This window comes from Telopea speciosissima, chromosome 6, assembly GCF_018873765.1.
Source record: "Telopea speciosissima isolate NSW1024214 ecotype Mountain lineage chromosome 6, Tspe_v1, whole genome shotgun sequence".
NCBI classification, from domain to species: domain Eukaryota; kingdom Viridiplantae; phylum Streptophyta; class Magnoliopsida; order Proteales; family Proteaceae; genus Telopea; species Telopea speciosissima.
In genome coordinates, this window is record NC_057921.1 from 36,147,216 (window position 1) to 36,219,304 (window position 72,089).

Here is a 72,089-nt window from a genome sequence, read left to right on the forward strand (position 1 = left end):
TAATAAGTTTAATTTAAATATGTCTGGTTTGCTGGTCACAGAAATTTATGAACCAGATCTTATTAAATTAGTAAGGTGAGCTTATTATGTTTTGATAAGTGGTGAGAATGTCCTAACAAATGCAGGTTGGATGGCCACAAAAGATGATACGAAAGCAGAGCTTTTTGGGTTATGGAAAGGCTGGGAGATGTCACAGCAAAATGAGTTTCAGATTAGGGACATCTGGCTCTGCAGTAGCAAACTCTTTAAGGCTCTAACGTTTCAATCCCCATCCCCCCTACCTTGGAATACTTTATCACTTCTTCTCTCTTTTTTGGATGCAACTGAAAAATATCCCTAATTTAACTTATCACTTGTATAGGAAACTGATGAGGCATAAAACACCCCACCTATCAGAGGCTGCCACGTGGCCGACCCGACCTCAGTCCGAGAACCGAGTTGGGCCGAGCAGGAAATGGGGCCGACCCCATATCCGATAAGTCACCTGACAAAGCCTGGTTTGAGCGAGCTGGCAGGTAACAGAGGCCGAGATTATACGGGTCAGCCAGGGACGCCTAGCCGACCTCATGGCCGAGACCAACCTCCTCTCGAGCCGACCTCCATTGCCGACCCCACGGGCCGACCTCGTTGGCCGAGCCCTCCTCCATTGAGGCTCCCATAGCACCCCACCGGGGATCTCCGGGCCACGTCAGCGCATCCCGAGAATCACGGGATAAGGACCGAGCCACGATCCCAGCACAACACAGAATCACACTCTACATGGACTCTTACCTTAATAAGAGTCCGACCCCGAAAATAACTCTCCACTCCGCTCTACGCGAGAGAACCTTCCGAAAGAAGGACTCCTACCATACTAGGACTCTCCCAACCGTCTCATCTCCTCCTTACTCTATAAATATCCAGGTATGGAGCTCTATTCCACATCTTGCTTTTTACTACGCAGTTACGCTGTCGCGTTGAAGACCTGACTTGAGCATCGGAGAGTCCTAGGCCGGAGCCACACCGGCCCTCTTGTGCTCATTGCTTGGTTCTTGCAGGTTCCTCCGCGGGCGAACCAAGTGCCGGAGGTTTTCACACGCAACAGAAACTAACAACGATCCTAATCAGATGTATAACTTTTTGTGAAGAAATGACAGTTTTTAACTTTTCATCAAAAACGAAAAAAAAAAAAAACTGAACTGTAAAGGCTTATTTGTAAGCCTCCCTATCATACAGGGGTGCACGAAAAAGGTGAAATTAAGGGGGTGTATTGTTATTATTTCAAACACCATGGTGGTGTATGTAATTTGCTCAAAGTTTTATTACAAGGTGGGCCATGTATTTGAGCATGGCTTGGACGATCGGTGGTTGACCCATCAACACGTACGGTTTTTCATTATCCAGCAGCAGAGGCCAATTTGGATCGTTTATGGCCTGTCTACCCGTAGCAGCCGTAGCAGCCTCCTAATGAGACGTGGTGCAATGACCTCCTTACCTTTGCCCGAGCACCTTGCCCGAGCAGGGGTAAGGCGGTCATTGCGCCGCACCTTATTAGGAGGCTGCTATGGGCAGCAAGCCGTAAACGATCCTGATCCCAACAGAGGCAGCACCATATGGTTGGTCCAAACCAAAAAAAAACCTTTTCATTATTTCATCGGCTAAAAATACAATGCATGTTAGAGGGAGCAAAAAGTGTAAGGATCAGGATCGGTGCAAGGTGCTCAGGCAAGGGTAAGACAATCATTACACCGCGCCTTATTAAGGCGCTGCTATGACTGCTATGGGCAGGCAAGCCGGAGACGATCTGAATTCAAAGTGTAAACACTAGCTTTCCAAGAGAGACCGTTTGAATCTATCACATACTTTTGTCTAAAATAAAACATCGTATTGGAGAATACATGCCATTGGTAACGTTACAAGTTTCCCCAATAAGGTGGTCAAGTTAACCCCTACGCTGCGGCTCTCTAAGTTCACTCCAGTTTTGCCTCTTTAAACCAACGTTCTTTTTCAGCCAACCCCTCCATCTCGCCACCTACTTTCTCTCTCTCTCTCTATGGCGGATTAAGTGAGATTGGGCACCGTGCGAACTTTTAGTTGCCACTGTCGCTCTCTATTCCCTATCTCCTTTTCCTCTTCTTTCTCTCGGTTTCATTCTCTCGTTTCTGCTCTAGATTTTTACTTTTTCCCTTTCCTTGCTTGATGAGCCTCCGGACATACTGGGATTCGCTCTTCTTGCTTGCATGGCTTTCGCTGTTTGCTTGATTCCATCTGTTGGGGTCTTGCTTTTTCCTGCTTTTGCTCTCTCTACTAGGTTTTTTCCCTCCTCTGGGTTTGATCGTCTATGTGGGGTCTTGCCACTGGTTACATTACGTTACTATTTTGTCTTTGCTTCTCGTTTCTGCTCTATGTTGCCCAACGGCTGGTTCCTCCATCCGACCCCCATACCGAAGCCGCCGCAGGTTGGATTTTGGGATGAATTGGCATGCAAACCCTAGTCGCACTCGTCCTACTGAGGAGATTTCTCTGGATTTTCATTGGACCCTCAATCCCGAGGCTCTAGCTGCAGGTGTTAATTAATGGGAAGAATTTATCCAGCTTTTACACCATGCACCACCCAGTATTGTTTGGCTTCTCGGTTGGGTTGCCCAAGCCTTCACCTGATTCGCTATGTAGTCAATTTCTTAGACTGTGGGCTCCTCTTGGTGTCACTTAGATTACTTGGATCGCGGATGGAATGTTCGTGATGCTTGTCTCCTGTATGGCAGCGAGGGATCTGCTGCTGTCCATGTGCCCATGGTGGTGAGAACGCACTTTGATCCACTTGGTACCCCATGCCCTGGATGAGGCCCTCTATGCTAGCGAACAGGAAAATATTTCAGTTTGGATTCAAGTTAGCCCTGTGCCAGTGGAAGCTTTTTCGTGTGATACTATCAAGCAAGCTGTTTCCTGTGTACGAAAAGTGGTGAGCATGGTTCTCAAGTTTGACCTCGGGTTACCCAACAACGTTGCCCATGTCAAGGTCAGTATCAAGTGGAAACGGCCGGTCTGCATTCACTCCAAAATCCCCAATAACAGGGGTGATCTTCTTCCGGTCACTTTAAGTTATGAAGCTTTTCAAATCTGCGGTCTTTGTGGACGGTTAAGCCACACTGCTAATGTCTGTCCCTACTCTGCTGGTGTGAAATGTAATACGGCTGACTCTCCAGGGGGTCATTTTGATAACGCTATCACGAATCCACTGCTGATGAACCTCACTGGTTTAGAGGACTTATCTCCACCCAAGGAAGCTGGTTATTCCTGTGAACCTCCTGCACCGATAATCACTTAGGTGCATGAAGACGGATCCTCGACTGCTGATAATCAGGGACTGGTGATTGCTGAGATGGAACGGGAGGTTTCTGAGTCGGAGTCTACTGGGATGGGTCTGAATGTTGGGTGTTTTGACCCTACGGTTGTGCTGCCATCCGATGATTTTGCTGGTCGTAGCAGTATTTCTCCACCCGACGATTCCATCTCGTCTCTGCTTGAGGACCCCAACCCGGTCATACTGTCCGTGGATCTTTCTCTGATAGCTATCCCTGCTGGTAATACTTTGGACTATGGGTCCTCTCTCTTGCCTGATACCCCATCTTTATTGGACTTGGATCCCTCTTGTGGAGTTTTGTCCAACCCGATTGCTTCGGTTGAGGCTGTGGGCCAGTTTACCATCTTTGAAGGGAACCCTGTGGATGGGACCACCCCCAAAAAACGTAAATTTTCCCCTGCCCCTGACACTCCTTCTCTGGCTCGTGAACTTTTTCAGTTTCATCTGGCACTTGATACTGCTTTGTCTCGGTCCTGCGACCCTGCTTCGTTCTTCACTTTGGTGCTTGACTGGTTTCTTGAGCGGCGCAATGACTTCCACAAAGGTCCATCAGTTCCCATCTCTCGGCCTAGCTTCTCCTGTGGCCCTGATCCTGGTTCCACGGTGACTCCGGCCTCGCTTAATCTGGTCAGTCTTCCTGCTTTATCCTGTTTTTTATTTAATCTCTATCGTGTTTTCTTTATTGTGCTGCTTTCTTCATCTGGGGTCTTAATCACCGTGCACAGCGTCATCCATTAATGGCCATTAGAATTTTTCGGTTCTGTATGTTCTCTATTCTCTTCCTATTTGTTCCATTATGCTTCTGTTTGCTTGGAATATCCGTGGTTTGAATATTAAATTCTCTGGTAAATGCCTTGATTTTCATTAAAAAAAATCTAAATCTGATATTGTATTTCTTTGTGAAACTAAGTGTGTGAATTAACCATAAGAGTTTGCAGCATAAATACCCTTTTACGAATTATGTCTCTGTGAAATTCCAAAACAGTATTGGTTCACATGGGAAGAAGGGAGGTTTGTGGGTTTTAGCCCAATCACATGTTAAGATATTATCTTGTTTTGCTATGGAGGACACTATTGCACTACTCATCTCTGATTGCCCCCCCCCCCCCCCAAAAAAAAATCCTCTGGCCCGTCTTAACTGTTGGAATAGGCTGCTGCATTTTCTCAAGACTTTAGAGCATCCTTTCTGTATTATTGGGGACTTTAATGAAATACTTCATGCTTCTGACAAATTGGGAGGGTCTTAGTTTCTTCTCTCTAACTCTGGCTCTTCAAGATGCCATTAATGAGCTATCTCTTGATGAAGTCACTCTGTCCAGTTCAAAATTCACCTGGGCCAATAGACAAAAACCACCAAGACTAATCAAAGAATGTTTAGATAGAGCCTTTGCCAATTGCCCTTGGTTTGATCTATTTCCTTTAACCTCTCTCTCTCTAAACTGTCCCCTCTTGGGTCGGATCATAAGCCAATTCTTCTCTCAACATCTGGTCATCGTCCGTCTTACAAAAAACTCTTTCACTTTCATCAAGCTTGGGTACATCACCCAGATTTTTCCACCTTTTGTTGCTCTACCTGGAACTCACTTCCCAATGCCAATATTTATTGCAAACTCTCTTCCTTCTCCAACTCTTTGAAAAAATGGAACAAGGAGGTTTTCGGCCATGTGTCCCATTTGAAAAATCAGCTGCTTTCTTCTTACTTTTCTAATTCTAATGGGATTGCTCATGATTCTGACCTTCTTAATGCTATAAGCAGAAAGGTGAGTTGGATTTTCGATGCAAAGGAAATTTTCTGGCCGCAGAAATTCAGGCATCTTTATATTAGGGATGGAGATCGTAACACCAAAGATTATCATTCCATCACCAGGACCAACTTAAGGAAAGGGAGGATTGACTTTATTTGTAATGAGAATGGGATTAGAATCAATGACCCTAAAGCTATTGCAAATTTTCTTAAAGACTTATTCAAGACAACTAATCCTTTAGATGCCAACTTTGTGGAATGCCTTTTACCCTCTATTTTTTTTGATGGGCAGTTGGATTCTCTTATATCTCTTCCTACTTTGGAGGAGGTCAAAAATCTTGTGTTTTCCATCAGGACGTTTAAAGCACCTGGATTTGATGGATTCAATGCTGGCTTTTTTCAAAAGTTTTGGTATGTTGTTCGCGATGATTTACTTCATTTAGCTTTCGATTTTTTCAAAACTGGTTTTCTTCCTCCTGGCCTGAACCATACTCTTATCTGTTTGATTCCAAAATTGGAAAATGTTGTTTCTGTTGGGGATTCTAGACCCATTAGCCTCTGTAATGTTACCTATAAGGTTATTGCAAAACTTATGGACACTAGACTAAAGGGTACTCTCCAATCTTTTATTTCCCCCTTTCAGGCAGCCTGTATCCCTGGACAACAAATCAATGACAACATTATCATAGCCCAGGAAATTTTTTACTATCTTAATCATTCTTGTGGTAAGCAGGGTTTTGTGGCCATCAAAATTGATATGTCTAAGGCATATGATAGGATTGAATGGGGTCTTATTACCTCCATTTTTAATTTTTTAGGTTTTGGGGGAAAATGGGTTAAATTAATTTTTACTTTAATTTCTTCGACCTCTTTCTCCATTAAGGTGGATGGCAACCCTTTTGAGAACTTCACGGCCTCTAGAGGCATTCGACAAGGCTGCCCACTAAGCCCCTATCTGTTCTTAGTGACCATGGAAGTCCTTTCCCGACTTTTGACTACTTACCGTGACTTGGACATGTCTCGCGGTATTAAGATCTCCAGGACCGCTCTTGAAATATCACATCTCTTATTCGGTGACGATATCTTCATCTTTTGTCGGACAAACCCGGACGACTTATTGACCATTAAGGCTGTACTAGATCTCTTTTCCGACCTCTCTGGACAACAAATAAATTTGTCCAAAAGTAGTATTCATTTTAGCAAAAATGTACCCCGTGACACTAGACAATCCCTTTGTTCCCTCATTGGTATTAAGGAAATGGCTAAGGACTCCATTTATCTAGGCACTAATTTGTTTCATGGTAGGTCAAAAGATAAGGAGTTGAAGGGGGTAATTCTTAGAATGCAAAGAAAGCTGGCATCTTGGAAACTGAATCACTTATCTTATGTCGGCCGTAGTGTTCTTATTAAATCTGTGCTTGCCTCAATCCCGGATTATTTTATGAATTGCTTTAAATTCCCGCTTAAAACATGTCGTAAAATTGATTCTCTTTGTCTTAACTTCTGGTTGGACAGTTGCAGCAGGAACAAGAAGAAAACTTCTCGTCTCTTGGGATAAAATGTGTGCACCCAAGTCCTATGGGGGATTGGGCTTCCGTAAGGCTGAAATCCATAACAATGCTCTTCTTCTGAAACTCAGCTGGAGACTAATTACTGAACCTTGCTCTTTGTGGCCTAGGTTCCTCAAAGCCAAATATTTCCCCAAACTTTCTTTTTTCGACCCCTCTACTAAAGCTAGGAAAGGCTCGTGGACTTGGAATAGTATCTCACAGGTAATCCCTGAACTGGAAAAGCTGGTGATAAAAAAATTTGGTAATGGCAACACCACCTTTTTTTGGTTTGATAAATGGATTCAAACCCTACCAGGTAATCTCTCTACCTCAAACACCTCTCTGATAAAACCTTCTGACAAAACACAGGTTGTTAGTTCTTTCTTACAAGGAAATATTTGGAACTCTAATCTGCTTAATAAATGCGTTCCTCTAACACTGTCTTCTCATATTCAATATTTGACTATCACTGATTCTGAGGATAAGTGGTGGTACTTAAAATCCAAAAATGGTATCCTCACTACTAAAATTGCTGCTCAGAATCTTACCTCAATTTCTACTAATTTTTCTGCTATTGAACTAGATTGGTGGAAGTTCTTTTGGAAAATTCAAATTCACCCAAAATTTAAACTTTTCTTCTGGTGTTTGCTAAATCCAGGAATTCCTACCAAGGCTACTTTGTTGAAATGGATCCAGATTGAGTCCTCATATGCTCTTTATGGAAATGGTGTTGAATCCTCATGGCACCTTTTCATATCTTGTGATTGGGTTAAACACATCTGGGCGGCAGGACCTTTGGGGTTAAGAACTGATTCCTTGGCGTTTGATAGTATTAATGCTTTATGTTTGTTTTTTTACTCTCTTTTCAGGTCGGATAAATAATTGGTCTTTTGGGTCTTTAGTGTGTTTTTTATAACATGTTATTTCATCTGGACAGCTCGAAACAGGATTGTTTACGCCTCACAAATGGCTGATCCATTATGGGTGATTCATTGCACTCAAAAATGGGTCACAAATCAGAATTTACTCCCCTCCCCCCCCCCCCTCATTTTCATCCCTGGTTGTAATGGATGCCACCGAAACTATCTCACTTAGTAATTACTATTTTAAATTACCCATGCTCAACTTTCCTGTTTTGATCTATGCAGGATACTATATTACCGGACTAAATCTCATAGGATGGTCCTATTTCTTTTTTATAGATGGCAGAATTAGGTTTTTTGATATAGGAACTCTTCATCTTTTGGATGAGCTGACAACGCTCCTTTTTTCGATCCGTAAAGGTATCGACCATGCTGCCTACATTGGGTTGAAGATTAAAGAAGTTTGGAATGACAACATTGGGTTGAAGATTAAAGAAGTTTGGAGTGACAACCAATTCATTGCTGATACTCTTCCATCTCCTACCAAATGCCTATGGCCATGGAACTTATTTAAAGACTTTATATATATATCTGACCACACACAGGATGTGACTTTTATCAAGAGTGGTAACCAGTTTTGTATAACTCTAGCTAGGAATATGGCTAAGAATGCTTGTCATATAGACTCTGTATGTTTTTAATTTTATATATCTTCTATTTTCATAAATAAATAAAAAGTGTAAACACTTATCAAATCAAGGTATGTGTGTTTTTTCTCTCCCCTCTTTCTTGGGTTGTCTCCTATCTGACTGTCCAATGTGATTTTAACTAGTTAAATGAGAGAGGGGGAGGGGGAAAGGGAGTGCCTTATGGCACAAGGTGAAGACAAAAGAATCGAACTCATTACAACATGGGAGTCTGCACTGTACTAGAAAGGCACCAACCAATTGAGCAAGTGGTTGTCTCTGAATCAAAGTACGTTTATAATGTTATTATCTTCCTAGGTTACGGCTGCAACAGGGTTGGGTTGGGCTGGGCTTTTTAAAACCCTTGCCCAACCTTGAGTCCCCTTAGCTGGCCCAAAGCCCGACGTGGCCCTAAGTCAGGGCCTGGAAATCCAACCCTGATCCACCCTCAGGGTCAGACCGGGCTGACCTTTATTGGCCCTGACAGTGAACAGCCTTTGGCATGAGGAGTACTGATCTAGGCCTTTTGAATGGGCTAACCCACAAGATTTGTTGGTTGCTTAGAACTTGCTAACTCAAATAAAGGATTTACCAATTACAAATGAAAAAATATTGGCACTCAAATATCTGCTAAAAAGATTTACGCACCTCATGCCCACCCTTGGGATTAGAAATATGTAAAGAATATTATAGGCTTTGAGATATCATATCAGAATTCAATAGGAACAGCTGAAATTGAAATTAAAAGGCACTGAATAGTGGACACCCATGATATAGTTCCTTGTTCATCTCAGCCTTCAACATTATGTATGGTGTTGGTGGAAGATGAAATATGAATTTATGGTCCAACTCTTTTCAGGGAAGGGGGAAGGGATATCCAGGAGTTGGGACAAGCCATGGAGAAGAAGAAGAAGACAGGGTCGGGCTGGACCGAGCCCGGCCCTGACCCACCCTCAGGGCTAGGATATCTCAGCCCAGACCCTGTTCGGGCTCAGGTCAACAGGGTCAAACTTGTACCCCTATATTAGGTGGATCACTAGGAAATATCTTAATAGAAAAAAAAAAAAAATTTACTTTCTTGTCTTATATCTCCTATTGAATATCAAATGTTGCTTTATGTGGATCATCCAATCAACATTTGTATAGGTAGGAACCTGATCCCGCACGGTGCAGAAAGAATCAGATTAGGTAATTCTTGCATTCGAATTCACCAGACAAAAAATTAAATTACTTGGGATTGAAATGGGTACCTTATAACCGCAAGTGTAGTTCTCTGCCACATTCGAACAACATAAGGAATCAATCCCTCCAACTCTTGAACGAATTCGAATCAATCCCTTTCTGTCAAGAGCACTAGAAAGGAAAGGGAGAGAGAAGAGAAGCCGAAAGGGGGGGGGGGAGCCAAAACGTGAATGGCTCCTCCCCCCTTGTTGCTTTTATACAAAAAACCCATAAAGGGTTGCCTTGTTTGAGATTCCCTAATCTCACTTGCCTTATGTGTACAAGCAATGGTAGTTTTCTATTCCTAGCTAGTTTGCTATTAAAAGAGGGAAGATGTAGAATAAAAAAAGGAAATATTATTTATCATATTTTTTTCTTCTCTAATTTAATCAAATTAAATATATGGAAGGATATTCCTTGGCTAGATAATTTAAACCAGTAAATTTATAAAAATTAGATAATGCAAATAAACTCTTTATTGCAAAATTTTCCCTCCACTAAAATACCATAATGAACTATAGGAAATGCATTTTAAATATTGTCAAACCCCAATTCATTGTACACATCTGTACTGAGATTCTGTGATGATGATCGGAAATAAAAACACTTTGAAATAATTTTCAAATAATAATAATGATAGATTACTAAGATAAAATAATTTTGTAAACAATTTTCAAAACACGACATTGGATCCAAATTTCTATCTGATCATACACATACACTCTCTTTCATTGATATTCTCCAAAGCGCATTGGATTTCGAGTTGAACTCTTTCATTCACGACATATTACCACGAGTCCAGTACGCTGATATGTAGTCTGAAATGCATCAACTATTGGTGAGTCAAAATCCGCGATGCAATGTCGCGACGACAAGGATCTCTTAGGTCAAAAGGTCAACTATAATGTTTCTAATGAAAATCTCATTTCTCTACTTCTGGCAGTAACACATGTGAGATTTTCACGTGATTCAGTTCAATGCACATATTATATGTGTACTCACATATGTGCCTTGGAATCAATATTCTAGTAACACATAATGCAACAGCCATTTGAATAGGGTGTCCAACCCTATCCCTAGTCGAGAACGTTTTAGGTGAAAACCTAAGGACGATCATATAAGCCTGTTGATGTTACATAATAATAATAATAATAACAATAATAATAATAATAATAATATTAATAATAATAATAATAAATTCATCAAATTAATTTCAATAGGGTTTAATGGACATATAATTCCATAAGCTTGTTGACACCAAAGGCCAAAAGTATCTTGCAAAGTGTGCAACAAGCATGGGAAAGAGGCTATCAAAAAATAAAAGTTTGGGTCAATGAGAGGGATCTAATGCAATTGGTGAGTTAGGATCACTAGACAGGAAGGCCTTGGGATCTATTTCATGCTTTGTTATCATGGAAGAAAAACTCGACCGAAACCTGTCGAAACCACCGAGTTAACTCGGTTTCGTAGGTTTCCAAGACGAGTTGAAGGGGGGTTTTATAAAATCCCTGCATTCAATCGGGTTTCGACTGGTTTCAACTATATTTCGATGGTTTCGACATATATGTCCATAGAAACTAGGGGAAACTTGGCTCAAAACTAGGACAGACAGGTATTTATGCCAGAAACTACCAGAAACCAAGCCAGAAACTAGGACAGACACTTAGTTATGTCTAATATCATTTAAGTAGATGTTTTTGTATTTATATTTTATTTATTTAAGAAAGTATTCATAAATAAGCAAATATCCCCTATTTGAATCCAATAAGAATAATTAAAAAATCAAATTCCAAAAGAAAAAAAGTCAACCCTTCAATTCAAGAACAAAAACTGGATTTTCGACGGTAGGTGCAATTTTCAACTTTCTAATGCTAGGGTTTTTCTCAAATCTAAAAATTCCATAAATATTAATATGGTAAAACATTGCTAAAAACCAACAGTATGGTAAAATATTCATTTGTTTTGATGTCCAAAAAAATATTTTCATTCAAAGCGATTTTGACGGCATTCGCACACACCAAATTAAGTTTGACTGGTACATAACTCCTTCAATATAAATCAGATTTAAGCAATATTGGACTTGTTGGAAAGCTATCAAAACAAAGCTTTCTAACAAATCCAAGATTGCTTAAATCTCATTTATATTGAAGGAGTTATGTTCCGGTCAAACCTTATCCGATACCATGTCCAAGAACAATATGTAGTATAAACTTGGATCAAAACCATAAGTAATATTTTTAGTGTTCTTTATGTGAAACTAATGCATGGATTGAGTTTAAAATGTCAAAAATAGGCAGCACAACAAGAATCAGGGCCCAAAAACAACTTCTGGGCCTCGAAACCAAGGTTCGAGTTAGCCTTGAGAAAGTCCCAAGTTTCGACCGAGATATGGTCGAAACCGAGACGAACTCGATTTTTGGCTGGTCAAAACCTAGTCAAAACCCGAGTTTTGAACCTTGTTTGTAATCGATATCGTCTTTGTTACTTATGATGGATGCAACCATCTGTTTAAAAGACAGGTTTTTTTTTTTTTTTATTGTTATTAGAGTAACTCTAAAATCTAGGGTGTCTAGGTTATCCAGTAGTACTGAGGATGATGTAACGAATATTTTGTTCAGTTAAATTTTTTTTTTTTTCACCAAAAAAGTATTTTTCAAAATTTAAAAAATAAAATGATAAAATAAATAGATTCTACCAATGAGTAGCTTAGTATTATTTTTTATAATAAAAATAGAAAATAAAATAGAAATTTCATACATGTCAAGCATTATGAAATGGTGATTAGAAGGCATGTTTTTGTTCTAGCAATGGATATATACAAGATAGCTAAGATGAGAGAAAGAAATAGTAGAGATTTCGATCAAGTGAGATGTATCAAAGGTGATGATGGAAGAGTGTTAGTCAAGGATGAGGACATTGTGAAGAAATGGGACGAGTATACATGTGACCTACTTAATGGAGATAGGTCGAGTAGAATTGAACCAGACAAGTACTCTATTCAACATGATACCATACATCATAGATTAGGGGTGCAAGTTTGGCTCTGTCAGCCCGAACCCGCCCTAGCCCGCCCTGAGCCCGAATAGGGTCTGATTGAGATACCTGGCCCTAAGTCAGGGTCAGGTCGGGCCAAGGTTGAGGCCTCGGGCTGAGCCCGGCCTAACCCACCCGACCCTGTTTTAAGTTACGCTAAACTTCAAATGTCACGCATATTTTGTTATATAATATACTATAAATGAAGATAATAAGTGATAATATATTTATTGTAGTGTTATTTTATGTAAAATTGATAGTTTTCTCCCCAATCTAGCCCAACTCAGTCCAGTCCATGCATCTCTCCCATCCCTCACTCAACGATCAGGGCCAATCAGGGTCAGCCCAGCCCCACCCTGAGGGCAGGTTAGGGTTGGATTTTCTAGGCCCTGAGTCAGAGTCAGGTCTGGCCTGGGCCCAGCTAAGGGGATTCAGGGTTGGGGTTTTAAAAAGCCTAGCCCAACCTGACCCTGTTGCAACCCTATCATAGATATGTCAGAGAGGTTAGTGTGGCAGAAGTTAAAGAAGCCCTAAGAAAGATGAAAGCCGGCAAGACAATAGGTCCAATGAGATTCCAATAGATGTGTGAAAAACCTTAGGAGGTTGTGGGGTTTATTGGCTAACCAAACTGCTTAACAGGATAATGAACATAAGGAAGATGCCAGATGAGTGGAGGAGAAGCATTGTGGTCCCGGTTTACAAAAATAAAGGTGATATCTAAAGCTGCAATAACTATAGAAGCATAAAGCTAATGAGTCACACAATGAAACTTTGGGAGAAGGTTATTGAAGCCCGTTTGAGAAGAGAGACTCATATATCAATGGACCAATCTGGCTTTATGCTAGGTAGTTCCACGTCAGAAGCTATCTACTTATAGAGGAGGATCATGGAAAGATATAGAGATAGCAAGAAGGATCTCCGTATGGTCTTTATTGACTTGAAAAAAGCCTATGACCGAGTTCCTAGAGATCTAATCCATCAGGTTCTAATGAAAAGAGGGGTGTCAAGTAAATATTTGGATGTCATTAAAGATATCGAGGGCGTGGTGACTAGTGTGAGATCTATGGGAGGTCAGGGCAAGGAATTCCAAATTTCAATCGGGTTACATCAAGGTTCAGCTTTAAGTCCTTACCTTTTTACGTTTATCATGGACGAGCTAACCAAGACCATTCAAGACGAGGTTCCATGGTGCATGCTCTTCTTCGGTGATATCGTTTTGGTGGATGTGACAAAAGAAGGGATTAACACTAAGTTAGGCTATGGAGATCAACCTTAGAAACAAGAGGGTTTAAGATCAGTAGAACGAAGACAGAGTATATGATGTGTAATTTTAGTCACACTATGATAAATATTGACATGGTGCAAATTGAAGAAGAGAGATACTGTAAAGTGACTGTTTTAGATGTCTCGGGTCAACCATTAATAAAGAAGGTGACAGAAAGGATGATGTTTCACAGAGAATTAAAGTGGGATGGATGAAATGGAGAGGAGAGTCCGGAGTATTGTGTGACCGATGTATTCCTTTAAAGCTTAAAAGAAAGTTCTATAGGGTTGTTGTTCGACTGGCAATGATGTATGGGGCAGAATTTTGGGTAGTTAAGAAGTGTCATATTGAGAAGTTATGTGTAGCAGAGATGATGATGTTAAGATGGATGTGCGGAAAAACTAGGAAGGATAAAGTACAGAATGATCATATTAGAGCTAACTTAGGAGTTACCCCGATTAAAGACAAGCTTTGAGAGAGTCGTTTGAGATGGTACGGTCATGTTCAACAGAGGCCTAGGGACGCCCCAGTAAGGATGAGTGATATGGTTTCTATCGAAGGAGCTAAAAGAGCTAGGGGCAGGCCTAAAATGATCATAGGAGAAGTTGTGAGAAAGGACATGCATTGTCTGGGACTTGTCCCAAGTATAACTTTGGATAGAGTCTGTTGGAGGGCAAAGATCCAAGTTGCAGAACTCATTTAGCTGAGGTTCTCCTAACTTGCTAGGTTGTGCCTCATTACCTTTACTTCCATCTTCTTCTTTTTTTCTCATTTCTCATCTCATCCCCCATCCCTATTTTGGCCATCTCTCCATCCCCCTTTTATTGTTTAGACATTTGTTTCCCTACTTTGTGTTGTTGGGGTCGGCTACATGGATCCAACAACACAAAACAACAACAACAACAACCATAACCTTATCCCAACTAAATGGGGTCGGCTACATGGATCTATCATGGCCTCTTCAGATCCATGTAGCCGACCCCATTTAGTTGGGATAAGGTTATGGTTGTTGTTATTGTTGTTGTTGTTTTGATTTGTTGGATCCATGTAATCGACCTCATTAAGTTGGGATAAGGCTGAGTTTGTTGTTGTTGCTGTAATGGATATTCAAAATTATTCTAGGACTCTGCTTGGTTGCAAGAGAATTGAAAGGACATGATTTTATAAACTACTTAAATTTCTTACCATATTTAGTAATTGTACTAATTAAATGTAATTTTTATCTTACTTTTTAAATCCAAGGGATTGGGATGCAAAGTAAAGTGAAATTTAATAACCAAATATGGAATGATTTGGAATTAGTTACATAACCATGTGGGGTAATGATGTTTGAAACTTTCATTTCCTTTCTTCTTCAACTAACCTTGCAATAAACGGAGCCTACATTGTTGATATGATAACAATTTTGGGCAAGAAAATTGTTGTCTGAATGTGTAGCCCCTGCAATAGCTTTGGGGGGCCAATGAGAGCATGCGCAAGGGTATAAATATGGATAAGATTTTAGACATCATTGGAGGTGGGGCAGTAATTTTGTGTACTCTTGTGTCTGGGCGTAGAAAACACGCAACCAAGTAGCTTTCTTTTTCCCTAATTTTTTTAACAACTTATTGCCCTAGTATTCATCATTCAACAGACTATTTTTATAAACCTAGATATATGTTTTCGAGATTTAGAATAAGAGAAAAGAATTATGATTAACCGTCTTAATAAGATTATTAAGATGGACATCCTAATATTTTTTTTTTTAATATTGGTGAGCCAGTTGTCCTACATGGTTGAGTACTTAGGAAGCCTTCTCCAAAATGAACCTAAGAATTTGTGGACATATATATCCCTAGGTCCCCGCTCACATTCCAAGTGGCAAAATGGTGCTTTGAAAAATTCAAGACTATGGGAAATTGCATGGTAGTGATCGAAGTATTGTAGTCGTGTATGAACACACATGGGAGGGTATTTGATTGAGTTTGAGTATGACAATTGACACATGGTCAATCTAAACCATATCCTCTTTGTCCAATGGTCAGAATTGTTATATCATATGTCCACATGGCTTGAAGGGATCTCTAAATGAGACTGTACAAAAGCAATTTGTCATTTTTCAATTTATAATAATATTTTATTGAAGAAAAGTTGGTAAGATGAATATATTGAAGTCATGGCAAAAAACTCTACATGCAACCTTCTCTCCTCCTTATGAGTTGAAGGCGAACATGAAGATGTATATGAAGATGAAGGCGAATACGACTTCATGGTAAGGGTAAATTTGAGGACAGCACTGTTGTAGTCTAGAATAATTTGTTATAGAATGTTCAAGAAGTGGTGGAGGTTTCTAAGATAGAGGCAAACGCAAACGCAGAAGATGAGTTTGTGCTAGGAGACGAATTTAAAGATATCGCCGCAATAGCCTGGAATAATTCTCTAGTAGGATGTGTCTTTCTGAGTAAGCATCATCGCAAGCAGGCTGTGACCAAAGCGTTGGTCTCTACATGAAATGCTCAATGTGAGGCGGAGGTTTCTCTAATGGAGGTTGGTCGATATTTGTTTCGTTGCTCCCCAAGATTTGTTTTCCAAGCTATTCTTCTCGTTCATCGCCAATCTGAAGTTCATGTTGAGCTCGTTGTCAGATATGGAAGGCTGCATATGTTTTTCTATTTTGATGAAATCGAGTGCTAGAGGAACCATGAAGACCCTTCATAGACATCCACGCCGAGGCTGAATTTTTCTTTGACGGTAGCCTTTGCTAGAGAAGACGATACTGCTGGAAACCTTAATGCTCATCAATTGATTAACCCTTAATGCACATTAGGTGTTCTAGTCATGAGTCATGAGGGTCATTCACCAACATAAGCCCACTAAGTTATGTCTCTCTCTCTCTCTCTCTCTCTCTCTCTCTCTCTCTCTCTCTCTCTCTCTCTCTCTCTCTCTATATATATATATATATATATATATATATATATATATATATATATATATATATATATATGTGTGTGTGTGTGTGTGTGTGTGTGTGTGTGTGTGTGTGTGTGTGTAAGACAACATGAGCCTAGCAGTAGAGCAGTATAGTAGTAGCAGAGCCTTATCCTTGCAGAGGGGTTTTCGGTTCAGTGAGTGGTGGACCAGCATCTAACCTCTTGGGTGAGTGCTCAGTTCAAGGAGGAAGGAGGACTGAGGAGCACCTGACTTCAAAGCTCATTAAGTGGGTCTTGATTATCAAGCGATTACAACCCATCAATTGATTTCAACCCTTAATGCACATCAAGTGTGTCTTGATTATCAAGCGTTATCAATTGATTCCAAACATCAAAGCTCATCAAGTGGGTCTTGATTGTCAAGCGGTTACAACTCATCAATTGATTTCAACCCTAAATACACATCAAATGGGTCTTTTTTTCTTTCTTTTTATTGAATGTATTTTTTCTTTTCTTCCAAGTGGAGAAAATGATGTAGCTCATTCCCTTGTCAAGCCCGTCATCAATGTGTATAACGGTTTGGTCTAATTCCACTCGTTTCATTATTTGTGTATAAATGAAGCCTTGGCTACTACGCACTCTTATCATCAATAGATTTTTGATTTACCAAAAAAAGAAGATTTGAGCCACCTAGGGAATAATGTTACAACTTCCAACATATGAATAGATAGCAACTTCTGAGACATGTAAACTTTTGTGGTCAAATTCAATTTTATGATGGCCTATTCCATGCAATGGTGTGTATGTATTTCGACCGAGTTTTCCTTCACCCACGGTCAGGGGAGAAACCTTGACCAAGAGCTTCAGATGGTGTGGGAAGGGTATTAGAAAACAATGGGAGAATATTAATATTGTATTGACTTCATACAACTGGGAGGGGAGGGGGTGGAGTAATTATGACTCTTAGATTCTAAGTGTTTCCTTCACCATGGGTTGCGGAAATTTTTTTCCTATATATTTTACTTTGTAATCATTTTTGGCCCACTCTTTCCCCCCTCTTCCATGGGCAACTTGATGGGTACTTGTGGATGAGATGGGTGAAGGCTTGTATTATATGATTTTCAAATACCATCACCACAATTTACCTGTTAAAAATTATTCTTCCCCATTGTGTAGCTTTATCTGTCTTATATATATACTTGTAATTCTTTTACCAAAGAAAAGTGGCTGGCTCCCTCTCTTTTTCTGTCTTCTACCCCTTCCCTCCTCTTTGTTACATTTTTTGTTTGTTAATGTTTATATTTTTTCTAACCATTTTTACACCTCTATTTTTTGGGTATAAGGATTATCCCCCCCCCCCCTAAGAGGACCCATATTGGACATATACGGTCTTTGTATTGGACAAAAACCTACTAGACCTGGCTAGCCTCTTTTGAACAATAAAAATATTACAGCAGCTACTTTTGGTAACTATCACTCTATGTGCATGTAGTCCTTCAGTTTTCTTTTTTCTTATACAGTCTTTGTATTGGACAAAAACCTACTGGACCTAGCTAGCCTCTTTTGAACAATAAAAATATTAGAGTTGCTATTTTTGGTAACTATCACTCTATGCGCATGTAGTCCTTTAATTTATTTATTTATTTATTTATTTTTTTAGGGTAATAGCCAACTCTCTAATCTTGAGGGACTAGGGTCCTTTGTACGAGATTATCCGGCTTGTTTTCTAAAATGGGGAAATTTCTAAACTACTTAATGTTTTTTTTTTTTTTTTTTTTTTTTTGAACTATCCTACTCAAGGGCCCATAGGCCAACTACAAGCTAAGGGGAAGGCTAAGACAAGCCCACAATCTACCACTAGGGGGGGAGGGGGGAGGGGGAGAAAGGTGCCTTTTTTTGGTACAATATGCAATCCAGGAGAATCGATCCCTTGACCTCCTGGGGGGCATTCACCAACTTGCAATGCCACCAACCAACTGAGCTAGCAGTTGTGGTTATGTGACTTTGGATTATGACATTCAATTGATAGCTTACCTTCTGTTAGGATGGAGAATGCCAAATCAAAATTTGGCCGTTGGAAATGCATCCTTACATGCGGTAGGGTATTCACCAATAATAAAACATGAGTTTCAGATTACCTCTGTAGCGTCACAAGCGCAACACCTCCGAAGACTCTCAACACTTGTGCAAGTGTCTCCACTCAGCAACGGGAACTCCCTTCTTCACCAATGGAGGCTAGGGTTCAAAACCCTATGTAGGAGAGGAAGAGAGAATTCACAATTCACAATCCACTATTTGTATGAGAGTTCTTTCTCTCCTCCCCATAGTCTCATTATAAAGAGGGGGAAAATCCTAATCTGAGTGGGGCCCATAAGGCAAGATGGGATCCTATAGCTAGGGTGATCCAATTAGTTGTTGTAGTCCACCTCTCAATTACAAAAAAATTACTGCAACTTAAGTGATTGCAAAACTTTTTATCAATCGTTTAACCCTAAGCGGGTCATAATATAAACCCACATACTGGCTAAAGAATACCTCTTAGTCCCTCCACTTAATATAACCTGACAAATTATCGGGCATGGATTATTAACACAGTTAAAAACCCTAATCTATCTAACACTTTTTAATCAGAGAATCTCAACTGTGCACTGGATGTAAAACTTTGGAAAAATATTTTAAATATAATAAATTAAATAATAATATTTAAAATCAATTTGTAAAAACTTAACACTGAGTTTGAAATTTTGTCCAATCATAGTTCAATGGAATCCAACTTGATATTCTTCCTATTCAAGAAATAGATTCCTTATTAAGAATCGCAGATGAACGTCATGAATCTAGCACACGATAATTAGCCACTATTGGCATTAACCTTTAGTACACCAAAACACACATACACCAATCATGAAAATCCTGTGTAAAAATATAGTAGACAGTCTACAATGCAAGACTCCATGAAATGATCCTGTTCGATTCACATAACATATGAGTATTCACACATATTTCCATTTGTGAACATTTTAAAAATCAAACCTTAAGGTACAAATTATTACTCATTACGAGAATAAATATCAATCAAAATACTAATTTTGGGTTTAATGGACACATATCCAACACCTTCCACCAACATGGTTACCTATGGTAGATTGAGGCAAATCATATTAAAGAGAGATATCGCAGAAGTATGATTTCATGGTACCACTCATAGTTATAAGTTCACATATTAATTATCGTATTAATTGCCATATCCGGCCATATAATTCAAATTCCCGACTCTTACCATACTCTATTGGGGAGTTTAATTCCGTACGCGACATTAAAAGCAGTTGTATTAATCGCAGTATTAAATGCAATATTAATTGCTGTATTAATACATATTTATGTATTTTAATTTAATTAAACAAAATAAAAAACTAAAACCTAAATTTAAATGCCATATTAATTGTTGTATTAATACATATTTATGTATTAATCGCTGTATTAAATGTCGTATTAATTGGTTGTCTACTTATTATTATTGTTTTTTACTCATACATGCCATTATTTACTATGGTAGATTGTGGTTGATGGATTACCTATCAACATTTGTTTTGATAGACATGGTTAAACTTAATTAATATTAGATGTAGAGATCCAAAGGATTGGGGAATGATTTCAAATTAGAAAGCCATATTGGTTTTTTTTTTTTTTTTTTTGGTAAAGGGGAATTTTACTGATTTCTAGGGTGTGTACAACCAATGACCTCGTTCATACATAAATCATGAAGGCATGGAATGGAAAGTGGCCACTCTGTCTCACACACAAGAGACAATGCCTTCCTTGCCAGGGTATCCGCAACAATATTTAGATTCCTTGGAATATATGAAAAACTGATAGAGGAAAATAAAGCAGAGAGCCTTTGGATATCAGAGAGAACATCCACCACCTCCATCGGGGGTGACCTACTAGAACTTTGAATAAACTCAACCGCAGCCTTGTTGTCGGTTTCCACCTGGAGCTTAGAGAACCCTTCTTCCAAAGCTATTGTTAACACAGACCTGATAGCAAGGATCTCCCCTGCAGCACTGAACTGAGTCTGATGGGGACTGAAACTGCCTTCCTCAGAGAACCCATGTGGTCTCTAAACACCAAGCCCAAACCCCCTCTGGAACTCCCCACCTCCAAAGCTGCATCGCAGTTCACCTTTACTTCTCCTACAGGAGGTGGAATCCACTTAAGAGAGGACCTGCTTTCACCCATAATACTAGCGTTTCTAACTCCAGTAGGAGTTCCTGTAGCACCAGAAAACTCAATAAAGGCATTCTCAGCTAGGGAAATAACATCAGCCGGAGTCCAGCTCTTTCCATTGATCGCAAGCTCATTTCTGGCTCTCCACAAGTACCAGCCAATAAACGAAGCTCTAGAAAGAGACTCTCTCGCCTTGCACTTATCGGCACGAAACCATGCATCCCAACTTCCAATCCAATCAGTAAGCCTTGGGTTCGGTGGAGGAGTGAACTGTAAGGAGCATCCAAACCAAACATTCCTTGCGAATGGGCAATCAAGGATTATATGGTCACTGTTTTCCAACTGTGCACCACATCTTGCACACGATGAGTCAACCTGCAACTGTCGAGAAACTAAGCCTTCACCTGTAGCAAGCGCATCATTGCATGCTCTCCAGAAAAAACTCTTAATTTTTGGAAGTGCTTGAATCGCCCAAATGCGTTTCCAAATATGCTCAGGAACACGATCCCAGGCATGAGATCTTGAGGAGGAAGCTCTAGCCCTATTTTTCTCCACCTCTTTCTTAACAAGCAGACAATAGGCAGACTTAACCGTGAACTGCCCATTCCGCGAGGCACCCCACACTAGCGAATCTTCACTTTCAAATAAACTGAGTTTAATCTTTAGGATCGCATCAACATCTCCTGGTTGAAAAAATCTGTGCAAAATGTTTGTATTCCATGACCGGTTCACTAGATCTATGAGCTCCGAAACCAGCTTGAGATTGCACCCATCTGGTCGTTGAGACTGGAGTTTAAAATCAGTCAAGGAGGGTATCCACCGGTCCCCCCATATATTGACACTCGCACCATCTCCAATCTTCCACAACAAACCCTCTTCAAGGACTCTCCTACCCACCTTCTCCAACCCCAAGAGGGACGATTGCCCAGCTTTGCTTTCAAAAACTCAGTACGTGGGAAGTAAATAGACTTTAAAAAATGAGCCCAATAAGAGTTGGGTGAGGACCATAAGCGCCACGCTGCCTTTGCAAGGAGAGCAAGATTCTGCAACTTTGTATCCTTGAAACCAATCCCTCCCTTTGATTTTGGCCTGCACAACCTCTTCCAAGACATCCAGTGAATTTTCTTATGTTCAGTTGTGTCACCCCTGTAAAAGCTTGAAGATGCTTTCTGAATAGAGTCATGAAATGAAGCAGGCAACTTAAAGTGAGACCTCGCAAAGTTTGACATTGGAGCTACTGCAGCCTTCAATAGGACCTCCTTCCCTGCATGGGAAAGCAATTTCTCCTTCCAACCTTGCAATTTGTATAGGGTCTTTTCTTTCACCTCATCAAAAATAAACTTCTTTGACACCCCAAAATCTGTTGGAAGGCCCAAGTACTTTGAGGGGCCGTCTCCATGCCTTACCTTCAGAATTCTTGAGAACCACCTCTTGAATCTTTCATGAGTGTTTGGGCTGAATGTAACACTTGATTTTTGCAGGTTAATGGCTTGCCCCGTTGCTTCACAATAGAGATCCAGGCACTCTTTGAGAGAGCTAACTTCTTCAAGTCTGACCTGTGCAAACAGCAAATAGTCATCTGCAAATAATAAAAGGGTGATGGGATCACCCCTATGCCTCACTCTGATTCCGTGAAAATTGCCTTCCAATTCAGCATGTCTAATGATGGAAGTAAGGGCTTGGGAACACAAAATGAATATGGCAGGGGAGATTGGATCACCTTGCCTGATCCCTCTAGTTGGGGAAATAGCACCCTTGATACAGCCATTTATAAGCAAATTATAGGAAACAGTAGTGATGCACATCATAACTCGATCAACCCAGAATTGATTGAAGCCCAGTTTAAGCAGCATACCTTTAATGAAGTTCCATTCTAACCTGTTGTACGCCTTCCGCATATCCAACTTTAGTGCTAGGAACATATTTTTACCCTTCTTCTGTTTCCTGATGTAATGAAACACCTCATGGGCCACCAAAATATTATCTGATATCAGCTTGTTTCTTATGAAAGCCGATTGTGATGGTGCAATCATTTGGTCCAATGCTCCATTCAGCCGGTCAGCCACCAGTTTTGTAATGATCTTAAAGGCAATATTACACAAACTGATAGGTCTGAACTGATCAGCCGATTCAAGGGCACTAACCTTTGGAACGAGGCAGATGTAGGTTTTATTCAGCTCAAGAGGGATGACACCTGTCCTGAAAAAATCTGTAACTAGTGCAAACAAATCCTCCTTTACCAGATCCCACTATTTCTGATAAAAGGTAGGAGATAATCCATCAGGACCTGGAGATTTCAAAGGAGCCATAGCAAAAAGGGCCGACTTAACTTCCTCAATAGAGGGGGGTGCGCTCAAGGAATCATTTAACTCATTAGTAACCACCGGCTGAACATACTCCAAGACCAAATTTAAAGAGTTCACATTAACAGGTTCAGAAGCATACAGTGCATTAAAATGATTACATAAAATATCATTGACCTGAGAATCCGATGTCGACCACTGCCCATTTGGAGATTTCAGCTTCAAGATCTTGTTTCTCTGTCTTCTCCCCCTAAGTGTGGAGACATGGAAGAAAGCAGTGTTCTTGTCCCCTCCCTTCAGCCAGTCCACCCTGGATTTTTGGCACCACATTTCCTCCTCTTTTCTCAATTCCTCCTCTAACAGATCATGTACCTCCTCTTCTTTGTGTTGTGAATAACATGATGGTGGGAGACTCCGCACATGCTCCAGATCGGCCTTGAGCCTTTTAATGTTTTCTTGGACATTGCCGAACACCTCCCTGTTCCACCTTGTAAAAATAGACCTGCAGTTTTGGATCTTCCGCACAACCTGCTGCCCCACTGAACCGGTGGTAGATGACGACTAGGCCTTTATAGCTGCATTCTTAAAATCTTTGTGGAGCATCCACATTGATTCAAAGCGGAAGGGTCTTTTACCTGTGAGTTTCACACCATCGGTGTCCAGTAAAATGAGACAGTGATCTGAGCTGATTGCAGGCTTAACAAACACTGTGGCATTGCCAAATAACTGCAGCCAAGAAGGGTTGCATAAAGCGCGGTCAAGCCTAATTCTGATATTATCTTGGCCTTTTCTCTTGTTGTTCCAGGTGTACATGGGTCCTTGGAACCCAAGATCAAGGAAATCACACTTGTCCAGAAATTCTCTAAAAATATCAATATCCTTTGAATTTCTCCGCGACCCACCATCCTTGTCCTGCCATGAGAGATGGGAATTGGAATCCCCATAACACAACCAGCTCCTCTGGTGCTGACTATGAAGCGCACTAACACGATCCCAAACAGCCTTTCTCTGATGTTTAATAGGATCTCCGTATACACAAGTAAGGAAAAAAGGCTCAATATCAGCCATACTGACCTCCGTATCAATAAAATTCGGATCAGACGATCGAACCACCAGTTGCACATTTTCCTTCCAAAGAAGTGCCAGTCCACCTACGGCACCAGCTGGCTCTACAGTAGTAACACCATGATACAACCCTCTCCGTCTAATTTTCTCAATCACCCCAACTCGACACTTTGTCTCCATTAAAAATACCACATCCGGACTCTCTTTACGCAGGAGATGCAATAGGGCCCGAACTGTCGAGGGTCTCCCCAGCCCTTGACAGTTCCACCCAAGAAGCTTCATTGTCTCCCTTGGAGCTGGTCCACGCCAGCGTCCACGGGGGGATGTGCTAAAAAATGAGCCGAGCCTTCATAGTCATCAGGTGTAATCATATCAGAATGTTCAGCTTCACTGTGATCCTCAGAAGAGAGACGAAGTCTTTTGGCAGGTTGAGTTCGCCGGTTCGAGTTATATGGCTCTTGGTTCGGTGAAAGGTTTAGAGAAATAGGTGGTTGGTTTACTGGTTCAAGGGTTTGGTTTGAAAAAGGGGTGACCGAAAGGTGAGGGAGGAGGGCCGTGAGTGCTTGGATCACTTCAGGGGTTTGGGGTATACGGTTGAACATGGATAAAATTTGGTTTCCAGGATTTTCGGTTGATTGGATTAGTGAGATTTGGGTGGGTAACATGTGGGGGAATGTAAACATCTAGGGGTGAGACACTAAGGTGATTTGGTATGGTTGGATATGCAATGGGCGGATTCTGCGTTAAGGTAGTTGGGATTATGGATGGTAGGGTCTGGGAATTAGGGAGTTGAGATTGCGTGAATGGGGGTAGCGGCTGACGTGGCATAGACGGGGACGTAGAGGACTGAAAGGGCACTGGTGCTGGTCGGGCTTCTCTTGCCGAACGGGCAGAAACTCGCCGGCCCTAGCTTTGCCGGGGAGTCGTCTGAGGGGGTGAGGCCTTTGGGAAGATAGTCATGGCATGCTCTACCAGGCGAGCACCTGGAGCGGGGCACCGTAGATATGGCATAAATCGCCGGCGCAAGAACTCCGAACAAGGAACAACTGGATCACAGTGATGAGATGCGCGATGACTCGTTTCGTCTTCAAACAGAACCCTGCACCTTTGTTCATCGTGTCCCAAATATCCGCAGTAGTAACAGAACAGCGGTAATCTCTCGTACTTGATCTCTGCAGCTTGGTCCACTCCACTTCTTCTTTTAATTTTCAGAGATCGCCTGAGAGGCTTAGTGACATCAACTCTAGTGTGGACCCTATAGAACTTCAGCCTCTGTCCACCGCGAACTCCATTAATATACTGTACTCTTGACACTTCTCCGAGCTTATGTGCCAGCCTTGTAATGAGATCAGGATCATGTAGCTCCTCTGGTATGTCGTGAAGTTGCAGCCACATCTCAGTAGAGGAGAAAGTCCAATCCATAGTTGCCCTCCAGCGCTCCAGAACGATAAGATTCCCCGCAACTGACCACGGTGCTTCCTGAAGCACATTGTAGACGTCCAACTGGTGTTCAAACTTGAACAAATAGGTATCCTGCAGCAGGTTCGAGACGATAACCGGCGAAGTGGTATTCCATGCAGCTATTAACGCCTCCGTCATCGACTGTCGTCTATACCTTCTCCCCGCCAAGATATGTCCAGCCAGCATGAGATTCTCACAATGCGTGTCTTCGAACTCGTCCCCCACCGAGAAGGTATCATCATCCTCATAGTAATCATCATCCTAGCCGAGAGGGTGCAGGGGGGGGAGGGTGGTAAAGGTGCAGACGGAGATGGAGAGGGAAGAGGTAGCGGGTTGAGGCTCATGCTTGAAGAGAAAACTGAAACAAACTCCAAAAGGAGGACGAAAGCACACACACCAGAAAGGTGGAGAATAATTTTTGTACTGAATAGGTTGGGAAGATAGATGTTGAAGAAAAGGGGGTATCAAGTGTTCATGAATGCATGAGAAGAATTGAATTTAGTTACAAAAAAATCAGTTTTTTCATTGATTTTTACTAAGATAAACACGTATTTTTGCTCCTGTAGTATTTCAGAGTAATCGTATTAAAACACGTAATAAACACGTACCAATTAATTGCCGTACGTGTTTTATTGCATCGGATTTTTTAAAATGAACTATTGTTGTATATATCGATTAATTCTTGTACGTATCCGATCCTGTATTATTGTCGTACCCGAACTTACTAACTATAGTACCACTATACAAGCGTATAATAATTCAATGTTGGGTTGTGATTGAGTATTGTATACTTCAATAACTTGTCCATTCAAGGTATTTGGATTATTCATTAGATCGTATTTTGTCTTCTCAAAACTTACCTTGAATAATGATCTAGGTAGTGTTTTTGTGGCTGGATTGGGATTAGTCTAGCAGTTCTAAATCAACTCTAAAATAGGAGACTTACCATTTATTTGATTTGTATGAGCAAGAGAATTTTTTCTTTCAAAATCCAAAAAAGAACCCAAAAAAAAAGGGAAAAATATCATCCCCTCCCCTCTAAGTTTCTTTAATATCAATCAAATACCTAAGTTTTAAAAAATGACAATTTTCTCCCTTACTGTATAAAGATTCTATCAACCGTACCCTAACCGTTAAAAAACGCCATTATCTCCCTTACTGTATAAAGATTCTATCAACCGTACCCTAACCGTTAAAAAACGCCATTAAATGATGACGTGGTATGTACAAAATTTGTAAAACCCCAAAATGCCCTTAATATAATTATATTCCAATTTTGCCCACCCCTACTTTCCCTTTTCCATCTTCTTCTTCTTCTTCTTCCTCCGCCAACACCATCACCATCACCACTTCTTCTTCTGCCAGCACCACCATCATCGCCACCACTCTTCCACCGCCAGCACCACCACCACCGCCACCGCCGAAACCCCTCTGCGAAACCCCAGTAACATTGATGCTTGTAAACCTGGCGGGGATCATGGAGAGAGCAGACGAGTCACTGCTCCCAAGTGTGTACAAGGAAGTTGGGGTCGCCCTCCAAACTAGACCCAACTGGAGAAATTCATGGTAATACCAGATAGTATTACAAGGCTACCCAAAGAAGAGATCAAGGAAAAATTCAATCCGAAAGAGAGACGAGTGTTAAACCCATCTATAAAACGATGAACCTACCCCACTTAATACAACCAGCATTCAAAGTTCCAAATCAAGATGTGCAACAAATGTCTCAAAACTAAAGAAATAGTAAATTAACATTATAGGGACGATATAATCTAATTACTCAAACATGAATTGACACTGCCGATACTCGCATATAATGTTAAAATCGTAGATTTTCCAATTTAGGGTCAGGAGAATTCGTTGTATAACCAACACTTCATCCATTACTTCAAACAAAATCATATCACAGTAGCCCCAGACACTAGGTTATTAGAAGAAAAAGAGAAGGGTTCGAGACAAGAAGAAACAATTAAACCCCAACCTCAACCTCAACGGAAGCTCATTTCAAAGGTTAGCAGTTTGCGACGGCGGGAGAGCATAATCGATAACGATGACACTCTCCAGTAAGTGTCTAACCTTGTCCTTCTGTGCTTTCACCATCTCCTCGTTCGAATCCAAAGCATCTAATTCGTTCAGTCCAGGAAAGACCATAAGTGATGCAATCGAAAACCCCTTTGCCCTTGCAGGCCAGAAATTCTCCCCAAAGCCAAGCTGATTAATGGAAGGAAAAGTTTTCCTTTATACCCCCAATAGCTCCCAATACCTGTCCTTTCTCGGTATCCCCTGAACCCTCCTTCAACTTCAAGAAGGTCAGCCGCATCACAGCGCCGGGCTGGGAAACTATTGGGCCATCGAGATCGGCGACCCAATCGACTGCCATGATGTCATCACAGATGGGCAAACTTAACTCTTTCACGACTTTTACGTGTTCCAGATGTACAGCATAGCCGTTCAAGTCCTCTTTGGTGTTGTACGTACTGTGCAACATATGCGTGAACGCGAAAGCAGTAGATCGATTCCTGTGTATTGACCCGGCAATGAGGTGGAGAACCTGATTGAGAGATTTCAGACCATTCAAACCATTCATCATGGAGTTGATCTTCGATGGCTCTGTCTCATCTTTGATCTTGAAGAGAACGATGTGTTCTATGGTTTGGGCAGATATTTTGGCCGGAGAAGTTGACGATGAAGAGCGAAAGGGGAAAATTGGGAAAATAGGAGAGGGTAAAATTAAAATATAATTATATTAAAGACATTTTGGGGTTTTTATAAATTTTGTATATGCCACATCATCACTTAATGGCATGTTTTTAGGAATGATATTTTCCCCAAAAAAAAAGGTCAAGCCCTGAAATTCTTTATTACTCTAATTCTTTCTTTCTTTTTTTGTTGGGCCCATATTGGAGCCCGACAAGGACCCGAGAGGGGCCAAATAAGGGACCCTTAGGGGCCAGCAAGGGGGTTCAAGATCACACTTATTATACCTATCTATTAGTACTATTATATGTCTAGAAGTATGTGGGGAAGGAGTCAAATTCTCGACTCCTTGGACTTATACCACTCCCACTGGATGGAGGCCGGTGACTAAGCCAGAGGGGGATCCAGGAGGGACCAAATAAGGGACCCACTAGGGGCCAACAGGGGGGCTCAAGACCACACTTCTTAAACCTACCTACTAGTACTACTATATGTCAAGAAGGGTGGGGGGTAGGAGTCGAACCCTTGACTCCCTGGACTTATACCACTTCCACTAGGTGGAGGCCCGCGACTGAGCTAAAAGCTCATCCCTTATTAGTTCAATTCAGATCGATAAACAATCAAACTCACCTCCTGCAATAAGAACCTACCAATGATTTAGAAATGGGGTTCAAGCATTGGATATGACTTGACCAAACTTGAGTATCTTCGGTTGATGTTGGCTTACACTGGCTAAAACCCGATACAAATAGGGTTATCAACTTATTATGTGTGTGGACTTGATTTTTTTCATATTGACCCAATAGGTGATGTTCTACTTTCCAATTGATGAGTTGCCCAGCCACCATCAGAAATGCATGCATTCTCATGTTATATAAACTAGATGACACATTCTTGTTACATGGGTATGGATATAATCATGGTTGAAAATCTCATGAAATTTCAGCGATATATCGTCAAATTTCGTATATCTCGACATGTCCGAGATACGAAACCAATCCGAAACCAAAAAATATAATATTTCATCGATATATTGTGAGATATCGACGAAATATTGTGGACCTCACGATATATCGCGAGATATTGAAAAAGTGACAAATAGTGTCACGTGAGGGGCCATTTTATACCATATTTCGCAGCTCTTGGTCGATATTTCGACCGAGAGCTGCTGAAACTCTATTTTTGTCTCTTCTTCCTCATTTTTTGCTCTTCTTCCTCCCTTCCAAGCATCATCCAAACATTGTTGAAGCTCTTTGTCGCTGGGAAGACATCGGAGGGTCATCTAACCTCATCATCCAAGCCTATTTTCACTATTTAAGATAAATTCTATTTCTCTAAAACTATTTTTTTTTAAAATGCTTTGTACAAATGTTGTTGGATGTTGATGATATTAATATATGTTAGACACCGGAGGCCGATCTACAGCCTCACGGTGTCGAAATTTTTTTTCCATATGTATTTTTTTTTTTTTTTCTGGTTTTAAAAATTCATTTTCCTACAACTAAAATAGGAAATAATTAGGGGCAATATGACTTAGATGGTAATGAATTAAATATATGTTAGACACCAATGGCCGATCTACGGCTTCACAGTGTCGGATTTATTTTTCTGCTCTTAAATAATTATTTTAATTTTTGAAAATTAAAAAAAATATATAAAAAATTAAAAAAACAAAAATAAATAAGGAAAAATATGAGTTTTAAGTTTAAAAAATAATGAAAAAATATGAAACTTATTTCTATATGTTTTGAAATGCATTACATGTATATTATGTTTACTAATTTTTGGTTTTGTTGTGTTAGGTCAATACTTATATTAACATTATATATAAAAAATTGGTTTTAATTATGTGAAAAATATAAGGGTTAGGAAAAAAATATTAAATAACTATACAAGTGTATTAGTAATCTAAAAGTGTCAATTGAAGTGCATCTACATTAAGTTTTTTAATTATTTGTGTTACTTACATGCAGTAAACAAGTATCATTATGACGGATCGTGATAGACAACGTGCGAAGGGCAAGCAAAAGGTGGGAAAAATTAGTCAACAAAGGGGGCGGAGGGAACAAAGAGAACAGAGGGAACAAGAGAGACCAGCCAGCCAGCATAAGGGTGACATTGCATGGTTACATGGCACTCCCATTGATGGGGACAAGAGAAAATCTATATGTAACTATTGTCACATGCAATTTATGGGAGGTGGGTCCAGTAGACTTAAACAACATCTGACTGGAGGATCTAAAGATGTTGTAGGTTGTCATATGGTCCCTACTGAAGTAGCCAGGGAGATTGGTGATAGTTTGAGGGGAAAGAAGAAGAGGAAGACTGACAAGCAAAGGATAAGAGAACAACTTGAGGATATAGTGAGGAGTTCGATGGGAGGAGGAAGACGATACAATGATGATGATGATGATGATGATGACTCCTCTGATGATGATGATGACATTGCAGTACCTGATGACATACAAACAGCGGAGGAGGCTAGGGATTTTAGGCGGACTGTTTCAAGGAGTAGAGTAAGTTTTCAAGATGATCAACAGAGATAAAGAGTAGGGGGTAGTGGAGGAGCTGGCAGTTCTGGAGGTCCTAGATCTTTGAATCCTTTTAAAAGATCACCAAGTGTGAGGGTAGCCCCAACACCTCTACCAGTATCAGTACCACCATCAACATCTGATCTTAAATAGCATAAGAAGAAAGGAAGCAGTCAACCCAGAATCAAAGGAGCATGGAAGGGGATGAAGGGATTGGTTAAAGAATCAATAGCTAAGTGGATGCTATACCATACCATCCCAGGAAACACTGCACAAGGCCCCCATTATGATACCATGATAGATACCATTGCAGAGGCTGGCCCAGGATTCAAGGGCCCCACCCTATATGAGGTAATGAATGTTTATCTACCTCAACAAAAGAGTGAGATTGATGAGTACATTAGTGAGATGAGGAATATGTGGGAGACATATGGGGTGACTATAATGGCAGATGGATGGACTGGGCCTACAAGAAAGTCCATCATCAATTTCATGGTTTATTGTGATGGGAGGAAGTGTTCCTCAAATCTGTGGATGCATCCAAAGAGATAAAGGATGCAAAATATATTTACAGATTGTTAAAGGAAGTAGTGGAAAAAGATGTGGGTATTGAGAATGTTGTCCAGATTGTAACGGACAATGGAAGTAACTTCAAGCTAGCCGGTGAGAAGATGATGAACAATAGTAAGTACCGGCTCTTCTGGACTCCTTGTGCAGCACATTGCATTGACTTAATGCTAAAAGATATGGGAAAGTTAAAGTTGGTGAAGACTGTAGTTGAAAGTGCAAGACAAGTCACCAACTTTGTATACAACCACTCCTATGCACTCAATCTATTGAGAAAAAAATGTGGGGGTGATTTGGTTAGGCCTAGCATCACAAGATTTTCCACCAATTACATTGCCCTCAAAAGCATTGAGACAAAGAAGGCCGGGCTGAGAAGCATGTTTGCTTCTGAGGATTGGTTTGAATAGAAGGGTTCCAAGACTGCAAATGGGAGGGAAGCACAAGCAACGATGTCATCTAAGGACTTTTGGACCAAACTAAGCAAAGTGGTGAGAAAGTTTTGGAGCCAGTAGTTAAAGTTTTACATGTTGTTGACTCCGCTCTGAAGGGCCCAACCATGCCAGTCCTATATGCTGCAATAGACTTGATGAAAGATAGTGTCTATAGTGTGGCTCCTCGCAGTAGCAAACACTTCTTAGATATCATAAATGCTCGCTGGGAGAATCAACTTTTGCATCCACTGCATAAGGCTGGTGAGTAAATTTGTTTTATGTTTACTAATTCATAGTATTATTATTTACTAATTACATATGCATTTGGCAATACCTCTATTCTATATGTCATATTTCAGCATATTACTTGAACCCTAAGTATCAATATAACAATAGGCTTGGGTTGAAAACTCAACTTATTGATGCTGTGAAACAAGTAGTGAAGAAGTTGGAGCCAGATGATGCACTACAAGCAATTTGCAACAATGAGGTGAGTTCATGTGGAAACTCAAATATTGATGCTTTCAAATAAGTAGTGAAGAAGTATTTACTAATTTTTCACATGGGTGTAGATCAAGGTATTTAGGGATGCATTGGGAAGTTTTGGAACTGAGGCTGCGATACAAGGCAGAGCACGTGGTGATGCTGGTAATTCTTTTAAGTTTTAAATTACATATGTATTGAAATTTGAAAGTTGAAACAACATTTGACACTTTTTTTTTGTTGTAAACTTGTAATGCAGCTGAATGGTGGGTGTTGTATGGGAAATCGACTGAAAACTTAAGAAGAATAGCAATTAAAGTCCTTGCCCAAACATGTTCTACATCTGGTTGTGAGAGGAACTGGAGTACCTTTGCACTCATCCACTCCAAGAGACGCAACAGATTGGGGTCTCAACGTTTATCTGACATGGTATATGTGCACTACAACTTGAGGCTGAAACTACAACACATACGCATGGGACATGAGGGACAAAGGGGCACCATTGATCTAGCTGACATCTTTCAAGTTGACTCAGACGATGAGGACCCTATTGTGGATTGGGTGAGGGATAGAGGTGAGCCAGTGTTGGATGAGGAGGGAGGTAGGCCCGACCCCATGATAGCTTCTGAGATTGGTGCTGATGTGGACGAGTATATGGCTGACGAGAGTCAGATACATGCAAGGAAAGCCTCACCCATACCATTCCAGCCCACTGGTGGCAATGTTGCTGATGATGAAGACTGGTCTAAGTCCTCAAATGATGATGATGGTGATGATGGTGATGATGGTGATGATGGTGATGATGGTGATGATGGTGATGCTGGTGGTGGTGATGGTGATGCTGGTGGTGGTAATGTTGGTGGTGGTGATGTTGGTGAAGAATTTGACGGCATGCGAGAGCGTTATGTGGTAGACCAGGAGGCCCAGGATACGGCACCTGTAGAGCCACTCCGATTCACTGGAGAGACACAGTTTGATCATGCCACACAAGATACGGACCACGGAGCACGTGCCCCCGCACCCCCACCCTCAAGAGGCCCCCTACATACATACAACAGGAAGCGTAGGGGTCGACAAATACAGTTGCAACCTGATCACATGGACATTGATAACCTATCTAGCTCTGTTGGTCGTTTGAGTATGGGTGATAGGGAGGGAGGACCGACTGGACATTGGTGTGCCCCATCTTTTGACGCACATACCACTCCATTGGCATCGGATTATGGTGCATCACAACCTTACGATGGATATGGATATGGATCATCATCATATGGGCAGTTTAGTGGGGTAGGGGACTATGACTACCAGTCCCAGTCCCAGTCCCAGGGACATACTGGATCATCTTTTGTAGATAACATCTTTGCATACCCTAGTAGACCTAGCTACCAACCTCACCAGCCATACATACAGCCAATGCCATCGCCTCTTGCCCCGGCGCCAACATCATATCACAGTGGATCATCTTCTCCACGGACTGGATCAATTGGTAACCCTAGCTTATATCCTAGGATAGGTTACCTACAGTATGTTGATGATTCCATTTACGTGACACTTGTGGATGACTACACTCGTTTCTTCTCCGATTCTATACCGTGGTCCACATATGTCCTTCAAACAGAGAGCAATGGACATCGACTCCAGCGAGGCATGAGTGGGATTGATCCAGGGAGGCACAGCAACTACTATTAGTAGTTTAGCACTTGTAATTTGTAATTTAAGTTGTGATTTCATTGATCTATGAACTTGTGAGTTGTGACTTGCGAGTCTTGTGACTTTGACACTTAGTGTATTACCTTTAAGGCTTTAAGCATTTGAGCTATTGAGTTTTGAGTTATTGAATATTATGGAGTTTATGAGAATCATGGTACTCATCAATGTGTATTGGCTTTAACTTGATACGTGATGAAGTTAAATACTATTATTAAATATTAACTGCCTAATCTATATGTATTTAACTATTTATACATTAGGGTCGGCGACCGTATGTCAATCAAGGGTGCAAGCCCAAAACAACAATTTGAATTCATATTTTTTCAATTTTATGGTTTAAATGTGTTTATTAAGCTTAAATAAGGCTGTCCATGAAGTTTCAGGCCTAGATATGGCCAAATACCCCCTGAGATGGACCCCCGAAATATTGCAAAAAAAATGCAATATTTCGGTCATATTTCGAGATATTTCGGGTATCTCGGATATCTCGGTAGGCCCGAGATATCGAGATATCGCGAAATATTAAACCTTGGATATAATCTTTTGTGAGAGTGTTTTATACTCATTCTTATAATGGTTACCTTTTTATGTTATTAAATTCATTCTAATTTAGAATTTGACAAGTCAAAAAAAAATTTGATAATAAAAAAATAATCCCTCTAAACAGGCAAAGAATTTTCAATTTTGATAACCAGTATATAATCTACACGCAAAGCATGTACACAGCCTAGTACATAAGTAGGATTTTTTTTTTTTTTGTGCTTGTACATATGTAGGTTAGACCAAAGTTAAACCAAACGCATTTAAATCATAGAGAGAGAGGGTTCCCTAAAAGGCAGCGTAAGTTCAATCACATGCATTTAAATCATAGAGAGATGATTCCCTAATAGGCAGTGTGGCCCTTGTGAAGTACAGGGGCTATTATGAGAGTATGCACCAAAACATCAACAGGGGTGGGATTTCAGGCTTTGGGGGCAGGATGGTCATTTGGTGCCCCTCTATATCTAGGAGCAAGGGCCAGGCTGCATAAAAGAGTCACATCTAACCATCTGGTGGATTCTCTTCTTTCAATCTTGATTCTTTTTAGATACTCTGATCAGCCCTTAGGCTACAGTTCGAAGCCAATAAAAAAAATAAAAAATATATTAATTTAGGCTATGTTTGGAAGCCAAGAAAAGAAAAAGTTTTTTTTTTTTAATTTGAGTAGATTTGTGTCATCATGTTTTTTTGTCTCATTATGTTTTTTCTTTTCTTGGTTTCCAAACATAGCCTTAAGGAGAGAGATAGGCATAAATCAATCATTGAGTCACCATGATTTTTGTCATATATATATTTTTTTTCTTTTCTTGGCATCCAAACACAGCCTTAGTGATGTCTTGTTTGCCAATATTGACAATGGTTTTATTTAATCCACATGGTTGGGAAGAAGTGCGAACTCCTTGAAACTCAAAATAACCCCAATGAAAGGGGTAATGAGATTTGGCAAGAAGGGCAAATTTACCATTGGTGGAATTTGCTTATAATAATAACTTCCAAGCTACAATTGGCATGGCACCTTATGAGGCGTTATACGATCGGAAATGTAGATCAGCATTATATTGGGATGAAGTTGGAGAAAGAAGGATCCTTGGCCCAGAGATAATTCAGAAAACTCATGACCAGGTGAAGTTGATTCGGCAAAGAATATCTACAGCTCAAAGCCAACAAAAGAGTTACATAAATGCCAGGCGAAAGAAGATGGAATTTGAAATTGGGGACATGGTTTTTCTCAAACTAGCCCTAATGAAAGGGGTAATGAGATTTGGCAAGAAGGGCAAGTTAAGCCCAAAGTATGTGGGTCCTTTTGAAGTTCTTGAGAGAGTTGGTAGTGTGGCATACAAGGTTGCATTACCACCGGCATTAACTGGGATTCTCAATGTATTCCATGTCTCTACACCAAGAAAGTACATAGTTGATCCATCTCATATACTCAGTTATGAACCGCTCCAACTCAAAGATGATCTGACCTATGAAGAGACTCATGTTCAAGTCTTGGACCGCAAGGAGCATGCTTTGAGGAACCGGACGATCTCCTTTGTGAAGGTCCTATGGCAGAACCATTCGTTTCAAGAAGTTTCTTGGGAGCATGAGAGCGAGATGCAGAAAAGATATCCATATCTTTTCGGCTCATAGGTACGTCGCTCAATTTCGAGGACGAAATTCTTTTAATGGGGGAAGGATGTAACACTCCCTTCCTTGTTATGAAAATTTTAATATTGTACTTGTTGTTTATTAATATTTTTATGTCTTTGTGAATATTTGGCTATATTTGCATGTTAATGACCTAAGATATAATAATATGTGAATTTTGAGGCCTTGTGTTTTATATATTGTATTGATGATTTTCTAAGGTGTTAATGAGATATTTTAGTACTTTATAATATAATATGATAGGAATGAATGTTTTAATAATTTATATAAAGGTCTTGTTAATTATGAAGTTTGATTGATGCAATATATACTATGGTCTAGTGAAATTCTTAACTTGTGTTATTGATTAATGTAAATATGTGAATAGTACTTATATAGTAAGAGTTCTTATATATGGTATGGTGTAGATTGGGTCAATTTAAGTCATGGGTGGTTCAACCCATGGTTTTGGGTCAAGACTTGATTTTGGTTCAGTTTGGTTTAATTTAAGTGAATAATGGATGCATGTGGGTAATAGGAGCCTTGACCAAGGGTAGAACTGAAATGTGAAAGAGTTACGTAAGCTTGCGTGAGAAACTATTGGTCAAAATATGAGTGGATGTACTATTTAGTATACTATTCACCATGGGCAATTTTAGAAGTTCAAAGGAAGATTTATTTTATTGCAACAAAGCCATTATGGTTGGTTTAATTTAAGTGAAAAATAGATGCATATGGCTAATAGGAGCCTTGACCAAGGGTAGGACCAGAGAGGGGAAAAGGTTGGTGACCTTGCATGAGAATCTATTGGGCAATTCTTGGGTGGAGGCACTATTTGATGAACTATTCATCATGGGCATCATGAAAAGTTCAAAAAGGATTTGAATTATTACAATGACCATTATAGTTGAATTAGTTTAGTTAGTTTGGTTAGTTGTTAGTTAAGATGGTTTTATGCTTTATGCATTCATTTGGAGATTTAATTGAGAACTAATATCATGTGTATATAATGGATTATTTGGGATTAAGCTGGAAAAAAATTCTTTTCTCCAAAGAAGAAGAAAGAAAAGAAGAAGAAAAGAGGAAGAAAGAGAGGAGGGAGAAAGCTTCAATGGGTTCAATCACTTGGATTTCTATGGTGTGATCATGCAATGATGATGTTGCATGTATAATCAAAGTCTTGTTTGAAGAGTTCATTGAAGAATCAAAGTTGCTGGAGTTGTTCATTAAAGAAGCTTCAAAGAGTTTGAAGAAGAAAAAGCAAGAACTTGAAGGTGAATCACTTTGATTATTGCAATGTGCTTATGTAATGGTTTTGATTTTGTTAATGGATGATAGCATAGGTTTTTAGAAGTGTTTTTGAGTGATTAAGAGTTCCATGAATGTGTTTTGTAAGCTGGAACAAAGGCCTCATTCGAATCCATGAAGAACTTTAGGAAGAAAACTCCATGCAAATCTAGAAATTTCTTAACTGGCAAATTGACCTTTGTTCAGTCCGTGGACCGTATCTCCCTCATCTGAAATTCAAATGACCTGATTATAGAGGCATTTGAAAAATAGACTCAATTATCTACAACTTTTGTGAAATAGTGTTTTTCCCAAAACCACTCAGAAGATGGTCAAAATCCCATTATAAGTTCAGTATTCTGAGTAGAGTCGAATCTAAAAATTTCTTACTGGCAGAATGACCTCTATGCTGTCCATGGGGCATATCTCCCTCATCTAGAACTCAAATGAACTGATTCTAGAGGAATTTGAAAATAGACTCAATTATCTACAACTTTTGTGAAATAGTGTTTTTTCCTAAACCACTCAGAAGAGGGTCAGAATCTCCTTGTAAATTCAGCAATTCCAGCAGAATAAATCTGAAAATTTCTTGACGGATAGATTGACCCCTGTACATGCTTGGACTATTTTCAATGGGTTTTTGGATATTTTTAATGATGTGATAAGCCATATTAATGATGTATATTATTATTTACATAGGTGTTTTTGATTGAGTTTCATTCAAGCGAGCTTTGACGCACTTGGATCAAGGAAGGAGTTGAAGTTTGAGGTGGGGGTTTATTGTTGTTATAACTGTGATGAAATATTTGTAAATACATGTATGATGGTTGTTAATTGTTATGCATGATAGATTTGCAAATTTACAGTTGATTTGAATGCATAAGGAAACATTGAGTGATTGATGCATTATATGATATGAATATAAATTGCATGAGATTGAATTATCAAGATGGTTATTCATTCATTGAGTTTTTCATAAATAAAGATGAATGGTTATAGTATCATGAAAGTTGTGAATGAATGAATTGATGATGACAATATTATTCCTTAAGAGAAGTTGAACACATCTCAAAAAATGTTGGATCCCCGAGTGGGTTGAGCGCATCTTGAGAGGTGTTGGATCCTTGAATGGAGTTGATTGCATCTCAATAGATGTTGGGTCCCCGAATGGGTTGAGCGCATCTTGAGAAGTGTTGGATTTTATATAGAATGTATTTCAATAAATGAAATAATAAATGAGATAATGAGTTATAAACTAGTGGTCAAGTGCCTAGTGCACTTGGTAGCTAGTGGTGCGTAAAGGCCCATTGCTACCAGGAGGTCTTGAGTTCAAGGCTCCTGGTTCACATCCTACATCTCCCCTTACCTATCCAAAAAACAAAAATGAGTTATAAACTAGAGCATGTTCAGTTAAGTGTTTTAGCAAGAATCCTTAATATGTGTACACATTCCATAGTTCACAAATGATTATGACCATACTTAATTAAAGGAATGAATAATGGTTACATTGAATAGTTCATTGTTTTATTCTTTATTCATCTTTATTCATGCTTGTGTATATAGTGTACTTAGCACCCCACTGGGCGCAAGCTCACCCCATTCAAGTGGATTCTTTTGCAGATAGTGAGGAGTACACGGTGGAAGACTTTGGAGGCGGAGCACCTAGTTGATGTGATAGGTTTTATTTTTCTTTTGGATGTTGATGTTCTAATGTTAGAACCTATCACTCTTTTGGTTCACTAATAGACAGTATATATATTTATATATTAATATATTCCTACCATCAGTATTGAGTAAATTATGAAAATATTTTAATTAATGAAGTTGCTTCCGCATGTGTTAAAATGGATGAATAGAGATATTGTTTGTTTTAATTTATTATAGAATATGTGACCTAAGGTTAACTACGTAGGAAGTGCGAACTCCTTGAAACTCAAAACAACCCCCCATCTCATCCAAATTGTGGGTCTGAACAACACTCAGCCTTCAAGCCAACCTATAATTTGGGACATACAAGAAGGATCTTAAAGAGGCCGAGTTTGGTACGAAGCTGAGACACGATTTCCAATTCATATGAAGTTCAAATGCTCTAAAAGGACAAGTCCAATGCTACAATAGCTTGCACAAATTTAAATCCAATTGTTCATGAATCATACAACCACATGCATGCTATCAAACCAAAACAGTTGGTCTTACAACCCTTGTGTAACTGATAAAAATTATGTATACACAATACCTTATACATATGTCCTCTCACACATTCTCTCTCTTCTCTTGTCATTAATACCTGTGAGTCCCCTGTTATAAACTCCGACGTTTCCTCCCTATTTTATTTGATGTCAATATGCAACACTACTGTATAGACCCCTCTCCTATATATATATATATATTTAACACTACTGTATAGACCCCTCTCCTATATATATATATATATATAATTATTATTATTATTATTATATAACTCTTGAATGTCCCACATCAAGAAATTTTTTTAAAAATATAACCAATAAAGTTTGGAATTCTACAAACAATATACTGGACGAAGTATGCTATGAAAGTGTCTCAAAATGGTACCTCAAAAGCTAGAGTTAGTAAGTTCACAAAACACAGAGAATGCTCATTCTTCGTATTTCAAATGGTTCACATCAGTAAAAGGTCACATTTCTTTTCCCATTACCTTCCCAAGATCACATATATTTCCCCCATTCTCATGCTTTTGTCCCTGCCTGAAATTTTCAGAATGATTAGTGCTTAGGCATACATATTTCCAGTTTAGGCATACATATTTCCCCTTAGAGCTACAGAAAACCTAATCTGCAATGCACAGAGAACAAAGGGATGGCCCATGCTACCAATTAAAGGAACATCATCACAAGGAGAAGTTGTTGGCTAAATGACTGTTTCTTATGTTTCTACACTTAAAAAATAAATTTTGTAATGGAGATGCTTTCACAATATTTCCCCGATCAGCAATAGAAGCAACTACTCGTAAAACAAACAAAAGAAAACCCACCGCCATTCATAGATGTATTACCAGTATAGGTCCCAAATGCTTTTATACTACACCAGCAGGGCATAGTGAGAAGATTTTGGGAACCAAGCACTCTACAAAAGAGCCAACCCATAAATTCAATGTTACAGTTGATGCACCAAAATATAGATATTTGAACCGCATGCTGAGGAAAGACATGCCCTCTCCAACAGATCTCTTAAAGACCAACTTCATGAAAGGCTGTATAAAGTTGTCACCCTTCCTCCCAGTCTATCTCATCCTCATCATCTCCAGATTCTTCAGCTTGAACATTTAAGTCGTTAAGTTTATTAGTTTCACTGGTGTTGCCTGCATTGACAAACGAAAGGCGATCAGTGACATTAGGCCAATGAGATTCAAAACCAAAACATAGATTAGAAACAAGGGGGAACGCCTATCTCACTCTTCAATCAACTTAATCCCCCATCAAACACCCACCACCCCCAACGCCATAACCAAGAAATAACTAAATAAAACCTAAAATTCCATACTACAGAAACCATCAATATATATATATGGTTAAATATCCTATTGTGATTATTTTTTCCATATGGTTAACCTAAGAATCAGCCCATGACTTGGAATGATAACTGATGAGGCACAAAAAATGGTTCAGTGGATGGAATAGGATGATATAACCTAATGCACATGCAAGCACAACCAAATGAGTCCTACATGCGATGCAGCCCATTTTATTAACTAGCCACCTAACATCACAACTAAAGTTGGTAAAAGTGCTACTACAATCCCCAATACATGCATCCCTGGTTCGGGCTTCTAACCCCTTCTCACAATACACCCATTGAGTTGTCGGAGAGGACCAATCAGCTCAAGCATGCTCTCCATAGTCAACCTGACCAGACCTCTGGGATTACTCTGTGTAGTTACCCATCACTATTCCAGTATAACATTTTATTTCTCTGACATTCAGCCACAAAATCACCTTTTCGGTGCAACATAATTCTATACGTTTTTCTCTTTTATATAGGTACTCTCACAGATATCCAACACCTTAATCCCTGTTGGTAAGGGTTCGTAGCACTGGTGATGATACTTGAGCCCAATGCATTCTATATGGCATAGAATGAGTTAGGTGGTGTCAATTGTATCCCATTCTACAGGCTACCACAGACCTCATTTCCAAGCCGGCTACGACATCTAATCTAGCAGTTCAACATACAAGCATCATTTGCCATTCTCAATGTTCATCGGATAAGAATTCAGCATTTAGATAGATATAAGGCAATTAAAGTAATTGAACATAGTAAACAAGATTATTGTAATTGTCATGACTCATTAGTCAAGTTACATTTACACACATGGTGTAATTCCACTCACCTTGTACTAGTCCCGCTTGCTCTGCAGTTAGCTCGGTCCCAGCTGGTATCTGACACTGCACCTCGAGCTTGAGGGCAAAATCTAAGTTAACCGGATCATTACAGTATGTTAAACAAGGTTTAAAAGTATATTAATGTCCTAGGTTTGGTCTAGGTTTAGTTGGACTAAACTTGAATACACAATTATTGTTTAGACCTCTTTGTGACTTGTACTGGGCTTTTGGGTCAAACTCCCAGTGCATCATCCAGAGATGCAGGGTTCATCATTTATATATTTTTATAGTAAGGGTTGCCTATGCATGGCCCTATCAAACCCATAAGACAGTACCAAGGTTCCCAGCCTATGTGAGACTAGTCTGTGTGTGGGATCCTGGCTCTATGAGGCCTATTTGAGCATTCAAGGTGTAGATGACAGCACGGACCAATGGGGTAAGGTTTCCAGGTTATTTTCATTCTCTCCGAATTGTTCTAGACCTGTTAGGGAAAGTCCAAAAGGTTGGAAATAGATTTGAGCCCAAATAGCACCACTAGGCGTTTGACTAGGGGTTTGGGTCAATCGCCCAATGCTTCGCCCAGTGCCTGTTAAAGATGAGTTTTTGGCTCTAAAACATGGATTTGCCTGCTAGTTTGGCCAAGATCTCGATTAGGGATGTCCTTAGGAGGATTATGACTCTAAAATGAAGCTGGATGGACTAGGTTTAATGGATCCAAGGTCTGGTTATCCATTTGGGAGTTGGGTTAGGTTCTGACATCATAGAGAATGGCCTATCATGGCTATGCTCAGGCTTTGGATTCGAATTTGGCTACATGCAAGGCATGGATCATCTGTGTTTACCTACAACAAGTCTGGTTTTAAGCTTAGACATGAAGAAATTCATATGCATGCATGGATCCAGGCCTATACTATATGATCTGGGTGTAACTTAGTAGTTTAGCTCATCTCTGAGACTGACTTCTATTTCCTACACAATAGTAGCTTTTAATTGTAGTTTCAATGGCTAGATCATGCATGCAGGATCCAGAGCTCCTCAAGGTACTTAAGTGATGTTCCTAGCATTACTAACTAAAGACTCATCCTATGAACACATGAATCAGGTGCAACATCAATGGACAACAGTGTTATGAGCTGAAACATATTACCTACTAGCTATGGAGATGTTCAATCCAATACCAAGTCCAATCTTCTACTCTTTCTTCCTTCCTTTCTTCTTTTCCCTTCTCTTCTTCTTCCTTCTCCTTCTCTTTCTTTCTTTCTCTTTGTTGTAGGTACAGTAGAACGAAATAGAGAGGCTGGCCCTCCTATTTATAGTTCTTATGGCCATAAGGCATGTTTGGCCATGCTGTCCCTCTTTCAAAAATGCATTTTCTAGTGCATTCTGGCTCATTTTGAGCTGCATAGGTGGGGTCTACTTGGTTCCAGGGATGGGTAATGGTTTTTAAAATTCCAATCTACCTCTAGGTGATGTCCACAGGCTGTATGCATTATTCCCATTTGTTTGGAATAAAAAAATATGAGTTTCAGCCACTCTGGGCATTTCATTGGCGTTTGGGTCAATCGCCCAGTGCATCACCCAGAGAATGGATCTCTGCTGTATTTGCTTTGGCCTTGCACGAGGGTTGAGGCTTCCACTTGGGCACTTCACCAATACCATTTCCAAGACAAAATAAACATCTGAATGGGCATGGCCCCCATGTGTTGTCAAAGAGAGAGATTACTTAGAGTTGGAGCTGTACATTAGGCTGTGGGTTGAGCAGCTCCATGGGTCTGCAACCCATCTCCTCATAGGTACGATGGATGACATCCTTGGAGGTTCTCCACTGAATTCTACCACAGGGGTGACACACCACAGTGTACTTGGGTGCTTGGTCTTAGGCTTCTGTCCTTCAAGCAAAGTTCCAGTCAGTCTGGGGCAGGTTTAACATGTTTAGTTGGTTGTCGGGTAACAATTTGATCCTCGATAGGCTTCATCACTTGAGGACTCTACCCTATGTAGATTAGACCATTATGTATGTTAAATTGTGTTTGAGTGATGGAGGGGTCCTAGGGTCTACTTAGGTTTAGGCTAGAATAAGTTACAAACCTAAAATAGGCCTGAAAGCAACTCAGGTTGATGTCTCTAGTTGATCTGGATCGACCATATAGACAACAATAGCAGAATTTCAATGGGAAAATAGAGGTTTTTACTTGGATTTAATAGAAATTTCATCTCATTTAGAGGCAGATCTGGATAATGGTTTCTTATAACAAAATGAATCCTTATGAATCTAGTTTCCAACAAATCAAAAATAAAAGAAAATGAAGTTCGGATGATGGAGTTATGTCTTTTTTACTAGACAAAGGTCAACTTGCTAGAAATAGAAGAATTTTATGATTTTTTTACAGTAACTTGAAGTGAAATTTCAGATAGCTTGGAGACAGAATCTGTAATGCCCCCAAAACCACCCTAGTGGTTTAAGGACATTGACGGTCCACAAGGTCATTTATATCAAGGAGATATGAACTGGAGTAGAACCAAAACACAAACACATATCTAAAATGTATAGATTAAGACTTCAACTAAAGTAGGGTAGTTAAACTATGCTATTACATCTTCCAAATTAAACTTAAAGTCTAAAATAAAGGTGACAATCTCCAAAATTAAATTAAACTCAAACAAATTATAAGTTCTTCTTAAATTAAAAGAAAGTGTAAAGTTTCTAATAGTAGTTATCCTCTTATAATCCAAATGCTTCGTCCTCTTTGACCTCCTTCTCTAGTATATCCTCACATCTAGGTTCGCATTCATAAAATTGTTCATCTAAAAAGTGGTGAAGGTAAGCTTTGGGAAAAACTTAGCAAGTAAATCCACAACAACTACACAAGCGTGCAAATATGTATTACACCCGCACTAAAAATTTTGGGTAAAGTCGAACTTTTATTGTGGCTGTTGCCCCAGTGACTATTGAAACTAGTGATTCCTAAGATGTGACAGTCATGAGGACAATTGGAAGTAATGACAACTCTTCATGTAAGTGCCGAGGTATGAAGAATACCTTAGGGAATACCCAAAGCCCTTTAGGGTGTGTGTTATGGTATGAAACTTCACTTGAGTTGCATGTGCAGTGTACTGGAGAAAATCTCAGATCTTTTGGAGTTGAAATGACTTCTTGGGTATCATACCTTTGATACTTGAGGACCCTTCTCGGAACTGCCGTGGACAGGCCAACTTGTCGCCCAACCTCTTAAAGAAATAAATTGGGATGCGATCGATTAGCGATGTATATTGGGACCTAAGATGATCCAGGTTACCGGTGATGAATGTTAATTTGATAAGGGATCGTATCTTGGTGGCTCAATTGGGACAAAAGAGCTACGCCAATGTTAGATGGAAGAACCTAGAATTTGTTATTGGAGACCATGTAATTTCTTTCCCGAGTTTTACCCACCGAAGGGGTGTTGAGGCGTGGAGAGAAAAGAAAGTTAAGCCCAAGATTCTTTGGGTCATATGAGGTTTTGGCACCTAGGTGTCACACCCCTATCCAAATGTAAGATATTTTGCCACATAGGGGTATGATTGGGATAATTACACATCATCCCAACACCTATCAGGATCGCAGATACAATGTCCCAAGTCACAGCCCACCCTGTCATCACATTATGATGACAGAAAGGAACATACCGAAAGGAATAAAACATTCCAATCATAGTTAGCAGAAGCAAAAATTAAATTCAAATATGTGAAACTATGGAGCATCGGTTCTCTAAGGATAACACATAGTATAATATCATTGTTCGTAACCATTCAATCTCTCCTAATAATTACACATACAGTTTGTCCATGATTTTATGGAATGAGTACAAAAAATAAATAATAAAAAATTAACCCCAAGGGCAAAAATCCTTGGGTGTATATCTACATCCAAGCTACGGCCATCAACTCCACTTGATTCGCATCCAACGGTGCTTGTCAAGAGGCTATCTGCATATAAACTAAAAAATTATTGTACAACGGGGTTAGCTACACTAGCTAGTGAGGGAGCAAAGGGGAATGCACACACATCACACAATCAATATCAAACAAAATGATGCATGCTAATGTTAGATTCATTAGTCACCTAACACACAATTCTATATGTCAAGTATATGCTATTGTGATAACTCGAGAGACACTGAGGGCCACTTACCCTATCGCCCCCAGTGAAATCTCAGTTATCACGAAGGGACCTACGCCAGTAGAAGCCATCATGACCACCCAGTGGCAAACCTCAATAGCCATCACTACCCCTGTCCTAGCCTCTCCCATCTCCACAGACCACAAGTGCTCAAACTATCCAACACATAAACCCTGATTGGCAAGGGTCGTAGCATAAGGGAACAAGCATCCTAGTCCCAGATGTACTATATGCAGGTCCTATCGCCCTGAGAGGTGTTCCGGGTATATCAACGTCCCATTCCATCTAGTACTCGGGTACCAGCACGGCATGGCACATACAGATCAGGATGACATATAGAAATTTTTATAATTTAAATAAATTGGGGTTCTGGTACTGGCACACTCGGCACCGTAGCCCGATACAATGGTGAGTAGTTTATCACATTCTCAATAGTTCACAATTGGATAAAATGCAATGCACACCATACTTATAAATATACCATAGCATGCTTAATATTGCCAATTATATAATAATCAAACCCAACAAAGTCACCCAGAACCCACTCACCTAACACAGGTATAGCCCGGCGTGATTGGCATGAATCTCAACGAACATCGGGTAGCATCCGATGTGGTTCACATGAATCTCACCGATGCACCAGCTTAGACATACAAAAGAGATCATTAAAACAGGTATAGAGGGGTCCTATGCTAGGCCCCTAATGGTTAAAATCAAGTTTCAACCAAGACAGCACGAGCGAACTCATGGGCGGTCTCAACAGAGGTGAATCTGCCCCTGACTCCGTTCAGGCCAAAAGGTAAAATCAGAGCAAGAGGAACCTCTTACTTGGATCCAATGACGCATCCGTTCGACACGTGAGATAATCATAAAAGGGAGCGAATTAACGGGTGGATGTGCTTCTTGGGTCTGCCCCTACATCCGTTCAATTTTCTGAGACAAACGTGAGAGCAATAGGTCCCGGGCAGAGGCAAATAGAATGAATCTGTGCCTTCGTTCACTCAGGCCAAGGTGCAAGGTTTGTATTGGGTGAACTAACGGGCTGTACCATGATAGATGGATCCATTCATTCCTCTGCCGATAGTCTCTTCCAAGATTCCAAAGAGTTTTAGCTCCAGCTTGAAGCTTAGAGCTCCTTAGTACCTCGGGGTCATGGAGGGGGTGTCTAAGCCTTCCTAGGGTCACTAGATCCTAGGCTCAGCTCAAGGATCCAAAATCCTACAAGGTTTGGTCTCAATTAGGGTCCAAGGGTTGGGTTTCAAGTTCAAACTAGGGATTCAATAGCCATGGCTGCAATGCAGCACCAAGGGGTTCAAACTAGTCCTAGGTCAGCTCCATTAGAGCTCCATCTAGGGACCGAGCTCCACCTTGAGTTCCAAGGGAACTCTAGGTCAATCTAAGCTCAAGGAATCTACCAAAATAAAAGGGAAAAATGGAGGAGAGCTAGGTTTTAGGAGCTTACCTTGGTGAGATCCTCCAATGGAGCAGTGGAGTCCAAGGCTAGGTGAGCCCCCTTGACCTCTTCCCTTCCTTTCCATCTCTTCTCGTTCACCTTCTTCTTCCTTCTTTGTCTGGTCAGCAAGAGAAAGAGATGTGGGGTAGCCAACCATTTTGGTATAGCTCTCATCTTCTTCCCTTCCCCTCTCATTCCCCTTCCACTTCTACTTCTTCCCTTCCCTTTCCTTCCTCCTCTTTCTCTTGCCTCTTCTCCTCCACGATTTGTTTGGGAGGGAGAGAGATAAGGGAATAAAGGGAATTCCTTTATCTTTAAGGGGTTAGAAGGGTCCTTAGGATGTGTTTGGTTAGGGGTCTTAGAATGTAGTTTAGCCTTTAGGCTTAAAATGGGTTTTGGGTTAGGTCTTAGGCTATGTTTAGTCCAAGTTATGGCCCTTACGTCCATTTGAGTAGTTAGGGTTTGTTTGGGTTGGGTCTAAGCCTCATTAGACTTATTAGCCCTTAAGCCTTGTTTGGTTTTGGTTAGGTTATTAAAACCCATTATTTCCCTAAGTTAGGCTTTGTGGGCCCCACCTACCCAACAGATGGTAAGGGCAAGGATCCACATGGTCCAAGGGTTCAATCAGGGTGTCTGGGACACAGGGATGTGGGTCTCATAGAAAAATAATCCAAAAAGTCAGATGATAGCATGAGCGGATCCTCGAGTAGATTCAGTAAGATTGAGTCCGTTCATGACTCCGGTGCTACTGTCAAGGCCCAAACTTCAAGGAAAGTTACGGGGCTTTGGCCCACACTTCCAGGTCTTCGAGGGGATTCTTATTATAATATTTTTAGTTCAAGGTCATTAGTGTTGACTATAACCATAAGGCATTACCAGTTGGGTAAGGTCTGGATTGCCCCGGGGTATAAGGGGATATTTGGGGTACGGGTGTAACATCCCTCCAATCTTATTAAAAATTTCATCCTTAAAATTTGAGGTAACCCAGGTCTCAAGGGCGTAGGCTTGTTGAACAATAATACCTCCATATACCTACTACTTGAACTAAGTCAAGGTCGGGTCAAGGTGAGGTAGTGTCTAGTTGATACAACAGGTCAAGTTCCACACTTCACTTCCTTGCATGGTCACCCTACCATAGGGGTGTGGTTCACAATTCCCAGGCTCAATTTTAACTTTTAGAGCCAGGGGTCATAATATATCGGTAGGTCAAAGGGTATTACTTAATCTGGAAAATCTAGGGAACTTTCTGTTCCAGGTGGCTTAATCTAGTGTGTAGGGCACCACTTTGACCTTCACAATTCTGGTCACACTTGGGTTACAGGACTCAATCACTATGAATGCTTTCACTTCTGGTTATCTCATTACCTCACCCAACTTTAGAATGACTTGGATTATTGATGGAATCTCCTATTGTTCACTCCCAGTACGGAGGGAATGCATTTGGTGACCCATTACTCCGTTCATATCTATCCTTGGAGAAGGTCTTGTTACATCCTTTAGTTCCAGTTTTCAAGGTCTTTAAACCCATCCCACAGTGACTCCACAGGGAAAAGTCCTTCATGGTTCTCTTTCGAGAGCCAAACAACCTCCTATAGTAGGTCTAAGTCAACTCATGCTAATTAATTTACCCAGTCATTATTAAGTTCATTTACTATTAACCCGTGATCAACATGACCAAGGGTCTAGGTTCGACTAAGTGATCACAGCAAGGCTAAGGCAAGGTTATACTTATAGTACCAGAGAATCACTCTAGTCACACAAGTCCAAGGTCCTAAGAAAGATATCTATCTATATATATATATATATACCACACAAATTCTAGGCAAGAATTTAAGAATTACATTCATATCCCTATGGACATATCTGTCATCTAGGTCAAATCACAAGAATAAAAGTCCTCGAGTACGGTTTGCTATGTCTTTTTGGAAGGTTAACTCATGGTGTAGGACTCCCTCTATGAGTCTAAACATGGTTTGGAGGAACCAAGTAAAGTACTAATAGAGTCGTCACTAACTCATGTGTCATGAATGACCTCTAATTACACTGGGCCTTTATGGCTCTTTTGAATTAACCAGTCCAAGCCAGCCTATTACTTCCTTTTCTTAATATCTACCCACAGGGTTAGGCTTCCTATCCATAAGGTTTGAGTCCATTGACTCACGGAGTCTGAGGGTCTTCATCCCCAAGAGTAACTCTCCTCCCTTTTAGGTAAGAGGGGAGTCACAGTGCACACTGTTGCCTGTCATTCCTCATTGGCTGGTCTGGCCAATGTAGGCCCAAGAATGCAGACATCACGGTTTACATTTAAGGTAGACAATTAATCATGTATGGGCCAAGAAAAATGGGTGTCCAACCTAGGGCATAGACATTAAATTGTCACACAAGGGGGGTGGTCAAAAGGTCTCAAAAGTTTAGGGGCTAAATTCTAAAAGAACAGCGAGTAGACTTACTAGTGGTATCAATGCTCTAGTTTCGTTCGTGTTTCCCTTGCAAGACAGGGAGAGCGGACTAATGGGCGGATGCGGAACGTGAATCCGTTCGTTCGCCCATTCTCAAAAGATTAAAAGACCAAGAGAATATGAATCGATTGGATCTACGGGTAGACTCCTGGCGGTGGATCCGTTCATTGATCTGGTCAGTTATAAAATCACAAATTTTCAAATTTTATACGGGGCAGATTGGCGAGCGGAGTCACGATAAGTGGATCCGTTCGTTCATCCGCTTGAGGAATTTCAACAAAAATAGAATCATGAGTTTCAAAACTCATTTGGCTCCAAAAAGAAAACATACCTGCAGGGAGAGGGAGAAGGGATCTGTAGATTCCTTGATGAGTTCTCTTGTAACTTCAAGCTGTGAATTCACCTAGAGGGTGGTGAATAGGTGAAGATGGGAAAATAAAAAAAATTATGCAGAAATAACTAAGTAAAGACAACCAATAAACAAGCAATGAATCAAAGAGTGACACAAGAGATTTATAGTGGTTCGGCCAATACTTGCCTACGTCCACTCCTCACACCTTAGAGAGAATTTCACTATGTCAAATCTTGAGTAAGAGCAAGAGGACTCGTACAACTCTTGAGAAATGAGCAAGAAGACTTAAAACAAACTAAACTTGATTTAATGAGCAAGAGGACTCAACCTACTCTTAATTCTAAACAAGAGAACTCAACACACTTATATAATAAAAGTGAATGTACTAAAGGGTTTTGAGTTACCTCAAACCTTAGTAAAAACTTTGTTACCTTTCAGAAACTATGAAGTTTTAATGCGAGTTAAATGAAGAGAGCTAAGTGAGAGTGAATGCCTTGAGTGAGTGCTTGAATTCTCACTTGAGAGTGATTTGTTTTTGGAGGCTCTTAATTGTGATTAGTAGTAGTGTTTAGAGCCTTAAACAAATAGGTATTTATAGGCTAGAAGGCTTAAATTAATTAGGAATCTAAATTAAGATCGGATTGAAAAAGTCATATATAATCCGATATGCTGGATTCCAATCCGGTATGTTGGATCATGATCCAATCTACTCCGAAGGGCTACTGTGACCATTTTCCTGAGATTCCCATTAATTTGGTATGTCGGATTGGGCAATTTTCGTGGAAATTAGTCCAATTCCATTAAGGGTTTGGTTTGAGGGGTTCCATCACTAAATGGTGATATGTCTAAGGAGTCAATTCACCTCCTAAGGACATTCTACATGGATGTGTGTGTGCGTGTGTGCATTACATCATTTGTGTCTTTAAATATCCAAGTATATATAATTATAAAATCTTCAAAAGTCTTTAATCTTCAGTAGGCTTCTTTAGTCTTTAAATTTGACTCATTGACTTCCATCTCTTTGCAATCATCTTTAGCATTAATCTTGTATGTATTTGTATATGCTCTTGTGTTTGTTCTTATGTATGCTCCTATGTACACTCCCCCTCACTTAGTACTACGCTCTCATCTAAACATCTTAAACAAATGTTAGTACAAGAGAAGCATTATTTGTTATCATCAAAACATGTCTTGGAGTGTATGAGGTGTTTTTCTCAACAATCTCTCCCCTTTTGATGATGACAAATAATCCAAGTGAATAAAATAATATAAGCAAATTAAGCACAAAGACAAGTAACAAATTTCAAACATAGATATATTTTAATAAATATTGCAAACATAAATTCCAGAATTCAAACGCAAAAGCATAAATATTTCAAACAGTCCAAACATTACATTTCATTCCCTTTTATTCCCATATACTCTCCCTCTTTGTCATTGTCAAAAAGAGGGGCATTACAAAATCATGGATTTCGGTCAAAGGGTGGAATTTGTGGAATAGAGCTTGAAGACTTACCAGGGAAAGGTGGTCTAACTCCTTGAGGGGTGATCCCTTGAGGAGTGGCTCCTGATGTGTCAAGAGAGAGAAAACCAAGATTAAGAGAGAGTTGGTGAACTGCATTAAGGATTTTATCTTGACGAACATTGAGAGAGTCAAATCCGGTCTTCACTTCATGTCGAAGAGAAGTCACATCGGGTTGAATTTTTTGTTGACTAAATTCAAGTTCCATGATTTGTGTGTTGGCTTCGTCCATGAATTCGTCGATGCTGGAAACCCATCCTTGTAGGGATGCCAGAATTTCTTCTTGTGCTTGACGAGGACGGGGCACATTTTCAGCCAAAACTTCTTCTTCTTCAACAAACACATCGGAAGGAGGAGGAATAGCTATGGTGTGAAAGCTATTACGGGTGATGTGTTGGAAAGACAAGGTGAATTCTTCCTCACGATCAAGATCAATGTTAAAAGCCCACAAAATGCGAGTGAGAAGCCGGCCATAAGGAAGATTAGTGTGCTTGTGAGGGTGAGCAGATGTTTCCATATACCTCATGCTGAAATATGGAAGATAGGTAGGGATGTTGGTGTAGATACAATAAGTAATATATGCTTGAGGTGTAAGACACTTGTTTCTTTCTCCACCCATAGGAATAATGTTGCGTTGAAGTATGTAGGAGATAACATGAGGGATGAGCCGGAGGCGACCGGTGACAACGGTCCCCACATTAGGGTCAAATTGTTTGAGAATGGAGGAGTATACTTCTTCATGGTTAATCAAATCACCAAAGTTGGTGTTCTTAGCGGTCCAAAAAATGCAAGGGACATCATTAGGAATTTGAAGAATGTGAGCAAGGTCATCAAGAGAGAGTTCTATGTGAGTGCTTTTTACATAGAAGTAAAGTTTCAAACCTTGTTCCGCCCCGTTGAACTAGAGGTTTACATAGAAGTACTTGACAATATTTGGATAACAAGGGTCCGAAATGTTGAAAAGAGATTCCCAACCGATCTCCTTGAATCATTCTTCGAGACGGATGCTATTGAATGAAAACACGTTAACTTCACGTCCTACTTCAATTTTTCTTGCAAGGTAGAGATGCCAATTTGCACGGCATTCCCTAGACCAAAACAATCGATCTTCCCCTTCAGCATAGGGTTGTCTTGAACCGCTTCCTCTTTCTCCAATTCTTCCTCTTTTAGAAGGAGGATTCTCAGCCATTGGTTCCTTACCTCTTCGACTCATGTTTGAAATAGAGAGAGAGAGAGAGAGAGAGAGTAAAAAAAAAGAGAAAATTACTTAACAAAGTATAAACAAAGTGTAATCTAGGATTGAAGTAAACAATGAGTGAGAAAAAGACAAAAACTGGGCTTTAAATAGGCAAACAAATCTGTATAATAGTCATAAAATGGTCAAAAAATTCAATCCGATATACAGTTTCAGGATTTGGTATATACCGTTTTGGGTCAAACGGCTATAAAATAGCCAAATTTGCTGAACCAGCATACCAGTTGGTAATCCGGTATGCCGTTTCAACAGAAACAGAGGCAAAACAATAATTAAGCAACAAGAACAATTATTTAAAGGGGTCACATATGCCTAATTCTCTTCTAAGAGTGCAAAATCTCTCTTCACTTAAGGGTTTAGTGAATATATCCATGAGTTGCTTCTCGATCTCAATAAAATCAAATCTGATTTCACCTCATTGAATTGTGTCACGCAAGAAATGGTGACAAATATAAATGTGTTTAGCTCTTGAGTGTAAAATCGGATTCTTGCTCAAGTTAATTGCACTTGTGTTATCACAAAGAGGAAGTGTAAAACTTTACTCCATAGTCTTGAAGAATTTGCCTCATCCATAACACTTGTGCACAACACCGTCCAGTTGCAATGTATTCAGCCTCGGTGGTAGATAGAGCAACTAAATTTTGCTTCTTACTAAACCACAAAACCTAAAAAGACCTAAAAAGATCCACTTGTACTCTTACGATCAACATGACACCTGGCGTCGGAGAAGCTAACATGGTCAAAGTCATTGTCCATAGGGTACCACAGTCCTATGCTTGGGGTTTCATTCAAGTACTTAAAGATTCTCTTCACAGTACTTAAATGGGATTGCATAGGTTTAGCTTGGAACCTAGCACAAGCATAGACACTAAACATAATGTCCAGTCTACTAGTCGTTAGATAGAGTAAACTACCTATCATACCTCTATATTTAGTTAGGTCAATAGGGGTTTCATCTTCATCTTTGGACAAGGTTATCGATGTACTCATTGGAGTACCAGATGACTTTTGTCCATCGATGTCAAACTTCTTTAATAATTCTTTAAGTGTAACGACCCAACCCTTCAAGGCTTTAAAACGCATCATACCAAGTAGAGGAGGCTACTCTTTATCAATCGCTCAAGATCTTCCTCCCTAGCTGATGTGGGACTAAGTTTGTACCCCCTCACCGATCTCCCAAACCCCCTGGTACTTAGCCGTGTCTCGGTGGAGACACCTCAACGATCTCCCAAGCAGGCCAGTACTAAGCCGTATTCTTGGGGCATTACATTCTCCTATAATGGCCCAACCCCTCTATTGGCATGATATTGTCCTCTCTGGCCCATTGGGCCTCAAGGCTTTAAAACACGTCATACCAAGTAGAGGAGGCTACTCTTTATCAATCGCTCAAGATCTTCCTCCCTAGCCGATGTGGGACTAAGTTTGTACCCCCTCACCGATCTCCCAAACCTCCTGGTACTCAGCTGTGTTTTGGTGGAGACACCTCAACGATCTCCCAAGCAGGCCGGTACTAAGTTGTATTCTTGGGGCGTTACATTCTCCTGTAATGACCTAGCCCCTCTATTGGTATGATATTGTCCTCTTTGGCCCATTGGGCCTCAAGGCTTTAAAATGCGTCATACCAAGTAGAGGAGGCTATTCTTTATCAATCGCTCAGGATCTTCCTCCCTAGCCGATGTGGGATTAAGTTTGTACCCCCTCACTGATCTCCCAAACCCCCTGATACTCAGTTGTGTCTAGGTGGGGACACCTCAACGATCTCCCAGGTAGGCTAGTACTAAGCCATATTCTTGGGGCATTACATTCTCCCCCCCTTACGGGCATAGCATCCCCATTGTGGCCCCACCACTGGTGTCAGGAGTTTGCTCTGATACCACTGTAACGACCCAGCCGCTCTATTGGCATGATATTGTCCTCTCTGGCCCATTGGGCCTTAAGGCTTTAAAACACATCATACCAAGTAGAGGAGGCTACTCTTTATCAATAGCTAAAGATCTTCCTCCCTAGCCGATGTGGGACTAAGTTTGTACCCCCTCACCGATCTCCCAAACCCCTTGGTACTTAGCCATGTCTTGGTGGGGACACCTCAACAATCTCCCAGGCAGGCAGGTACTAAGCCGTATTCTTGGGGCGTTACATTAAGGTACTTTGTTTGACTGATGAAAGTCCCATTAAGGGTCTATTTTATTTGAAGTCTTAGGAAGAAATTTAATTCTCCCATTAGACTCATTTCAAATTCATTACTTATGCATTTACTAAAGTCATAAAACAAGATTCATTTGTTGAGCAAAAAATAATATCATCAATATAAATTTGAATTATAATTAAATCATTCTTATCATGCTTAACAAATAGAGTAGTATCCATCTTACCCATTGAGAAACTAGTATCAACTAGAAACTTACTCAATCTGTCGTACCATGCTCTTGTGGTCTATTTTAAGCTATACAGGGTATTCTTCAATTTGTAGACATGGTTAAGGTACTTTGAGTCTTCAAATCCAGGTGGTTGAATGACGTAAACTTCTTCATTGATGTAGCCATTTAAAAATGCATTTTTAACGTCCATTTGATATAACCTGAAATTCTTATGACACGCAAAAGCAAGCAGTATTCTAATTGACTCAAGTCTAGCTACAGGTGCATAAGATTCATGAAAGTCAATACCTTCGTGTTGGTTATAGCTTTGAGCGACCAACCTAGCTTTGTTTCTAGTTATGTTACCATCTTCATCAAGTTTATTCCTAAAAAGCCATCTAGTTCTAATTATCTTGGTGTTTGATGGTCTTTGCACTAAGTCCCAAACTTGATTTCTTTCAAATTGATTAAGCTCCTCTTGCATAGCAATTATCCAATTACTGTCCAAGAATGCTCCTTTTATATTCTTGGGTTCAATGGTAGATATAAATGCTACATTTGAACAAATATTTTGGATTTTACTTCTTGTTTGTACACCTTTTCCTAGGTCACCAATAACAAGGTCAAGAGGATGATCTTTAACGGTCTTTATCTCTTTTAGAAATTGATGTACTTGATCATTAAGTACTTCTAAAGAGATATTTTCAACTCTTTTCCTAATCTCAAGTACTTCATCTTCATCATCCTCTTCTAAGTCTTTATACTTGTCATTGGCCATGGATTCATCAAACTTAATGTTCATGAACTCTTCCACAACTAGAGTTCTTTTATTGAAAACTCTATATGCTCTACTATTTATGGAATAGCCCAGAAAGATACCATCATCAGTCTTTTCTTCAAATTTTCCTAAGTTGTCTTTAGTGTTAAGAATGAAATATGTACAACCAAACACTTTAAAGTAGTCAAACTTAGGAAGCTTATTATGGAAAAGTTCATAGGGGGTTTTCAATCAGATGGGTCTTATCAAAACTCGGTTTAACACATAACAAGTTGTGTGAACAGCTTTGGCCCAAAATTACTTTGGCAAAGAGTACTCATTGAGGATTGTCTTTGCAGTTTCTTGGATGGTTCAGTTTTTTCTTTCAACCACACCATTTGATTGTGATGTTCTATGGGCAAAAAATTATGAGTTATGCCTTGTTTTCGACAAAACTCACCAAAATCATCTATGTTATCAAATTCACCCCCATGGTCACTTTTTATAGAAGTAATCAAGTAACCCTTCTGATTTTGTATTCTCTTATAAAAAGATACAAACTCCTCAAATGCAGAAAAGCAGGAGTAGTCATCTACAATAACAAATGTAAACATCTTTCCTCCCAGACTAGTGATTTGCATTGATCCAAATAAGTTAAGATGGAGTAGTTGCAAAGGTCTAGAAGTAGCAACAGAGTTAATGGCATTGTGAGACACCTTCATAAGTTTACTTCTTTGACATGCTACACAAATGTATTGCTTATCAAATTTCAACTTAGGTAGATTTCTCATCAAATTCTTAGAGGAAAGGGATTTAATTATCTTATAATAATGTCCTAATTTTCTATGCCATAAAATTGCATCATCATATTTAGAAATGAGACATGCATCATGAGAATTTATGCCAAATACACAAGTATCAACATTATTCTTTCTACTTCCTTCAAGAATAATATTATTGTTAGAGTCCTTGATCTCACATTTAGAGGCATTGAAATTCATAAAATAACCATTGGTACATAGTTGACTTACACTAAGTAAATTATATTTAAGATTATCAACTAAGCTAATGTTAGAAATTACTACACCTCCAAATTTTATGGATCCATTCCTAATTATTCTTCCTTTGCTATTGTCTCCAAATGATACCCATCATCCTTTTTTCTTATTGAGTTCCTAAAATATCTTTGGATTGGATGTCATGTGTTTTGAGCAACCACTATCAATATACCACTCCATTTTGCTCATATTCACCTACAAAATAAAGATGCTTAATAAAATTTTGGTCCCCATTGTAAATTGGATCCATCATTGTCAGTATCATACCGTTCTCTTGGTCTCCAAATCATTTAGTTATCATTTATCTTTTGGTTCCCATACCAAATTGGGTATGATTGGGGGTTCCAAGGTCTTTGGTTTTGGAGTACTTTATATAAACCTTGGCTTTTGGGTGGTCTTTGCACCTTAGGTGAATTTCTACTGATTTGACCATTGAAAGATCTTTTAGGAGTTTGACTATTGAAGGGTCTTCTAGGAGGGTGAAAAGGTTGCTTCATGTGACAGCATTCCCAAATAGTATGCCCCTTCTTGTTGTAATTATTGTATACAACAGTTTGAGGGATATATTGAGTCTTTCCTTTGGGATTGGACTTGCTAAATTGAAAACTTTTCTTTCTCAAATAACACTCCTCAATAGAATGACCTTTCTTCTCACGATAGTTACTGAACTCCTTTTTGACTTTCTTACTTGCCATTTGACTTGAACTTGGCTCATTTGATTGATTCTAACATTTGTTCACATCATAGCCTACCCCTTCTTTGTTTAAAGGAGCTTTAGAGGTATTTCCAAGTAAGATGTCAAGAGTCATTTTTTCCATAGTAAAGGATTCTAAGGCTTTACACAATTTCTCTTTTTCTTCTTCCAAGATGTTAACTTGAGAAGTAAGAGTTGTGTTTTGGTCTTTAAGGGTGTTTATCTATTTCAAGAGATTCTTTTTTGTAGTGGCTAGCTCCATGCTACTTTGGTAGAGGTCTTCAAAAGTTTCTTCCAATTCTAAAAAGTCTTTATCTTTATGAGATGGAGAAATGGGAGTTACCTCATTTTGAGTTTCTTCATCTTCAATTGCCATGAGTGCCAAATTGATATGTTCTTCTCCTTCTTGAGATGCTTCATCATCTTCTTCTTCATCACTTGAGTCAAAAGAGTGTTAATCTTTGTAGGCTTTCTTGTACTTCTTTATTTTTAGACAATCTCCCCTGCAGTGTCCTGGTTTCCTACATTCATCGCACACAATATCTTTCGAAGAAGAGCCATTGTTTTCTTTGGAAACATTTTTATCTTTTTGTTTTCTTAAAAATCTCTTCTTGTTGAAAGTGGCTTTTCCTTTGTTCTTCAAGAATTTTGAGAATTTCTTAGATAGGTAAACAATCTCATCATCCGACAATTCTTCTTCATCATCACTTATCTCATATGTCTTGAATGCTACAACTTTCTTCTTTGGTTCCTTTGGCTCATCTTTCATGGTGTCCAGTTTGAGCTCCATTTCATGAATTTATAGTGATCCTAAAAGCTCATCTAGGCTTAGCTTGTCTATGACTTTGGACTCTTTGATTGCCATAGTTTTGGGTCTCCACTCTTTTGAAAGAGATCTCAATATCTTTCAGACATTTTCTCCATTAGAATAGACTTTCCCTAAACCTTTTAACATGTTCACAATATTATTAAAACGAGTAAACAATGCATAGATTTCTTCATCATTTTTCATTTTAAACACTTTATACTCATGAACAAACATATCAGTTTTAGATTGTTTAACTTTGGAAGGACCTTCATAGGTAACAATAGTCGAGTCAAACATACATGTTCTCTTGTACTCCTTTTCTCCTAGAGCTCATTGAATGTAGCTTATAGCTACAAAGTTGAGTTGTTAGATCTTTGCGTTATTAGCTTGAGTCCACTCTTCCTTGGGCTTGTCTATGGTGTTTGGTCCATTTTCAATTATTTCTCATGCGTTAATGTTATTGGCACACACAAAGTTCTTGAAGCGATTCTTCCAATAGAAGAATCCTTCACCTTCAAAGAAGGGGGGGTCGATTAATATTATATCCCTCAATCTTACGATTGACAGAGGATCCCATGGTCTTAAACTCTTAAATGGATTGATAAATAATCATGGTCTTGAGCTCCCACTCTGATACCAAATGTAAATTCACCTAGAGGGGGGTGAATAGGTGAAGATAGGAAAATAAAAAAAATTATGCGAAAATAACCAAGTAAAGACAACCAATAATCAAGCAATGAATCAAAGAGTGACACAAGAGATTTATAGTGGTTCGGCCAATACTTGTCTACGTCCATTCCTCTCACCTTAGAAAGAATTTTATGATCTCAAATCTTGAGTAAGAGCAAGCGGACTTGTACAACTCTTGGAAATGAGCAAGAGGACTCAAAACCAACTAATCTTGATTTAATGAGCAAGAGGACTCAACTTACTCTTGATTCCGAGCAAGAGAACTCAACACACTTATAAATTAAAAATTAATGTACTAAAGGGTTTAGAGTTACCTCAAACCTTAGTAGAAACTTTGCTACATTTCAAAAACTATGAAGCTTTAATGCAAGTTGAATGAAGGGAGCTAAGTGAGAGTGAATGCCTTGAATGAGTGCTTGAATTTTCACTTGAGAGTAACTTGTTCTTGGAGACTCTTTATTGTGATTAGTAGTGGTGTTTAGAACCTTAAACAAGTGGGTATTTATAGACTAGATGGCTTAAATTAATTAAGAATCTAAATTAAGACCGGATTAAAAAAGTCATATATAATCCGATATGCCGGATTACCTAATTTCCTTATTGAACTGGGGAATAACAGTCAGATTTTAACAGTAATACACTGATCCGGTATGCTGGATCAGGGTAAAACACAAGCCAAATGGATCCAGTATGCTAGATCATGATCCAACATACTCTGGAGGGCTACTGTGACCATTTTCCTAGATTCCCATTAATCCGGTATGCCAGATCAGGAACTGGTATGCCGGATTGGACAATTTTAGTGGAAATTAGTCCAATTCCAATAAGGGTTTGGTTTGAGGGGTTCCATCCCTAAATGGTCACATGTCTAAGGGGTCAATTCACCTCCTAAGGATATTCTACATGGATGTATGCGTGCGTGTGTGCATTACATCATTTGTGTCTTTAAATATCCAAGTACATAGTTACAAAATCTTCAAAAGTCTTCAATCTTCAATAATCTTTTTTAGTCTTCAAATTTGACTCATTGACTTCCATCTCTTTGGAATCATCTTGAGCATTAATCTTGTATGTATTTGTATATGCTCTTGTGTTTGTTCTTGTGTACGCTCCAGTGTACACTGCCCCTCACTTGAAGCTATGCTCTCATCTAAACATCTTAAACAAATGTCAGTATAAGAGAGGCATTATTTGTTATCATCAAAACATGTCTTGGAGTGTATGAGTCGTTTTCCTCAACACAAACCTCAAAGACCACTTTTCTCGTGATTAAGGTAAAATTTCTCTTTTCCATTTTCCTTTCAATCCTCTACTCTTCTCATTGAGAGATTTTACTTGTGTCTTTTCATCTTCTCCTTCATTTCCTCTTGGATTTGAGATGATTCACTCCAAGTATGATCATGTCTTAACTTTTTTTGTATTCTTATGGCCATATATACCATGTTCATACCAAAATAAATTTAGACTAAGGCCTTTGGGTTTGATTCAAGCTCTAACTATCAATGCCACTATAGGGACGGCTTTTTACTTGTTCATTGCATCTTTCAAGCATTTTAGAGATTGCTTAACTTGCTTGGTTAGTTATCCTTGATTAGTCCTAGACCTTGATTGGGATAACTCTTCAACTCCTTCATGCTTATACCATGTTCATACCAAAATAAATTTAGACTAAGGCCTTTGGGTTTGATTCAAGCTCTAACTATCAATGCCACTATAGGGACGGCTTTTTACTTGTTCATTGCATCTTTCAAGCATTTTAGAGATTGCTTAACTTGCTTGGTTAGTTATCCTTGATTAGTCCTAGACCTTGATTGGGATAACTCTTCAACTCCTTCATGCTTAAGAAACCTTTCAAGTTCATGTTTAATCCATTACATGTATCTAGGCTTCACCAAATCATTCCATTGATATACCATCAAGTACATTTCTTAGACATTTGTATAACAATAGATAAAATCCTTGGAGTCTATTTTCTTCTCTTGGTAGTTCATCCTCTTAATGTATTCCCAATTGCATTCTATATTCTTGAGATTACTTGCATAATCCTTGGTATTCATGTTCTTTTCTCGACAAATGGTTCTTGTCTCATGTTGGGATATTCCATTCCATAACTTGTTTGTTTGACATATAATGGGGTGTAAGATAATTAACATATGCTCATTTCTTACATCAGTCCTATCCTTCACATCCACACACAAGGGGTTACACGTGGGGTCTTATTTGCGTATTAATCTTGTCTCTTCTCTTCTCTTTTCTCCAAACAGATCTCCAATGATTTCCACGTTCCCATCAAATATTATCATTTCATATTACATTTATATGCACTCCTCCTTTGATTTCCCATCATGCATAGTCTTCCATTCAAATCATCTCCACATCAATTGGGCATTTCACTTCTCTAAATTCATTTGCCAATCATGTACATCATTATTCCAATTTGGCTTACCTTCTTGCTATTCTACTTGGTGTTGCCTCATGCGTGCAGGTGACTTCATGGCTCCAAAAAGAAAGAGAGACATTGCCATTGTGCCTACCATTTCTATCACCTACAGTGTGCCTCAATTTAGCACTGAAGGGGCTGAGGGACATTCCTGGGGACGCCTCTTTAGCAGGAGGATCCTTATGGAAAGGGACATAACAATGGAGGAATTGTTGGCGTACCAGGTGGAGACTAGATTTGAGAGGTTAGAGTGGTCCAACATGCTAATTCTACCTGAGTTTTACTACCCTACTTTAATTAGAGAGTTGTACTCAAACTTGCTGTTGTCTGAGGGGGACGATGGTGACCTCAGACTGACTACTCTGGTAAAGGGATTTGCCATCAGCTTTACTACCAAGGAGTTGGGAATCATCCTTGATGTCTCAGCAGAAGGGAAAAAGGTTTACTATTCTTTGGGCAGCCACTCAAACTCAAGCCTGCACCCGGAGGAGAATAAGGAGTTATTCCAAGTTCTAACAAATAATAGATACAAGAAGAATAAAGACCTCTCCAAATTTCCTCCTCCTCAGCGGGTCCTTATTTTCATTGCCAAAACAAATCTGGTTCCCTCTAAGGCACGTAGCACACATCCTTCTCTGATGTTCGCGGTATTAGCTCATTCCCTATATATTGGCCAACCTGTTTGCCTTCCTTATGTAATCATTAAGCACATGGCTTGCGTTGTAATGGATCCCACTCGGAATCATGCATTGCCCTATGGTCGGTTACTCACTTGGGTTTTCCGCTACTTCGAGGTTGATCTGGACCAGGAACCCAAGAAGTCAAGCACTAAGGGGCTTATCGGGTTTGATGCTCTACGAGGAGATGAACCTATACCCTTCTTATGATAGTGCAGGGGGACATATTCAACATGGTAAGGGAAAAGGAGTCAAAGATGATGAGAGAGGTAACAGTGATACCGATTCTGAGCTTAGGGGTCCCAAACCATTTGTAGCAGGTACCTCAAGGGTCACAGGGGGAGGTGATGACTTATCAATGGCCATCAAGCGGCTGGGAGTGCGAGTGCTAGATGGTTTCAACAGGATCGGGAAGCAACTCAATCCCTAGGCTTGGCGTATTGTGGCTATAGAGCGAGGAATAGACAACATCAATTTTTTCCTCGGTCATGGTGGTGACGACAGTGCCAATGACTAGCTCCACTCTTCCTCTAAAAATTCTCAGAAATTATCTTATCAATTCTCTTAGTCTCTTGCCCTCGATGGGAACTTTATGGAACTCCTTGATCAAATAATGTGAGAACTCTGGAAACCTTTAAAATTAATAATTGTATATAATGAGCTTGCGTAGTTACTATTAGATGTTTTGGGTTAGACAGGAAAAATCTGATATTTAAACTGGAAAGGGCACAAGCATGCCCAAACAAGAATTGATACAATCATGGTTGGATTCAAAGAATTTAGTTAAATAGGAGTGCATCACAAGTGTCAAATTGCGACATTAGTTGCCTCTAGAAAAAATTAAAATCTTTGGAATAGTTGTATTTAGCGTTTATATACATATATAATTGATTCCCTCTTTTATATCATTGTGGATTATTATGGTTGGTTGAGTTTAATCCATTACTGTTCATAAATTATGACATATATATAACCACCTAGTATCTATTTAAGACTCAACCAAGCAATTACACAATTGTAGCTTAACAACCTATGTTTCGAGTTCTAGGTTCCCGGTTGTCTATTATCATCTAGATTCTTATTTCCACTCCAACCAGTCTTCTCCCTAAGTCTGCACATAATCATTTATGTTCTTAAGATTTTTAATTTAGAACTTATTTGTGGAGAGTAAATCAAGATAGGGGTATGACTGGGATAATTACACATCATCCCAACACCTACCAGGATCGTAGATACAGTGTCCCGAGCCACAGTCCACCCTGCCATCACATTATGATGACAGAAAAGAACATACCGAAAGGAATAAATCGTTCCAGTTACAGAGTTAGTGGAAGTGAAAATTAAATTCAAATATATGAAACTATAGAGCATCGGTTCTCTAATGATAACACATAGTATAATATCATTGTTCGTAACCATTCAATCTCTCCTAATAATTAAACATACAGTTGGTACATGATTGTGGAATGAGTATAGAAATTAAATAATAAATAATTGCCCTAAGGGCACAAAAGGTGTACATCTACATCCAAGCCATGGCCACTAACTCCACTTGATTCGTATCCAACAGTGCTCGTCAAGAGGCTATTTGCATATAAACTAAAAAGTGGTTGTACAACAAGGTTAGCTACACTAACTAGTGAAGGAGCAAAGGAGAATGCGCACACATCATACAATCAATATCAAACAGAATGATGCATGCTAATGTTAGATTCATTTTTCACCTAACACACAATTCTATCGGTCAAGTATATGCTACTGTGATAACTCGGGAGACACTGAGGGTCACTTAACCTATCGCCCCAGTGAAACCTCAGTTATCACGAAGGGACCTACGCGGGTAGAAGCCATCATGACCACCCACTGGCAAATTCCGATAGCCATCACTACCCCTGTCCTAGCCTCTCCCACCTCTACAGACCATAGATGCTAAAACTATCCAACACATAAACCCCTATTGGCAAGGGTCGTAGCATAAGGGAACAAGCATCCTAGTCGTAGATATACTATATATAGGTCTTATCGTCCCAAGAGGTATTCTGGTGCATCAACGTCCCATTCCATATAGTACCTGGGTACCAGCACGGCGTGACACATACAGATCAAGATGACATATAGCAATTTTTATAATTTAAATAAATTAAGGTTCCAGTACCGGCACACCTGGCACCGTAGCTCGATACAATGGTGAGCAGTCTATCACATTCTTAATAGTTCACAATTGGATAAAATGCAATGCGCACCATGCTTATAAATATACCATAGCATGCTTAATATTGCCAATTATATAATAATCAAACCCAAAAAAGTCACCTAGAATCCACTCACCCAACATGGTTGTAGCCCAGCGTGATTGGCATGAATCTCACCGAACATCGGGTGGCACCCGGCGTGGTCCACAAGAATCTCACCGGTGCACCAGCCTAGACATACAAAAAGGATCATTAAAATAGGTATAGAGGGGTCCTATGCTAGGCCCCCAATGGTTAAAATCAAGTTTCAACCAAGATAGCATGAACGAACTAATGGGCGGTCTCAGTAAAGGTGAATCCGGCCCTGACTCCGTTCAAGCCAAAAGGTAAAATCAGAGAGAGCGGACCCATGAGCGAAACCTCTTACTTGGATCGAGTAGTGCATCCATTATACACCTGAGATAATCATAAAAGGGAGCGGATTAACGGGCAGATGTGCTTCTTGGGTCTGCCCCTACATCCATTCGATTTTCTGAGATAGACCAAAGAGCAATAGGCCCAGGGCGGAGGAAAACAGAGTGAATTTGTGCCTTCGTCTACTTAGGCCAAGGTGCAAAGTTTGTACTAGCTGGACTGCTGGGTGGTACCACGATAGATGGATCGGATCATTCGTCTGCGGTAGTCTCCGTGAATTCACCTAGATGGGGGGGGGTGAATAGGTGTATGTTCGAGAATTAAAAAAATATGCGAAAATATAACACAAGAATGTAAATAGAGAAGAGTAGAGACAAGCAATAAACAATAAGAAGAAAGACACAATGATTTTATAGTGGTTCGGCCAATATGTGCCTACGTCCACTCCTCTCACCTTAGAGAGAATTTCACTATAAGAATCTTGAGTGAGCAAGAGGACTCGTACAAATACTCTTGAGAATTGAGCAAGAGGACTCAAAGACTACTCTTGAGAAACAAAGCAAGAGGACTCAACAACAACTTTATGCATAGTAAAGTAAAATACTAAGAAGTTTAAGATTACCTCAAACCTTAGTAGAATAGGTGCTACCTTTCAATCTATGCCACTTGAATGCAAATATGTATGAAGGGAGCAAGAGTGAGATTGAACTTCTTTGATCTTGAGTGTATAATCTCACTAGAGAGTAATTGATTCTTTAGAGCTCTTGATTGTAGATAATTGTTATGTTTAGAACACTAATCAAGAGGGCATTTATAGGCTAGGAGCCTAGAACCAATATGGAATCCAATTAACAAAAAGATTCCACAGTCCATAAATAATCCGGTATGCTGGATGGGAATCCGGTATGCCGGATTACCTACTTTCCTTAAGGAACAGGGGAATAACGGTCATATTTTAACAGTCAAGCACTGATCCGGTATGCTGGATTGGGATCCGGTATGCCGGATCAGGGTAAACTATAGCCAAGAAAGGATCCGGTATACTGGATCCTTATCCAGCATGCTTACATGAATCACTGTGAGTGTTATGTCTGAGACACCCATTAATCCAATATGCCGGATCAGGAATTGGTATGCCGGATTGGGCAATTTCAGTGTAATTAAGTCTATTTCCTTTAAGGCCTAGATTTGGGGTCTTCATACCCAAATGGGCATATGTCTTAGGGGTCAAAATACCTCCTAGGGACATTCTACATGGATGCATGCGTGTGTGTGTGCATTACATCGAATGTGACTCAAAGAAATCAAAAATTACATATTTGTAAATTTACAAAGTCTTCAATCCTCAATTCTTCAAGACTTTAAACTTCCAAATGTTTGACTTTGACTTCCAAACATCAATCTTTTTTGAGAATGGTCTTTGTACACTTGTATACGTTTCCCCTCACATGATGCTATGCTTTGACTCTAAAACACTTAGAACACAAGCATTAGTCTAAGTCTTATTTGTTTTCATCAAAACATCGTCATAGGGATGACTCGGAGGGTATAGGATGTAGGGCCAATATTCCTAACAATCTCCCCCTTTTTGATGATGACAAATAATCGATCAAAGATAAATAATGGAAAGAGCAATATGTATGCAAGGGATAACAATTCATAATAACCATTCTTTAATCCAAGCAAGTTTATTACATCATGAAACATAAACACATAAAACATTCCAATACAACTTAGCAAAATCCAAATGTCAAATACTTCTCCCCCTTTGATATTATCAAAAAGAGGGGCCTCACAACTTAAGAGGGAGGATCAAAAGGAGGAAGAGGTGGAATAGAACTTGTTGCATCGGGGAAAGGTGGACGAACTCCTTGAGGAGTGGCACCCGGTGTGTCAAGAGAGAGGTGACCCAGATTTAAAGCAAGAGTTTGAACAGCATTAAGGATTTTATCTTGGCGCACATTGAGGGAGTCAAATCCAGTCCGCACATCATTTCGGAGAGAAGCTACCTCATCTTGAATTCGTTGTTGGCCAAATTCAAGTTCCATTATGCGTGTATTTGCTTCGTCCATGTAGTCATCAATGTTGGACACCCAATCTTGTAAGGATGTTGGAATTCCTTCTTGAGCTTGACGAGGAGGACGTGCATCCTCATCCAATTCTTCTTCTTCTTCAACAAACACTTCAGAAGGAGGGGGAATGGCAATTGTATGAAAGCTGTTATGGGTAATGGATTGAAAAGTCACGAAGGATTGTTCTTCTTGAGAGAGATCAATGTCAAAAGCTTTAAAGAGGTGAATGAGAAGTCTCCCATAAGGTAAATTTGTGTGCTTTTGGGGGTGAACACAAGATTCCATATACCTCATGATGAAATAAGGAAGACAAAGAGATGTAGAGGTGTAGACACAGTATGTGAGATAAGCTTGAGGGGTGAGACATTTGTTTCGATCGCCTCCCCGAGGAATAAAATTATGCTGAATAATGTATGAAATAACATGGGGAATGAGGCAAAGTTTTCCAATTACCACTGTTGCTGCCTGTGGATCATAAACCTTCAAGATGGAAGAGTATACTTCTTCATGGTCAATGATGTCCCTGAAGATGGTGCTTTTAGGAGTCCAAAAAATGCAGGGGCCATCGCAAGAAAGTCCAAGATAACTAGCAAAAGTGGCAATGGAGAGCTCTATGTGAGTACTCTTCACATAAGAGTGAAGTTTCAAAGTTTCATCTGCGCTGCTGAAGTAGAGATTTGTGTAGAAATATTTGACCAGTTGAGGGTAGCAGCTATCATCCATGTTGAGAAGAGGGTCCCAATCGACATCCTTGAACATGCTTTCAAGCCGAATGTTATTGAAAGAGAAAATGTTGACTTCACAGTCTTCTTCGATTTTTTGAGCAAGATAAAGAGGCCAATTTGCATGGCATTCGGAAGAGCAAAAGAGATGATCTTCTCAAGGAGCATAAGGTTGCCTCGAGGAGCTGCCGGTTCTACTCCTTTTGGATGGTTGTTGCCCTTCTGGCACAACATTCTTGCCTCTTCTACTCATTTTAGTAAGAGAGTGGAGGAGAGAGAAAGAGAATTTTAGAGGTTTTAGATGAAATGAGATAGGGGAGAGATGAGGTGAACAGTGAATCAGAAAAAGACAAGAGAGAGGGCTTAAATAGACTTTGAAAAAGTGCTACAACAGCTAAAAATGGATAGAAATTCAAATGAACCGGTATACCATTTCTCAATCCGATATACCGTTTCAAGCAATAACGGCTAGAAACTGCCAGAAACAACTAATCCGGTATACCGTTTGAGAATCTAGTATACCGTTTCAAGCAGAAATAGTAAAAAAATAGCAATTTTGAAATAGAATGACTTTTGAAAAACATTTTTTTTTTGGCTTATGCAAAGGGGTCACACAACCCAAGGTCTCTTCTAAGAGAGCAGAATCGTTCTTCACTCAAGGGTTTTGTGAAGATATCTGCGAGTTACTTCTCGGTCTCAATGTAGTCGAGTCGAATTTCACCTCTTTGAGCCGTATCACGTAGGAAGTGATGACGAACATCTATATGTTAGCTCTAGAATGTAAAATCGGATTCTTACTAAGATTAATGGCACTTGTGTTATCACATTGGATAGAGGAGGTGTCAAACTTTACCCCATAGTCTTGGATGATTTGCCTCATCCAGAGCACTTGTGCACAACACCGTCCAGCTGCAATGTATTCAGCCTCAGTGGTAGAAAGAGAAATTGAATTTTGCTTCTTACTAAACCACGACATTAAAAATGATCCCAAGAAGTGACAAGTTCCACTTGTACTCTTATGATCAACATGACACCCGAAAAAATCGGCATCGGAGAAGCTAACAAGGTCAAAGTCATTGTCCATAGGGTACCTTAGTCCAATGCTTGGGGTTCCCTTTATACTTAAAGATATTCTTTACAGTACTTAAATGGGATTGCATAGGTTTGGCTTGGAACCTAGCACAAGCACAGACACTAAACATAATGTCCGATCTACTAGCCACTAGTAGAGTAAGTTACCAATAATGCCTCTATACTTAGTTGGGTCAACAGGGATTCCATTTTCATCATTGGACAAAGTTACAGATGTGCTCATTGGAGTACTTGATGACTTTTGTCCATTGATGTCAAACTTTTTCAATAATTCTTTAAGGTACTTTGTTTGACTATTGAAGATCCCATTAGGGGTTTACTTAATTTGAAGTCCTAAAAAGAAATTCAGTTCACCCACAAGACTCATCTCAAATTCATTACTCATACATTTACTAAACTCATGGCAGAAAGATTCATTTGTAGATCCAAAGATAATGTCATCTACATAAATTTGAACTATGATCACATCATTCTTATCATGTTTAACAAATAAAGTTGTATCTATCTTACCCATTGAAAAACCAGTATCAACTAGAAACTTACTCAATCTATTGTACTATGCTCTTGGGGCCTGTGTTAAGCCATATAGGGCCTTTTTCAACTTGTATACATGGTTAGGGAATTTTGAGTCTTCAAAACCAGGCGGTTGAGAAACATAGACTTCTTCATTGATGTAACCATTCAAGAATGCACTTTTGACGTCCATTAAGTGCAATCTGAAATTCTTATGACAGGCAAAAGCAAGCAACATTCTGATTGACTCAAGTCTAGCTACAGGTGCATATGATTCATCAAAGTCAATACCTTCCTATTGGTTATATCTTTGAGCAACTAGCCTAGCTTTGTTTCTAGTGATATTGCCATCTTCATCAAGTTTATTCTTAAATACCCATCTAGCCCCAATAATCTTGGCATTAGATGATTTTGGCACTAGGTCCCAAACTTGATTCCTTTCAAATTGGTTAAGTTCTTCTTGCATAGCGATTATCCAATCACTATCCAAAAGAGCTTCTTTAATGTTCTTGGGTTCGATGGTAGATATGAAGACAACATTGGAACAAACATTTTGGATTTTACTCCTAGTTTGTATACCTTTATTTAGGTCTCCAATGACAAGGTCAAGGGGATGGTCTTTAACCGTTCTAACTTCTTGAGGAAGTTGATGTACTTGATCATTAGGTTCATCCAGAGTAACTTTTTTAACTCTCTTCCTAATCTCAAGTACTTCATCTTCATCATCATCTTCTAGGTCTTTATATTTTTCTTTTGCCATAGATTCATCAAATCTAACATTCATAGACTCTTCCACAAGTAGTGTTCTTTTATTAAACACTCTATATGCTCTACTATTTATGGAGTAGCCTAGGAATATATCATCATTAGCATTTTGTTCGAACTTTCCTAAGTTATCCTTAGTATTAAGAATGAAACAAGCACGACAAAAAACTTTGAAATAATCCACTTTAGGTAATTTGTTATGAAACAATTCATAGGAGGTCTTTAACAGAATAGGTCTTATCAAAATCCGGTTTAACACATAACAAACTGTGTGACCAGCTTCAACCCAAAAATATTTAGGCAAGGAGTACTCATTAAGCATTGTCCTAGCCATTTCTTAGATTATTCTATTCTTTCTTTCAACCACACCATTTGATTGTGGTGTTCTAGGGGTTGAGAAGTTATGTGTTATACTCTATTTTCGACAAAACTCGCCAAATTCTTCTATATTATAAAATTCACCACCATGGTCACATTTTATGAAAGTAATTATGTAACCCTTTTGATTTTGTATTCTCTTGCAAAGAGCTACAAACTCCTCGTATGCATCATTCTTATGCTTGAGGAAAAGGGTCCAAGTGAAACAAGAGTAATCATCCACAATGACGAAAGTATATTTCTTTCCTCCCAAGCTAGTGGTTTGTATAGGTCTAAATAAGTCTAAGTGAAGTAATTGTAGAGGTCTAGTAGTGACAATAGAATTAATGGCCTTATGAGAAGCTTTGGTAAGTTTACTTCTTTGACAAGCTCCACAAGTGCGATGCTTATCAAAATTCAACTTAGGTAAGTTTCTCACTAGGTTCTTAGAAGTGAGGGATTTAATAATCTTAGGATTAATATGTCCCAATTTTCTATGCCGCAAGGTTGCATCATCAAATTTAGATATGAGACAAGCATCATGAGAGTTCACATTGAATGTATAAATATAAACATTATTCTTCCTAGAACCCTCAAGAATCGTGTTCTCATGAGAATCTTTAATCTCACACTTGGAGGCATTAAATGTAACAGAATAGCCATTATTACAAAGTTGACTTACACTAAGCAAGTTATACTTCAAGTTCTTAACAAGGCTAATGTTAGAGATTACTGTACCTCCAAATTTTATTGATCCATTTCCAATGATTCTTCATTTGCTGTTATCTCCGAAGGACACCCATCTACATTTTTGTCTCTTGAGTTCCGAAAATAGTTTTGGGTTGGATGTCATATGCTTCAAGCAACCGCTATCAATATACCATTCCTTGTTGCTTAAGTGTACCTACAAAACAAGAATGCTTAATAAAATTTTAGTCCCCATTGGGTGTTGGGTCTATCATTGTTAGTATTATACATTATTCTTGGTTTCCACACCATTTGGTGACCATTTGCCTTTTGGTTCCCATACCAACTTGTGTATGGTTGAGGGTTCCAAGGCCTTTGATTTTAAGACATTCTATATGAACCTTGGTTGTTGGGTGGTCTTTGCACCTTGGTTGGAGATCTTCTTGGTTTTGACACCTTTGGATGACTCTTCCTATTTTGACCATTGTAAGGTCTCTTAGGATGGTGAAAGGGTTGATTCATATGATGACAATCCCAAATAGTGTGTCCCTTCTTATTGCAATTGTTGTACATGACAATTTGAGGGTAGTATGGAGTCTTCCCTTTCGGATTTGATTTACTAAATTGAGGGGTTTTCTTTCTAGTATAACATTCCTCAATTGAGTGTCCCTTCTTTTTACAGTAATTGC

At 39.5% G+C, this 72,089-nt stretch overlaps 3 protein-coding genes across 3 annotated transcripts; 1 reads left to right on the plus strand and 2 right to left on the minus strand.

The window, feature by feature from the left end:
• Positions 1–25,114: 25,114 nt before the first annotated feature.
• Positions 25,115–25,807, minus strand: LOC122665686. Its single transcript, XM_043861836.1, has one exon. It carries the CDS (start codon positions 25,805–25,807, stop codon positions 25,115–25,117), a length of 693 nt encoding a protein of 230 aa, XP_043717771.1.
• A 1,727-nt stretch (positions 25,808–27,534) lies between these two features.
• On the minus strand, positions 27,535–28,370 carry LOC122665687 (stress-response A/B barrel domain-containing protein UP3-like; the record flags this gene model as incomplete). Its single annotated transcript, XM_043861837.1, is given in 2 exon segments — positions 27,535–27,892; positions 27,894–28,370. Coding segments are annotated over 2 exon segments (696 nt in total), but the record flags the coding sequence as incomplete, so codon positions are not given.
• A 7,266-nt stretch (positions 28,371–35,636) lies between these two features.
• LOC122665688 lies at positions 35,637–36,260 on the plus strand. The gene has a single exon (XM_043861839.1). The coding sequence runs from the start codon at positions 35,637–35,639 to the stop codon at positions 36,258–36,260; it is 624 nt and encodes a 207-aa protein (XP_043717774.1).
• The last annotated feature ends 35,829 nt before the right edge of the window (positions 36,261–72,089 follow it).

Bases quoted from the DNA above. Each gene is read 5' to 3' on its own strand.
- LOC122665686 (XM_043861836.1), bottom strand. From the start codon at position 25,807: ATGACGGAGGCGTTAATAGCTGCATGGAATACCACTTCGCCGGTTATC.
- LOC122665688 (XM_043861839.1), top strand. From the start codon at position 35,637: ATGGCACCTTATGAGGCGTTATACGATCGGAAATGTAGATCAGCATTA.